The 70,728-nt window shown below is 47.7% G+C and overlaps 3 protein-coding genes across 7 annotated transcripts; 1 reads left to right on the top strand and 2 right to left on the bottom strand.

Moving 5' to 3' along the window:
• The first annotated feature begins 21,210 nt into the window (after positions 1–21,210).
• LOC136509314 (uncharacterized) lies at positions 21,211–29,026 on the top strand. The gene is made up of 14 exons (XM_066504135.1): positions 21,211–21,519; positions 22,204–22,316; positions 22,411–22,507; positions 22,611–22,735; positions 22,904–23,501; positions 23,806–23,991; positions 24,136–24,429; positions 25,145–25,297; positions 25,592–25,746; positions 26,183–26,288; positions 26,371–27,477; positions 27,569–27,647; positions 27,938–28,294; positions 28,416–29,026. The coding sequence occupies exons 1-14, from the start codon at positions 21,415–21,417 to the stop codon at positions 28,607–28,609; spliced, it is 3,669 nt and encodes a 1,222-aa protein (XP_066360232.1). The 5' UTR covers positions 21,211–21,414; the 3' UTR covers positions 28,610–29,026.
• Positions 29,027–29,032: 6 nt separating this feature from the next.
• Positions 29,033–33,773, bottom strand: LOC136509316 (psbP domain-containing protein 1, chloroplastic-like). 5 transcript variants are annotated; one of them, XM_066504140.1, is made up of 3 exons: positions 33,751–33,773; positions 29,586–30,000; positions 29,033–29,453 (listed from the first exon to the last, which is right to left on the bottom strand). In XM_066504140.1, the coding sequence occupies exons 1-3, from the start codon at positions 33,753–33,755 to the stop codon at positions 29,235–29,237; spliced, it is 639 nt and encodes a 212-aa protein (XP_066360237.1). In that variant the 5' UTR covers positions 33,756–33,773; the 3' UTR covers positions 29,033–29,234. The 5 variants fall into 5 exon arrangements, with proteins under 5 accessions (XP_066360237.1, XP_066360233.1, XP_066360234.1 ...); XM_066504136.1 differs by lacking the exon at positions 33,751–33,773 and adding an exon at positions 32,961–33,420 and having other exon boundaries at positions 29,586–30,007; XM_066504137.1 differs by lacking the exon at positions 33,751–33,773 and adding an exon at positions 32,967–33,420 and having other exon boundaries at positions 29,586–30,007.
• A 9,878-nt stretch (positions 33,774–43,651) lies between these two features.
• On the bottom strand, positions 43,652–58,522 carry LOC136507600 (uncharacterized). Its single transcript, XM_066502270.1, has 5 exons — positions 58,332–58,522; positions 57,748–58,246; positions 57,012–57,255; positions 56,608–56,933; positions 43,652–43,783 (listed from the first exon to the last, which is right to left on the bottom strand). Exons 1-5 carry the CDS (start codon positions 58,520–58,522, stop codon positions 43,652–43,654), a joined length of 1,392 nt encoding a protein of 463 aa, XP_066358367.1.
• Positions 58,523–70,728: the final 12,206 nt, after the last annotated feature.

The raw sequence follows: 70,728 nt of genomic DNA, 5'->3' as shown, positions 1-70,728 counted from the left end.
ACGAGCGTGTCTTCCTATTTGGGATCCAGGTTGGCCCCGATAAGGGCCATTTTGCTGGGATCACCGTCGACCAGCTAGATCACCTTGTTCTCCTTGGACTTGATGTTCTTGCGTGGAGCCTCAAGCTCTGGGATCTCCAGGTGGTCGGTCAAGGTCTTCTTGGCATTGAGCATGGTCTTGGCCATGCGAATAGAGAGGTCGTGAGCCTCTGCTATTTTGAAGCTATCGTCTTCGTAGGTATAAGCTGCATACATGTTGCCTCGGAGGGTTAGAACTCCTTTCTTGGTAGGCATCTTGAGTACCAGATACCTGTAATGAGGTATGGCCATGAACTTGGTGAGCAACGGTCGACCAAGAATAGCATGGTAGGTGCCGTCGAAGTCAGCGACCACAAAGTTGACGTAGTCGGTGCGGAAGTGGTCCGAGGTCCCAAACTACACAGGTAGCGTGATCTGCCCAAGAGGTGTAGAGCTCTATCCGGGGAGAACACCCTAGAACTGTGCCTCATATGGCTTGAGGTTCGCCTGAGCTATCTTCAGGGCGGGCAGACTGTTCTTGAACAGTATATCAATGGAGCTACCGTCGTCGATCAGTACTCTATCAAACTAAACCTTGTTGATACAAGGATCGAGGACCAGAGGAAAATGTCCTGGCTTAGGTATTGTGGCCCATTGGTCCTTTCTGCTAAAGGAGATTTTGTGGTGAGACCATGGAGGGAGTCGGGGATCGGCGAGAAGGTTGTCAGTGTTGGCCATGTTCAAGCAAGCGTGGGCGAGCAGCTTGCATTCTCGTTTGGTCTCGATGGACACTTTGCCTCCGATGATGGTGTGTACGTGATCGGTTGGCTTGATGTACTTGTGACGAGGGTCTGCATCGTCGTCGTCGTTATCCTTGTTGCGCTGTTCCCCTGTGTCGTTAGGCTTGTCGGATGTATCTGGAGCCTGTTGGCGCGTGTAGATAGACTTGAGAACACGGCAATTCTCCATGGTATGGTTTGACTTAGGATGGAGCTGGCAGGGCCCTTTCAATGCTTTGGCGTAGTTGTCTTTGTAGTTACAACGTCCGCCACCCTTTTTAATGGTGTTGACCTCACCGTCGTCTTCCCGAGCACGCTTGCTCCTGTAATCGTCATGGTGGTTAAGCCGCTGATTACGTGGGTCGCGGTGGTCGCGGGAGTCATTGCGCTGGTTGCGGCGGTCAAAATTGTCGTTCCGACCACGGTTGCTGCAATAGTCGTCGTGGTGTGGGGGGTGGTCGGAGCATGGAACCCTTACTGCTTCTTCAATAATTATCTTTTTAGCATCGTCGACGTCCGCATATTTCTTAGCGGTGGCCAGGAGCGCTGTGATCGATTCAGGTCTCTTGTGGAGGAGCTTGTCCCTTAGGGCGTCGTGGAAGCAGAGGCCAGTGATGAAAGCCTCGATTGCCTTGTTGTCAGAGATTGATGGGACCTTGATGCGCATCTCCGAGAAACACTGGACATACTCGTGTAGTGGCTCATCCTTTCGATCTCGAATCCATTGCAGATCATATTTGTTGCCTGGTTGTTCACAAGTAGCAATGAAGTTGTCGATGAAGGCTTGCTTGAGCTCCTGCCAAGAGTCAAAGTAGTTCGGCGGCAAGCTGACCAACCATTGGTGACCTACATGCCAACAGCGACTGGGAAATAGTTAGACATGATGTGCTCGTCAGCCATGGCTGATCTGCATGCAGTTTCATAGAGCATGACCCATAATTCGGGGTTTTCCTTGCCGTCATACTTCTGAAGTTTCTCGAGCTTGAAATTCTTGGGCCATATGACTTGGTGAAGGTGTGGAGTAAACTGCTTCAAGCCCGGCGGGCTGTGGGCAGTGTCATATTCCATACGGTGATAACTTTCGTGGGATGCTCGATCGTCGGCTCTCTGGATGATGCGAGTGCACAGATCGTGTCCACCAAGGTAATGGTGGAGATCGTTATTGCCATCACAGTGATCTCGATTGCCATCTAGATTAGCCCTGCGACCATGGTTATCGCGGCGATTGTCACGGTTGTCTCGGCGGTTATCATCCCGGACGTCGTGGCGGTTGTTGTCCCGACGGCGGCTGTCATCCTAGCCACCATCATGGCCATCGTTTCCGCCTTGACGGTTGTCTGATGGGTCATTGTTGCGCGAGACACGTTGGTTGAGTGGCTGTGAGCGACTTGGGTGCTGGCGGCTGTGGCTTGACTCGACTGAGATGGATGGAGCCCGGGCTTGGTTTACAATCTCGGCGGTCTGGGCCATAGCAGCCGTCAGATAGGCTTGTATTTCATCACGAACTGCTTGGGTTTCCAGGGTGTTGGGTAGCCGTTGCATTGTCGCCATGGCGATGGCTACATTGGCCCTTGGAGTCCTGAAGACCTGTTTGTCCCCCACCTTGTCGAAAGCATCGTTGAGGTCACGTGGCTAGACCCTTATGCGTCGTGCCTCCTGGTCTGCTTCGGCTTTGATTTGTCGGTGATTAAATCGGTCAATATTGCGTGCTTCGCGTGTAGTCCTTTCTTGTTCTGTTTTGCCAACTACTGGTGGCTCGTCATTGCTGACAACATGGATCAAATCCCCTCGTCTTGGCAGGAAAGACAAGAATTGTGAGAAACCTGGGGCGTGGTCTGGGATATCCAGATCGTATTTTACGCCTTCATCTTCATGATGCTGAAACTCGGTGTGGATAGATGCATTAGATGCGATGCCAGACGAGGAGCTAGAGTCACCCTCGTGGACTGTGTGGATGGATCCTTCTTGATAATCTTCAATCCGGATCATGTTGACAAAGTTGCGTGGCTTCGGCCAAGGTCGGTGCATAAAACACAGATCCAAGCGGCGTTGTAGGTTATACGCGTAGCTGGAGGTAGCATTTCGCAGGCCGTACGGCTAGACTTGGTGGTTCTCCATCGAGGCTTCATACTCGAAGAGCCGAAGACCCGTCGCGAAGGCTGGCCGGTGACGAGCGGAGCGCCCTTTAGGAGTAGATATGACCACGAGATCTGTACCAAGTCATGCAGGACGACTGGTCTGAGCTAGTCGGATAGATCTATTATGGGGAGTGGTTACCTGCTCATTAGGTTGACTTTGAATCGTACTTATCAGAGCTAGGGTTTTAGTGAGTTTGGTGTCGACCTGATCGATGGAGTTGAGTAGGTCGGTGTTGTCGATCTGCTTCCCTTTGTAGCGGGGAAGCGGATGACAAGTTGTCAGCGTGGCTGAAGATGATGCAGGCATGGTCGGAGCCAGATGTACCATGGTCGGAGCCATATCCACCATGGTCGGAGCCGTATCTGTCGTGGTCAGAGCCGTATCTGCCATGGTTGGAGCCGTAGCCGATGCAGGTGAAGCAGTGGTCGGCACAGACTGAATCCATGCCTCCTCCGGGGTCATGGCGATGAAGTCGTCGAAGTCGGTGGTCCAAGTGATCTGGCCAACGGTGAACGTGAGGCCATTCGGCGTAGCCATGGAGCCGGAGATGATGACCATCTTGTTTGCTTGGAGAGTAGTACGCACACCCCCTACCTAGCGCGCCACTATCGACGAAATATGGTCGGCAGTCTACCTAGGGGTATGCCCAAGGTAGTAGATTGTCGGCAGATAGATGCGCAAGCCACAAACAAGACGGTGATGCAAGACAGGCATGAGATTTTATCTAGGTTCGGCCGCCAAGAAGGCGTAATACCTACATCCTATGTCTGATTTGTATTGCTGTATGTCAATGAGAGGTGTTTTTTAGAGGGGTCCCCTGCCCGCCTTATATAATCCGGGGGGCAAGGTTATAGATTTGGAAACTAATCCTAGCCAGTTACAATTACCATATGTGGCTGGATAAGGATTCCTATTCTAACCGACCAGGATCTTGCTTGATCGCCAAATCTACCTTGACTCCTTGCGCGGGACTCCGATCAGGTTGGCCAGGGCCACGCATTGTCTTTTGATGGACTGGACCCACTGATCCAGGCCTGGCCCAAGCCTAGCCATAAGGGTATAGGGGTTAATACCCCCACACCACTATAGCTGCGGAAGAGGAGGATGAGGTTGAGGAGATCGTTCGTGATGAGCCTCGAACCCAATCCGTCCGAATCCTTCGCAAGCGCTGGTGATGAAGTGGTAGTTGTCGAGGAAGAGGACACCCCTAGAGAAATGAGGAGGCTGAAATCCGCCCTCGGTGGAGTAGTAAAACAAATCGAGGTTGATACTGAATCCCAAAAATTCTTCATTGTCATTGTTTGTTTCCTTCTATCATTGGCATTGTGCATTTCCAAGGGATAACTCGAACTACTGAGCACCATTACCAGTTGATTAAGAGGATGGAGCCCCTCGCCGAGGAGAACAAAAAACTCAAGGATGCGATGAACCTTTCGGAGAAGAATATTCAAAGGGCCCAGCGCGAGCGAGACCTTGCCGAGTCCAACACGTGGGACCTAGAATACTAGAATGGGGTCCTATCAGAACAACTGGCGACTGTGAAAGAACAACTTTGAAGTAAGTCTGAGCAGCTGATCACTGCCTCTACACAACTTAAAGATGCTTCAGAGCAATTGAAAAAGCTATCAAAAAATCTCTGAGGAGAAGAGAGGTACGTTCGATCCACAAAAATTCCTCACATAGTTGGATACGATTACTTTTGGTGATGAATGATGTACTTGTAGAACAAGACGCAGAGCTCGATCAACTGCGCCAGGCCCTCGAGCAACTCCTGGGAGGAGAAAGCGAAGGAGACGGAATGAGCGATCAAACTGACCGAGGAGCTGGACGGTGAGTGCCCCACGGTCAGGTTTTCTGCTGAGGTAATTGTCTTCCCTGATGGAACTTCAAAATGCATGCAGACTACCATCGAAGGGTCAAGGCACAATTCGATGTGTTGGAGCAAGACGCCCATACCCAGAGGAACAAATTTGATACCGTAGTTGTAGGAATCAAACCAGTGCTCGACTGCATCGAACCAAAAACTGCTCCTCATCCTGACGACAGGCCACCTCGCCCGGATATTATCATCGAAAGATGCAAGACAGCGTGGGAAAGCTTTAAGAGCTTCAACCGCGACACCGTTGTTTCTGTCGCTACCCACACCCTTGCTGTTGTTCGATCCCACTATCCAGCCACTGACCTAGAGGCGATAGGGGGTGGGTACGCCAAAGGGCTGAGCGAAGCGGAGACCCAACGGCTTGAAGATGAGGTGGAGGACGTGGCAAAAAAGTTGGCCAGCGATATATACCTATTCGGAGAGAATGATGGTAGTGGCGAAGCATAATGATCTCCTCGGTGGACATCATCTGTAATATCTTGATAGTATAGTTAGAATGCGCGAAAGCGCAAGAAACAAATACTTTTGAAATATTTGTCATTAGGTGCTTGTATATGTAATATATGCAGTTTGCTTATAATTCGGCGAAATAATCATCGAAGTTTCAAACCGGAAGCGGTTATACGTAGTTCAACTAACATCCGACCAGTTGGTCTGCTGCTGGTCCCTATGGCCTTGGCCAGCCCATAGTCCATAACGTCGAGCGCGGAGCCCGTGCACATGTAGGAGTAACAGACATGACCCAGGTACCACAGCCAACCACCCATGACGTAGAGCGTAGAGCCCGCGGCACGTGTAGGAAAAAATTGGTGGCGTAGTCTTTTCCATAAAAAATAGCGTTGAACGTGTTCTGGTCGGTAGTTGTTAAACAAACTCGGAGATAAAGGCAACACAAGTGGCGTCCGAGCAATGTATTCTATGTTGAACTCTCGGCCTTGGCTGACCCATAATCCATAACGTCGAGCGCGGAGCCCATAGACATGTAGGGAAAACAGGTGTGACCAAAGGACCGCAGCCGACCACCCATAACGCAGAGCGTGGAGCCCATAGCACATGTAGGGAGAAATCGAAGACTAGGTCATCTCCGAAGAGAACAAAAAAAGAAAAAATGTTGCTCTCCGATCAAAGAATGTTTTCGCTATATGGAAAACATGCTCTGCGATTTGGAAAAATCGAGTTTGGCGATTTGGAGAAAACATGGTCGGTGTTTTGGAGAAAACGTGGTCGGCATTTTGGAGAAATCGTGTTCAGGCGTTTTAGGAGAAAACAGTGGTCGGTGTTTTGGAGAAATCGTGTTCGGCATTTTGGAGGAAACAGTGGTCAGCGTTTTGGAGAAAACATGTACGGCGTTTTGGAGAAATCATGTTTGGCGTTTTGGAGAAAATGTGGTCGGTGTTTTTACGGTGATTGCATACTGGAGTTCGTTATGAAGTAGCATATAGCTTGGCAACCATAAGTGTTTGTTAATCCACAATAGAGACAAAATGGAGACAAGTTATGGAGACCAAAAAACATTACTGAATATAAATTTGTAGAGTATATATATGTAGTGTTTCAAGAATAGAAACGTATAAGGTGTTCGATGTGCCACGAGTTGGGAACATCAACTCCTTCTAAGTCACTTAGGCGATAAGAACCTGGTCGAGTAACCTCTTTGATGATATAAGGTCCTTCACAAGGGGAAGAGAGCTTGTGCAAACCGTCAGTCTTTTGTTTTCTGCGGAGGACGAGATCGCCAACAGCAAATGAACGACCTTTGACATTTTGGTTGTAGTACCCCCACAAGCCTTCTAGATACTTAGCTATATGGACATAGGTGATTAGGCGCTCTTCCTCGGCTCTCTCGACGTCCTCAGACCGAACAGCCTCGGCCTACTCTTCATCATAGTTTTCCACTCTAGGTGCTCAGAAAGTAACATCCGCTGGTAGTATGGCTTCTAAGCCGTAGACCAAAAAGTATGGAGTCATGCTGGTGTTGCGACTAGCTTGAGTACGTAGTCCCTAGACTATAGCTGGAAGTTGCTTGAGCCATCTGCCCAGGTGGTTTTCTTCTTTCTGATATAGTTGTTTTTTTAGGGCATCAAGTATCATATCGTTCGCCCGTTCGACTCGACCATTGGCTCTTGGATGGGCAACAGAAACATATTTGATGGAGATGCAACGGTCTTCACAGAAGTCCTAGAAGTGATGTCCAGTAAACATAGTTCCTGAGATCGGTGATGATGCTGTTTGGCAGACCAAATCTGTGGATGATATCTTCAAAGAGCTCAACTGCCATTTTTGCAGTAGCCGAGACGAGCGGTTTATATTCAATCCACTTAGAGAACTTGTCAATGGCGACATACACGTACCTGAAAACCACCTGGTGCTAGCTTGAAAGGCCTGATCATGTCCAGTCCCTAGCATGCAAAGGGCTAGGAGGCTGGGATGGTTTGCAGCTCTTGCGCCGGTACGTGTATTTGCTTAGCGAAGAATTGACATCCTTCACAACGTCGGACGAGATCTTCTGCATCAGTGATGGCTGTGGGCCAATAAAAACCTACTCGGAAAGCCTTGCCGACCAATGTTCTCAAGGCCATGTGGTTGCCGCAGGAACCAGAGTGAATTTCAAGAAGCAGCTTCGCTCCCTCCTCTTGGGTGATGCATTTCTGCAGTATCCCTTCCTTGGCACTTTTCCTCATCAAGCTGTCATCCACCAGCACATAAAGCTTGCTTCGACATACTAGACGTTCAGTTTCAGTCTTGTCGATAGGTACTTTGGCACTGGTGAGGTACTTGATGAATTGTTCCCTCCAATCGGCGACCGGCGAAGGTACCGCAAGTACCAATTGCTCGGCAGGGGGAACTTCTTCAACTTCCTTATCTTCCTTGATGGATGGCACTAGGAGATCTTGAATAAAACCCCTGGCAGAATCATGGCGCGAGAAGAACCGAGCTTCGATAAGTGGTCGGCAAGTTGATTTTGGTCACGTACCTTGTGGTGATACTCGATACCATAGAATTTTCCTTCAAGCTTTCTGATTTCAGCGCAGTAAGCATCCATCTTCTCACTGGAACAAGACCAGTCTTTGTTGAGCTAATTGATAACCAATGCAGAGTCCCCATACACCATTAGTCATTTGACGCTGAGCTCGACGGCTATACGAAGACCATGGAGACATGCTTCGTATTCCGCGGCGTTGTTGGAGATCGGGAAGTGTATTCGAAGAACATAACATAGCTTATCCTTGGTCGGCATAATGAACAGAATGCCCACACCAGCACCGTTGATGTTAAGGGCGCCATCGAAGTACATCACCCAGTGTTCAGGGCAAGCAGCAGCGATGGGCTCTTGGATCTCGGTCCATTCAACGACGAAGTCAGCGAGCGTCTGTGACTTAATGGTAGGTCTGCTTCTGAATTCAATGGAATAGGTACCGAGCTCAATAGCCCATTTAATGATACGGCCATTGGCTTCTTTGTTGCGAAGAATGTCCCCTAATGGGAACTCAGTGACCACAACGATCTTGTAGTATTCGAAGTAATGTCGAAGCTTGCACGACGTAATCAGAATTGCATATAATAGCTTTTGTACCTAAGGATAACTGAGTTTTTGGCCCATTAAGTACTTCACTGATAAAGTAGACCGGACGTTGCACCTTGTAAGTGTGCCCTGGCTTCCTCATGTTCGACGACGATAGCTGTGCTCACTGACGCGAGAAGTGGCGGCGATGTATATTAGCAGAGTCTCATCTAGCCTTGGCGCTGTCATAATTGGCGGCTTTGTTAAGAACAACTTGAGCTGCTCGAAAGCTGAGTCCGCCTCCTCCGACTAGGAAAAGTGCTCAGAAGGCCTTGAGGAGCTTAAAGAAAGGTAGTCCTTTTTCACCGAGGCGTGATATGAAGCTGGCTTAAAGCAGCCATGCAACCTGTAAGCTTTTGTATATCCTTGACACATGTTGGTCGTTTCATATTGGTGATGGCAGAGACCTTGTTAGGATTAGGCTCGATGCCTCGAGCACTGATGATGTAGCCCAGCTAGTATACCGGATGGAACTCCAAAGATGCACTTTGAAGGGTTCAGCTTCCATCAGTACTTGTTTAGATTAGGCGAAGGTTTCTTCGAGGTCGGTGATAAGGTCAGTCGGCTGTCTTGGTTTTGACAACCACGTCATCGATGTATGCTTCGACGTTGCAGGCCGAATTTGCTGGTCGAGGCACATCTGAATGGCCCTTTGATAGGTAGCCCCAACGTTCTTGAGTCCGAAGGACATAGTTTTGTAGTAGTATGCTCCGAAAGGTGTAATGAGCGACATCTTTATCTGGTCTTCTTCCTTGAGGGAGATCTGAATGATAGCCAGGAGTAACAGTCAAGGAAAGAGAGTAGCTCGCAGCTAGCGGTAGAGTCTACAACCTTGTCTATTCGAGGCAAGCCGAAGGGGTCTTTAGGGCAGTGTTTGTTAAGATCAGTATAATCAACACACATTCTCCATTCTTTATTCTTTTTTCAAACAAGAACAGGGTTTGCTAACCAATCTGGATGATACACTTCTTTTATAAACCCGACAGCTAAGAGCCATTTTATTTCTACCCTAATAGCCTCCTTGTCTGGCGTGAATCGGTGAAGTTCCTGCTTGATTGGTTTGGCGGTCGACGAGACATTCAAGGAGTGCTCGATCTTCTCCCGTGGTACCCCCGGCATGTCTACAGGTTTCCAAGCAAACACATCGGCGTTGGCACGTAGGAAGGAGACGAGCATGCTTTCCTATTTGGGGTCAAGGTGAGCCCCAATCTTCACGGTCTTGGAAGCGTCATTGAGGCCGAGGCCGACCTCCTTGATTTCCTTGGACTTGGTAGAGGCACAGGGAAGCTCTAGCTCTAGAATCCCCATGTCATCGATGGGTACTATCTTGGCTTCGGCGACCACGCTAGCCATCTGGATGGAGAGGTCGGTGGCTTTAGCGAGGGCAAGACTCTCTATCTCGCAGGCGTAGGCAATGGAAAGGTTGGCCCGTAGAGCCAGGACTCCTACAGGCGAAGGCATCTTCAACACCAGATACGCGTAGTGCAGTATGGCCATGAATTTGGCTAGAGCGAGCTGGCCAAGTATGGCGTGGTAGGCGGTGTCGAAGTCGATGACATAGAAGTTGATATGCTCGATGCGGTAGTTGCTTGCTGTGCCAAACTGTACTAGCAGGGTGATCTCTCCAAGTGGCCTAGATGCCCTTCCAGGTACCACACCCCAGAAGGAGGAGTCCGAGGGTGTGAGATCTGATATCGCGAGGCCCAACTCCCTTAGGGCTCCGACGAAGAGTAGGTTCAAAGCACTGCCACCATCAACAAGGACTTTTTTGAATAGCACCTTCTGGACGGTTGCGTCGAGGACGAGGGGGAAGCACCCTATATATGGTATGTCTGCCCACTGGTCGGCCCTACTGAAGGTGATGGGATCTCAGACCATGGGCGATAGCTAGGGCCAGCAGTAGTTTCTTCTGAAGCGACGGCGAGCACTCGTCGAGCAGCAAGCTTCCGTTCCCTTTAACTCTCAGTGGAGGCGAGGCCCCCGAAGATGGTGGTGACCACCTTATCGTGGTCCTGAAAGGCGTTGTTGTTGTTCCTAGGCGGTCGGCAACCTCCTATTCCATTGTTGGCATCATCGTCGAGCCTCTTGTCCTAGGAACTCCCTGGCTAGACCAATGTAGCCCTTCATCTTGTGTTTGGCAGTTCTTGTGAAGAGGGCACGGGCCGTCGAGTATCTTTTGGTATTGCTCGTCAGTAGTTACACTTGGCGCGAGGTTGACTAACAGCGGTGAAGATGTAGTTCTGGCTGGCGGCGGTGATTTTGGCTAGGCCTGTGTCCTCCTGTTCGATCACTGGCCACTATCGCGATGATAGCTGCGGTCGTCGGAGCAGGCGGTCATTGTGATGTCGGTCGTCAGGGCTGATCATTGTATCAGGTGAGGTGGTCGCTGAGTGCCTGCATCCTCATTGAAGCGCACCTCGGCTTCCTCTACATCAGCGTACTAGTTGGCGGTAGTTATCATTTTTCCAATACCGGTTGGCGGCTTACGGTTGAATTTGGAGCGAAGCTCGCGATGGTGGAGTCCTTGAATAAAGGCGGTGATGACTTCAGCTTCCGTGATGTTGGGGATAGAGTTCCTCATCTCAGAGAAATGCCGGATGTAGCTACGGAGGAGCTCGGATGGCTTCTGGTTGATGCGGTTGAGATCATGCTTCGTGCTGGGTCGAGTACATGTGGCCATATAGTTGTCGGTGAAGACTTTCTTCAACTCTTCCCATGAGCCAATGGAGTCCGGCGCAAGGCTGGTGAACCAACTCATGGCGGGTGGCGTGAGCATGACGGGGAGATAATTTGCCATAACACTGGTGTCTCCTCCCACGGTATGGACGGCAGTGGCATAAGCCTGCAGCCACTGAGTTGGGTTCATTCTTCCTTCAGTAGGGCTCGACCCCGGTGATCTTAAAACCACGGGGCCATCGAAGCATTCGGAGTGCCTTTGTGAAAGCCGGAGGCCCCTCGGGATTGTCGACACCATAATCTACGGCGTTGTGGTCGGGGATAGGCTCGAGGGCTAAGTCCGGGTTGCCGTACTCCCTTTCGTAATCCTAGCGGCGACATACTTCGTCTTCGTTGCGACCAAAGCGACGGTGCTCGATACGCCGCCGCGCATCCTGGAGGTTGCTAAGATGTACTCTAGCATCCTGTTCGACCTCCTAGTCGTATTGGCGATGGTGTTCAGTGCGATGCCCCCTGGGTCCCCCTTGGAGAGGTAATGACTAGTCGGTGAAACGGCTTTGACTTGGGCGGCGATTGGACCTCGGCGCAGCTGATCAGTGAATCGTGCTCATAGAGCACGAAGGTCTCTGATCCTCATGGATCTCATTGACCTGACAGTGAGCCGCTTTAAGCATGGCGGCGATCTTGGCGAGCTCGGGCATTTGAGGGAAACGAGCAAGCTCGTTGGCGGCTACTGCCAAATTGGCACTTAGAGTCTTGAAGACGTCGTGGCCGTCGACGCGGAGAAATTCTTCGTTGAGGTCGCGGTAGAGCGGGAGCGGTCTTCCTTGAGAGTCAAGCCGATTATTCCGAGCAGCCTCAGCCCTTGCGATGGCTTGCCTCGTTCTCTCTCTGCTACGCGCGGTTGATGTTTTGGTTCTCCCGAGCAACACACACCTCCTCGATTTCATCATTTCGAGGAGGGCTGTCGATGCTGACGTTGAAGATTGCACCACCCCGGAAGGGTGTGAGGAGAAATTGATCGGAGAAGGTTTCAGCGAGGGTCTCCGTAGAGCCCTGAGACTCGGAGCTTAGAGTTTCTTCCAGGATGGTCTGGAGGTGCGCCCTAGGGCTCCGGCCTAAGTGTAGTGTGTTGACTAGCCGGTGGGAGCTGGACGGCGATCTGGTCGGCGAGTTTGCCCCTTAGGGCGTGCTGGTAAGCGGCGGCGGTGTTGGAGAATCCGAAAGGTAGGGCCATAGCCCTTGCAGTTTCTCGAGCACCCTCCGATAGATCTAATCGGAGGGTGGCCGGCGCTGAACCAGAGTGTTCAGTGCCGATTCGACGATGGAGAGACAATCAGCGAGCTTCAGTCCGACCCGATCGATGGATTCGATCAGATCGTCGTTGTTGATCGGCCTCCTTTGGTAGCGAGGAAGCGGACAGCGAGTTGTTGCTGAAAGAGATCTCGGAATCGCCTCCGAGATCGGATCTGTAGTTGCAGGTGCGGGGGTGGCCAGCGTAGAACCGATCTGCTCCGGCTCAAGGAGCTCTCTGACTCCGTCAGCATTGATGACCCACGAGATGGATCCGACCGTGAAGATCTGGCCAGGCTGTGGAAGGGACGAAGAGCCTGAGGAAAAAGTCATCTTGTTCGACAAGGAAACAGCATGCATACCCCTACCTGGCGCGCCAACTGTCGATAGAATATCATCGGCAGTCCTCCGAGGGGTATCCCACGAAGGTAGATTGATCGGTAGAGGAGCGCGAGATCAAGAACAAGAAGGCAACAGAGACACAAGAGTTAGACAGGTTCAGGTCGTCAGTATGACGTAATACCCTACTCCTGTGGTCTGTTGGTTTGTATTAGCTATCATATGATATGCCGTGATTTTAGAGGGGGTCCCTGCCCGCCTAATATAGTCCGGGAGGCAGGGTTACAAGTCGGTTAGATCTGAGAGATAATCGGAAAGTAATAACTGATTACAGGAATCTTGGATCATACATATCATAACAGATCTCGTAGTATCTTCAGGATATCTTCCCGATATGTTGCGGAAGGCGCCGAGCAGAGTCGTGCCCCGCAAGGCTTCTTCTTGTGGGCTGGGCCACCCCTAGGGGCGCAGCCCATGTGGTCTGCTATGGGTATCCGGGGTCGTACACCCCACAATGACTCTTCACATATCAGCGGCGAACGCTTGCAGCGGAGTTGTGGAAATCGGCGACGTACTGGTGTCGATCGACGGATGAGTGGATAGAGAGTGGGAGAGGGGAGAAGATGAGAGAGGATGTTGAAAGGAATAGGTATATGACAAAGTGTCTTGCATTGTGAGTATTGTGTCTTCATTCCACTTATGTATATATGGAACTCAACTTTTTGCTGAGGCTAACACTAGGATTAAACGTGCCCTTATGGATTTTAGCTCAACTTTTTGCTGAGGCTAACACTAGGTCTAGGATTAGACGTGCTCTCGTGGATTTTTTATGTAAAAAGTTGACATAACCGAATCCATCAAGTTGCTAGTGTCCCATGTGCTTGATGGGCTCGATGCCAACCAGGCGGCCCTATGCGCCCCCACTGTCACAATTTAAGTCCATACAGTACTATTGAAAAAGGGTCATTTGAAAGTGAAAACAGGTCCAGTTTTAGTACAAATTAGCCCGGCCAAGAGCCCAAGTTGAGAAATGGCCCCGCAAGGCCTCCAATTCCCTCCCTCTCTCCCTCCCTCCGGCTACGGTCGTCGGTGCGCCGCCGCACAGAGGCCGGGGCGTGGATGCTACTCGCATCCGTCTCTCCTCCTGCTGGCCGCGCAGTCTTCCTATTGTCCTAGGCTGGCACTGGGGGAATGTGACGTGATACCGTCAGCGATGGTCCGTCAACCGACAGGGAGATCTCGTCGAGTGCCTGGCGGGCTGGACTGACGACCGGCCACTTCTTTCTCGCGCTGGGCGGTTCAAGAAATCGCTGGTTTCCACACAGTCCCTGTTTTCGGGCTCAAATTATCATTAAGGCCTTGTTTAGATTGAAGAAAATTTCAACCCGATGAATAGTAGCACTTTCGTCTTATTTGGTAAATATTGTCCAATCATGGACCAACTAAGCTCAAAAGATTCATCTCGTGATTTCCAACTAAACTGTGCAATTAGTTATTTTTTTTACCTACATTTAATACTCCATGCAAGCGTCCAAAAATTGATGTGATGGAGAGAGAGTGAAAAAACTTGGAACTTTGAAGCAAACTAAACAAGGCCTAAGTCACAGGCGAGTTCTTTGATTTATCTTTGATTGATTCGGCAGTTGACTGTTGCAGTTTGATATTTGATAGTGACTAGGTAGCGTGTCCGTGCATTGCTACGGGATAGCTAACATTTTATACTAAAAACATACGGATCGTACAATAAGATAACAATACTTTAAACACAGTCACGGAGAGCGCGACGTCGCAGTCTCACAGACTCTACTGTATAGATCTTTCCGTGATGCGGCCAAGATAATGTTTTATATCGGCAGGAAGAAATCTCTTATATTCATTTCTTTCTTGCGCCAATAAATCCATGAATAAGTTCTACCGCATCTTCATACCATCCTGTATATAGGTTTGAGTATATCTATAAATATAGGTACTCGAGATCACGTACTCGCCACCGGCAGCATCATGTATGCCCGTTCCTGCAAAAAGCAGGAGGAATCAGCAGCGATCAACGAAGTGCCCGGCCTAGGCGCAATCGACCCCGCGAGATTGGTCTCTTGCTAGCTCCTAGACGACGCAGGCGAGGGCGAGATTGTCCTCTTGCTAGCCAGTGAACGTACACCTCCCGTCAGTCGGCGGCGCCACCGCCACCGCCACCGTAGGGATCGACGCCACCGCAACGTGGTAGATAATCATGTTTGGTTGTTTTGCACGAAGGAAAATCATAACCTTTTGATGAGAATAATTTCTTATTTGATTTGATTTAATTGATTGATAGTAGTTTCCTTTTGCATGCAAGAAAGTTATATCACAACAGGCGTGATGGTTGCGCGAGGGAGCACTTTCTTTTGCATGGAAGGAAACTGCCATGATTGCCACCGCACGCGGGTCTCATGCAAGGAAAATCAACAACTGCATGCAAGGAAAATCAACAACTGCCGTGATTGTCGCACGGAGGTGGGATCGATCGCATGGGGTGGCAGACGGACGAACCAAGACAATTATCGTATAAAAATAATGTCCACACTTTGTTCTTTTTAATCGTATATAGGAGATTTGTCCTCAGGTAGTGGCTCAACTGCTCGGTGAGAGCGAAACATGGCTAATCGAGGCCCTTTTCTTGCTTTAGTTTGCAGTACAGTAGTGCCTGCAATTGCGCACTTCTTTCCTATGATTCCAAGAGTGCTTCATGCCTTTAATCTTGACAGATTTAGTGATCTTTCAAATCCTGCTCTGTGCAATTCGGGAACCCGTTTTCTTTTGGCATGACCGCACACTAGTTAGACAGGGACTGCTGCTTAGAGGTCACATTATTACTACTAGCTAGTTGTTTTCCTCCCCTTTTATTATGCACCTAGTCATCTCCTTTTCCTTGCTCATGTGTGCTTGGCAGTTAGCACCTGTAAGAGGCTAGGATACTTCGTGGATGCGTGCTTCCCCCAATAGAAGCTCAGAATCCATGTAAAATCTTCTCACCATTGTGAAGAGGTGATGCCATGATGTCGAAAGATGAGCCTCACCCAGTCACCTGTGGTCACTGGTCTTGGGTTTTCAAACTGGAAATTTCCCTTGCTCCTGGTGTGCTCAAAGAAAACTTCCTAAACCTGCTCCTTTGGCCGGCATTATATTTGCTAATTTGTTTAGCATTGCTTAGCTTGTTGGAAACCGAGGCTGATTGGTATGAAGTATAAACAACGTGACATAATATTCTAGTCCGTACTGCTCAAACAACTCCCGCTGTCCCATGTTGAATTATAATTTTTCAGGTCACGGGCGTCCATATTGTCATATGTGTACATACGTAGGAGTCATCTTAGTAGACACTGGACAGATCCTAAGTTAGTGGTTTGACTAATCATAGATGCCCTTAAGAAAATCTTTACAACTTTGCTCTAAACCTGTCACCTTATTTATCTATTTGTTTATCTTAAGGTTCCATGTCCTTTCCCTGAATATTTCCTTACCTGGCTTACCTGCTTACTCCTTGTATTCTGTTCTTATACTTTAGTCGTTTCCTTTTATTCTGAATTAGTTTGCAGTATGTTTTACTCATCACTGTTTTATAGGAGCCATACTCAGCTTTTTAGAAAGTGCCAAGACAGTAATAGGGTTAACCTTTATATGCCACCACATATTCTCCAATGCATCTACAATGTGCTAGTTTCGCGCCAATCATCTAGCAGCTTCATGATATTAGGTATACTTGCCATTGTAATTACTTTTCTATCGTGTTGTAGCGAACCTCCTCTTAGGCTTCTTTGCACCATTTGTGCTGAAAATCTTAAATGGACTTGAGTGCCGTGAAGTACCAAATGTTCGTGCAACGATCTCTTAGGATAAATGTATTCGATAGCCAAAATGTCAGCCTATATCAAAATTAGGTTCTTACTTCTTAAATTTTGATCCGAAAGAATTGATGCTAACAACAATAAGGGAAACAAGCGGTAGAGCGTAGTCATAATTTACCTTGAAACATCATTGCCACGAGATTTTGAAACAAGCAGAAGCCCAGAAATTGATTTTTTGCAACTGAAGCTTTCCTATCTGAGGACAAAAATTTTGATGTATGAATGTAAATCTTAGATAAATGGGGAGCTAGCGTATGAAACTCTAGCACCACAGAGTAGAGAGAAACCTCAAGAGCAGCCTCATTATTTTCATACGAAATTTAGTTGCCATTATCAGCTAGGTTTTCTTCAATATTAGCAATTCCATAGTCAGTGCCCCAAATCTGATCACATTTCAGAGTTTCATCCAAATATCGATCTCCTTTACCTCTTCAGTGGCTTTACCTTCAATCTCTCTGTCTTCAATGGCATTACCATTAGTTACTTTGCTCTAAATAGGTTTATCATTAGTGACTTGACATTCAACGGTCTTATCATCCTTTATTCCGTCCTCAATGTCCTCATCATTCTTTGCTCTGTCTCAACAGCTTTGTCATCGGTGGCTCTGCCTTCAACAGTGCTATCATCCTTGATTCTGCCCTCAACTGCTTTATCATCTGCGGGTTATTAGTAAAAAAAGAAAAAATCCATCTCAAAGAAAAAAGGAACAACTTACACCATTTAAACATAAAAAGATCAGACAAATATTAAAGCAATGTATATTAGTATGATTGTTATTTTACATCTACAGGCAACAAATCACGAATGAATCATTGATGTCTAATGGAATGCATAAATAACAAGCGCCATAGTTATAAATTAAGTCTGTTGAGCTAAAGAAAACAGGGAGACAAAAAACAACAATTTCCCTTGCTTATCTGAACAATCCAACAGTTGCTGCTGCTTTCACTTCACCAATAGAAGATAAATATCAAGTCACTGCTAGTTTCTTCCAAACTGTCATGCCTGCTTGTTCACATAGGTGGAAACATCATCACAAGATTATGTAAATTCGATTAGCATTCTATCTCTTTCTAGCAAGAAGCCAATTATGGCTACTAGCTCAAGATTATGATTTAGTAGTACATACTACCACCTTATTAATTCTAGAGCTCAGAGAAATAATGTGGTAAGATATTTCACTACCTTAAATAGTCCCTGTTTGTATTATTATCAGCAATAATCTTAGTATTTTTTATGAAACTATCCGAATGTACAAAATTACACGCGACAATCGAGTCATGCAAAGATTAGATAGAAAATATCAACGGTGTATGAACCCCATCATCTTCTTCCTCATCATCGTCCCCAGCATCATCCTGCTCAATGGCTCGCCATGGTACAGCGGCAGATTAAGCACCATACAAAAATAGGAAAAAAAGATTATCAAGGTTGACTGAATTTTGACACTGGTCTATACACCCACAATCACCGATTTCAACGAGCGCCATCAGCCTATCGGCAACGTCGAGCTCCTCGGTGTCCTACAGGGGGCACGCGAAGGCCTCGAGATCACGTACTCGCCACCGACAGCATCATGTATGCCCGTTCCTACAAAAAGCAGGAGGAATCGGCAGCGATCAGTGAAGTGCCCGGCTTGGGCGCAATCGACCTCGCGAGATTGGCCTCTTGCTAGCTCCTGGATGACGCGGGCGAGGGCGAGATTGTCCTCTTGCTAGCTGAGGCCAGTGAATGGCCACCTCCCGTCAGCCGGCGGCGTCACCGCCACCGCCACCGCAGGGATCGACCGCCACCGCAACGTGGTAGATAATCATGTTCGGTTGTTTTGCACGAAGGAAAATCATAACCTCTTGATGAGAATAATTTCTTATTTGATTTGATTTAATTGATTGATAGTAGTTTCCTTTTGCATGCAAGAAAGTTATATCACAACAGGCATGATGGTCATGTGAGGGAGCACTTTCTTTTTGCATGGAAGGAAACTGCCATGATTACCACCGCACGCGGGTCTCATGCAAGGAAAATCAACAAGTGCATGCAAGGAAAATCAACAACTACCGTGATTGTCGCACGAAGGTGGGATCGATCGCATGGGGTGGCAGACGGACGAACCAAGATAATTATCGTATCAAAATGATGTCCACACTTCGTTCTTTTTAGTTGTAGGTAGGAGATTTGTCCTCAGGTAGTGGCTCAACTGCTCGGTGAGAGCGAAACATGGCTAAGCAAAGCCTAAAGAAGGGGTTATTGTCAGCAGCAATGGTTTCCGTTGTCTGAAGGAGTTCTACTTCACCTGTTGGGAAATTGGTACAGGGCTGACTTTTGAACCAGGAGCCATGCCAATGCTTGAAAAACTCCGGATTCCATTCAACGCACATGGTGTGTGCTCTTTGCACGGTGTTCTGGATTTTGGAATCTGGCACCTCTCTTCCCTAAGGCATATCCAAGTTGAGATTATTTGTCATGGTGCGTGGCTTAAGGAGGTGGAGGCCGTTGAGGAATCTGTCAAGAATGCAGCCAGCAACCTTTCTGATGAGCTCTTCCTTGATGTAAGAAGATGGGATGAAGAAGAGATTTTGAAGGACGGGGAGCATAAACTGGAGGAAGAGGAGTTCAGTTCTTATGATTCAAAGCATAACTCATTGTTGAGGTTTGATTTCTTCTCTTAATCACAAGTATCCGCATGTATTTCTGTCTTTCTACTTACTAGCGCTTATGAAGAGCTGCTGCACAATCATGCAAACAAATTAGTGGTCCATTTTATTCAGTGAAATAATAATTTGTTTTCCCATTTTCAAATTTGAAGTTAAATATACTAGATGCAACTGCAAGCATTTTGGAACCCTGCTCCTCTGATTACTTGGCCCTTAAATCCTAGCTTAATTCTTCTCTAACTGCTCTGCCCTTCAAATTTGAAGCTTTCTAACAGCTGGTTACCGCGAGGGGGGTGCGCTCAAATTTGAAGATTTTCTGTAATCCTTACAATGTCCTTTGCAGAAACAGCAGCGGCAGGTGCAGCATGGCAGGAGACGAGGAAACAAAAGGTTGATACTGTCTTTTCTTTACGCCAAAAGAAGAAGATGACCGTTTTTGAACTTCAATGTACTTTTATTATTTAGAGATCATTTTGTGTCAAGTTGTTCTTTTGTACAAACTATTGTTTTCTTTGATATATATCAGATATGAGGCACTCTCTTGAGTGTCTTTCTCAAAAAAAAATGCAATTGCCCCTCAAACCATCTGATCAATCATTCTCAATGCTGCTACACATTCGATCAAGAACTGTCTGCTCCCACATACATTTTCTTAGAATACGTACGTATGTAGGAGAACCACAATGTGTCCTTGTGTTAAGAACGAGTAAAAGTCGAATCACTTTCTGCCAATGCAAGATGCGCTGGACATTCGTCAATTCACGGTTTATACATGCATAAACCGAATTTTAGGAGTAGCTACTAGGAACACGATGAAATGAACAAGTAAACTCAGAGAACTCGAGCTTCTAATCAGAACTTGTGCTCCGTAAAAAAACATCACATGAATCTTCTGTGTTCGAAATGATGAACAATTCCTCTCCGGCTCTTTACACACATAAAAAAACGCCCCACAAGGGGGCCCACGCCGCTCAGAACACCCTGAACGTCACCCTCTGGTTTGGATGCCTAGCCGACACCGGGAGGACGAGGACACCCGAAATAAGGCAATAGAAGGTGAGGAGGGAGATACAACACCCGATCTACTTTTGAAACATTGAGATGCTACACTTGCAACATACGTCTGAAAGCAGATGAAACTCTTGCAAAACACGTAAAAAAAACACTTGAAATCATTGTAAAACATACGCAACATCCAGATAAAACACTTGCAACATCCAAATAAACACACTTGCAACATATGTCTGAAAAAACAGATGAAACATTGGGAGCAGAAAAGCTTGCAACATGTCTCTAAAACACTTGCAACATCCCGATCTATTTTTGCAACATCCATATAAACACAACTGAAACACTTGAAACAAAGCATTTGCAACATGGGGGGGGGGGGGGGGGGGAGAGGTCAGGGACGGTCGATTCCGGGTGTCGGGGTGGGAGCCGATAGCGAGCGAGCACCACCAGCACTACCCGCGCTCGTGGGTGCCCTTGGCTCGGGCCAGGACGACCCGAGGCACCCCGGCACGTGTGCCCAGCGGGCATCGGCATGGGTAGCGGCGGCGGCCCCATGATGGCGAGGCATCCCGACGACACTGGGGTTTAGGAAGAGGCGGGGGTGGCACTGCGCAAGCTGAGGAAGGAGGCAGCGTGGTCGGCTTAGATGGAGGAAGGAGGCAGCGGTGGCGCTCTGTGATTTCCAAGAGACATGGAGGGGGAGAGAGGGTAAGTCTGAGTGGCTACTTGAGAGGGTGGTATCGAACGTGGTGGATATAATAATATGGACAACATGAGGCCGCCCGACCTTTGGACGCTCTAATCATAGTTTTACCGTAAAAAAAAGAAAACTGTCTGTTGGGCTTGATGGTCTACGTTAAAACGAGAGAATGGGCCCTGTATAACGGATCCGTAACCTGCGGCCCACTTCAGTGACAAAAAGGGCCTTGGACGTAAAGGCAAGAGGATAGGCGATCCACGGACAACGGACCGGCCCATCTCGTCCTTGCGGCGGCGGCGTCCTTCGCCACTCCAGGTTCAGGTGGGTGGGCGGCCGCAACCAGAGCCGAGCCCGACTCGTGCCGACGAGGAGAGAGCTCGGGAGGCGGCGGAGAGAAGGGAGGAAATCCCCGGGAGGGAGGAAGGAAGCCAAAGCCCCCCCAAGGTTGCGGCGCTGCCGTAGCACCGGCGGGTGAGGCAAGATGGTGAAGGCACGGATGACGACGACGGACGTGGCGGCGGAGGTCAAGTGCCTCCGCCGCCTCATCGGCATGCGCCTCGCCAACGTCTACGACATCACCCCCAAGGTTAGCTGGCTCCCCGTCCCCTGCCTTCGCTGCTCCGCCCGCCGCGAACCCTAGCCACCGCCCCGCTTGGGCGCAGGTTGGATGGGAAGGGGCTTCTCCTTGGGCCCCCGCCGCCGCGATCGGTAGAGGCGTGGCGTAGGAGGCGATTCTGTAATCTGTACTGGATTTCAGTCTGCTCGACCAGTGGTGCTGCCACTTAGCAAACTTTAGCGTGAGCCCAGGGCATAGAGAACCCCTTAGTTTGATGCGCCACTGGTGACTCCGTATGCTATGAGATTTTCCTTGTGTTATTTTTTCAGTAGTTGATGTAGCCTGTGCTTCCACTCGTAAGATATGACATAATCAATAGATTACGCTATGAACTGGCTCGCTGAGGCTCTTGATGCACATTTTAGGTGCAGTTTTGTGGGATACAAGATCCTTGTGTGTCGCTTCAATAGTATTTTGTGAGGATCAACCTGGTGGTTCTTGCCTTTCGATCTGTTCTGAGTTCTGAGTAAGGCTTAGCTGCCTCAATTCTTTGGGCCATTAATAAAAGTATTGTATTACCAGTACATCATACAAACAGATCATATTGTTCTCGGCAGTCTCACACATCGTAGTTGTGTTTTTACTATATATGATGATGATACTAGTACAGAACTACAGATGTAATTTCAGTAACATCTTTCTGCACTTGGACAGACGTACCTTTTCAAGCTTATGAACAGCAGTGGGATTACTGAATCAGGGGAAAGCGAGAGGGTCTTGTTGCTCATGGAGAGTGGTGTCAGGTTCCACACCACCCAATACGTCCGGTGAGATTCTACTCACTGCCCTGATCGATGTTTGCTTCATCACCCTGTTCTGGAACACTAATGCCTACACCCTTGTGTGTATGCATTTCCGCAGCGACAAGAGCACCACCCCCTCGGGTTTCACTCTGAAACTACGAAAGCACATTCGTAACAAGAGACTTGAAGATGTCCGTATGCTCGGATATGACAGGGTATTGCTCCAGTTTCGCTTCCTCAGATAAACATTTCACGCCAGCAGCTTTGTATTGTTGTTCGTTGGCCATTTAATTGAGCCCATTTTTCTTGTCGGTGCAGATTATCCTTTTCCAATTTGGGCTTGGCAGTAATGCACATTTCATAATTCTGGAGCTCTATGCACAAGGAAATATTCTTCTCACAGATTCAGAATACACAGTGATGACACTACTACGTTCTCACAGGTTGTTGCCTGATTGATAAGTTGTACTTAGTATGTACTACCATTGCTGCAGCAGTATTGACCAAGGACAAGAAAATATCAGAGTTAACATGCAATGCAAGGATGCTCTTTACTTTTCTTTCATATATACTGTGTTCATTGTATTTATTTTCTATTGTATGGATCACAGAGATGACAACAAAGGATTGGCCATCATGTCACGTCATCGCTATCCAGTAGAAGCTTGCCGTGTTTTTGGCAGGACTGAGTTTGCAAAGTTAACGGACATGTTGACCGTGCCTGATAAGGCTGATGATAAAGAGGAAATTACAACTGGATCAACTGATGCTCAGGAACCTTCTCAATCTACCAATGATGAAGTGTTGGTAACTGAAATATCTGAAAAATCACTGAGTAGAAAAGAAAAGAAGGCCACTGCAAAAGCTAAGCAGTCTGGTTCAAATGCAAAAGCAAATAATGGTGCTCAATCCAATAAAGCTACCCTGAAGACAATTCTTGGTGAGGCACTGGCTTATGGCCCTGCACTAGCGGAGCATATCATATTGGATGCTGGTTTGGTTCCAAGTACAAAGGTTGGGAAAGATCCAGAGAGTACTATCGATGACAACACTGTTCAGGCTTTAATGGAATCTATTACAAGGTTTGAGGACTGGCTTGTAGATATTATATCTGGCCAAAAGGTTCCTGAGGGTTATATTCTCATGCAGAATAAGATTACCGCAAAGAAGAACCTCACACCCTCGGAAGAGGCTTCAACTAATCATAAGGTCTGTATAATTTACTCCTTGCCTGGTTTGTTACTGTTGTGGAACTGAGTGAGCAGATTTACATTTTTTGTTTTATGCACAAGAAATGTTTGTTGCCCACAATATCATATATGCTTGTTTATTATTAGGCACTGGCACTTGCACGTTACCATCTGATTGAGCCCTTGATATAATGTTTTGATAGTTAACTGTTTTGACTTCCTGTATGCAAAAAAAAAAAAAAAAAAAAAAAAAAACTCGGCCTGCAAGGGGTCATGACCGCCCCCCGGGTATTGTGCTTAAGAAGAAGGACTCCTGTATGCAGATATATGATGAATATTGCCCTATTCTGCTGAACCAATTCAAGTCAAGGGAATATAATGAATTTGCGACATTTGATGCGGCACTAGATGAGTTCTACAGCAAAATAGAAAGTCAAAAGGTGAATCAACAGCAGAAAGCAAAAGAAGAATCTGCAGCTCAGAGGCTGAATAAAATAAAATTGGATCAGGTACCTCACCTCACTTTTAATGCACATATGCAATTCACCTATTGCATTTCTCATAGTATTTCTCTTGCCGTTGGGGGTTATTATTACTTGTTTGATGCATATGTTAGGAGATATGATAGTCCATTCCTCTGTTCTGCCATGCAGGAGAATCGTGTGCATACATTGAGGAAGGAAGTGGACCATTGTGTCAAAATGGCAGAACTAATTGAATACAATTTAGAGGATGTAGATGCAGCAATTTTGGCTGTGCGTGTTTCTCTTGCAAATGAAATGAGTTGGGAAGCTCTTACTCGCATGATTAAAGAGGAAAGAAAGGCTGGAAACCCGGTAGCAGGCCTTATTGATAAACTAAATTTTGAAAGAAATTGTATCACTCTACTCTTGAGCAATAATCTTGATGACATGGACGAGGATGAAAAAACTGCACCTGTGGAAAAGGTATGTTATACAGATGCATATGGAATTGTGTTGGCACTTTCTAATTTATGGTTCTTTGTATATGATGTTCCTGGGAGGAGATTTAGTCATGTGTCTGTTTTGGTTAGTTAAACTTTTTTTACCTTTTTTTAAAGACAGCCATGTAAAGTACTTTACTTGATAAGCACCACCCCTATCGTGGGGTGTTATATGTCGCACATGCGACTGGAACTCATCTTGTCGTGCACCTATGCTGAGATCCTAACATTTTTCTTCTGCTGCTGCTGGAACAATTTTTTTTTGTGGAACAAGTTTTTTCTTTGCTGGGACAAAAGGATAAAAGTTGTTCCAGTTGGGGAAATTTTTTTATTCCACCGAGAAGGGAAAAGGAAATGTTCCATTATTCAAAGAAAAAAATGTTGTACTTGGGTAGAAAAAATGTTTAACAAAGAAGAAAACTAATGTTTCATCCAAAAAAATGTTTGGATCAATGACTTCTAGTTACATATGCGACAAGCAACGTGTAGTATTTCTCGGTACACCCACAGGCCACATCATGGTGCTAAGTACTTTACTACTTTTCATGATTTTATTTAATTTATGCTGACCCATAAACTCGTGATACATTTTTGGTCTTTTTACATGTACCTACTATATTTCAGTAGTTAACTTACAATGCAATATCGTTATCTTCACATTGTTTTCTTATCAACTTGAGTCTTTTTTATTCCTGTAGGTAGAGGTTGATATAGCACTTTCTGCACATGCTAATGCAAGACGGTGGTATGAAATGAAGAAGAAACAGGAAAGTAAACAAGAGAAGACTATCACAGCTCATGACAAAGCATTTAAAGCAGCTGAGAAGAAGACACGCCTTCAGCTTGCTCAGGTACTTTTTTATAACATAGACGTAGACTTGTATTGCAACGCAAAAATTGATTGTTGATATTTGGTCCCTGTTAAGATTCAGATTTTTTGGGGCCCTGCACAAAAAACCTTATGCTATATGTTACTGTTGAAAAAACCCAACAATATTCAGTTGGTTTTCATCCCAGATAGCAGAGGCATAGTTCATAAGAATGGCTGATAATTAAATGAAAGGCAAACCTGCCTTTGGAAGCAATTATTTTGTCTTTTGGTTTGTTTCGATGGTGACATAACTTTTATACCTGGACACCTGTAGGAAAAAACGGTAGCTGCAATCACTCATATGCGCAAAGTTCACTGGTTTGAGAAATTCAATTGGTTCATCAGTAGTGAAAACTACTTGATTATCAGTGGCCGAGATGCTCAACAAAACGAGTTGATTGTGAAACGCTATATGTCCAAAGGAGATCTGTAAGTATCTTTATTCCTGTTTAGAATGCTTCTATTTAATTTTTAATATTGATATATGAAGGTACACATAAAATATAAAACTATGCTGGTATGCCACAAGAAGTCCTTCAATGTCATTGATAACGTGTGCTAACATATATTTTCTACAGTAAGCATGCAGTCAAGAGTACAATTTTTTTAAAAAAATGACTCTTTAACTTTGACCATTAATTAAGAAAAAATATTTGGATTGATCATATAGAGTAGTATTGCTGGATTCGTTGTAAAGTCTTTTTTTTTTTCATATTATCATGTTAATGCATTTATTTTTCACAATGTGTCATATTTTACAATTGATCATCGAAAAAATATAACTTCCACTGTCTCATAAGTTTTGTATTGCTGTGATATGTGAATTTGTGATAGAAGCAACTGGTTGATTTTGGATCTTGAATAGGTATGTGCATGCCGAGTTACATGGAGCTTCCAGTACTATAATCAAGAATCACAAACCTGACACTCCTATTCCACCGTTAACATTAAACCAAGCAGGATGCTTCACTGTGAGTTAAAGATTATTTCTAAACATTTAGGATAATACCTTTAAAAAGTCAGTGCTCATATGATCTGGGCTTCTTGCTTCAGGTTTGCCACAGCAAAGCATGGGATTCAAAAATTGTTACAAGTGCTTGGTGGGTGTATCCACATCAAGTTAGCAAGACAGCTCCTACTGGCGAGTACCTTACTGTTGGTAGTTTTATGATCCGTGGCAAGAAAAATTTTCTTCCACCTCACCCCCTTGTTATGGGCTTTGGTATACTCTTCCGCTTGGATGAGAGCTCCTTGGCATCTCATCTGAATGAAAGGAGGGTTAGGGGTGAAGATGAGGCCCTCCAAGAAATGGAAGCAGAGTCTCGCAAGAAGCAAAGTAACCCTGAATCTGATGAAGAAATTGGTAGTGATGAAGGTGCAAACAAGGAAACTCATGGAGATGAAACAAGCGGGCAAACTACAAACATTCAACAAAATAATGATCTTGAGCTTCCTGATCTCTCTAGTAATATTGGTACTGCCAACTCAACTGAACTTCTTCCTGAAATCCAAGCTGAGGAAACCTTGGACAATGGAAGTTCCATTTCTAAGGAAGAAACAATCCAATCTGAGGAAACCTTGGACAATGGAAGTTCTGTTTCTAAGGAAGAAACAATCGAAGCTTCTGTTTCATCTCAACTTGATGATCTGCTAGATAAGACTCTTCGCCTTGGCCCTGCAAAGGTGTCAGGTAAAAGCTCTTTGCTCACCAGCACCCCTTCAAGTTTAGCAGAAGATGACGATGATCTTGAAGTGAAAAGGCCAACTATAAGAGACAAACCACACATATCGAAAGCAGAGAGAAGAAAATTGAAGAAGGGCCAAGTTAATGGTGAAACTGCTACTGATTCTCAAAATGGTGAAGCTGTAGAAACACTAGGTACTTCAAAGCAAGAAAAGGGAAAGGCAGACACAAAGGCTACTGATTCTAAAGCAAGTCAGCCAGGTAATTCACAGCAAGAAAAAGGAAAGGCAAACTCAAAGGCAACTGGTTCTAAATTAAGCCAGCCAGGTAATTCACAGCAAGAAAAGGGCAAGGGAAGCACTCAGGCTGCTAATGCTAAAGTAAGCCGTGGACAGAAAGGGAAGCTTAAGAAGATTAAAGAGAAATATGCAGAGCAGGATGAAGAAGAAAGGGAGATCCGTATGGCATTGCTTGCGGTAATAACATCATTTATATTCTTTCCTATTTTATTGTCCTTCCTTTTTGTGCTGCAAGTTTTAACATTTTCCCTTGTACCTGTCATGCTAGTCATCTGGGAAAGCATTGCGGAAGGACAAACCTTCACAAGATGAAGAAACCTCTGTTAAAGAATCAAAACCATCAGCTGGTACTTTGACATTTTCCTCTCATTTTCAGGCTTCTATTTGTGATAAGTAGCTCCTTGAGTGGATAGTGATTACTGCCTTTTGTTCTTCCTATTCTGTACAATAGCAATTTTGCCAGAATGTTCTGTTGATCAGTCTTTTGATAGTTGATTACTTTTATTTCAAATAGTATACAATGTTAGTTTGCTGAATAATGTTCTCTCATGTTGAACTGGAAAATGAAAGTTTTAGTGTGAAGTATCATTTTTTCATGTTTGACAGTTCAAAACATTCACACCCTGTACTCTTACAGGTGAAGATGACTCGTCAAAAATATGTTATAAATGCAAAAAAGCAGGACATCTTTCTCGCGATTGCCCAGAAAGCACATCTGAGGTGGACCGAAATGATGGTAGCATTAGTAGAAGCAGAGATGTTATGGGTACCAATACTGCGCCTGCTGGTGGCAATAGTCCCATGGACGAAGACGATGTTCAAGAAATTGGTGATGAAGAGAGAGAAAAGTTGATTGATTTGGACTACTTAACTGGAAACCCACTACCGAGTGATATTTTGCTATATGCTGTACCTGTGTGCGCCCCTTACAACGCATTGCAGACATACAAATATCGTGTAAAGATTACCCCAGGCACTGCAAAGAAAGGGAAAGGTATGCTTCTTTTATCAGTTCAGGACAATCAACCGACAAAAAAAGTTTATTAGCTTCACCCTTTCTTTTCATTTTCCCCTGGTATATCAGTTGCCCTGATGCTCAAGTATGTTGGTTTCAGCTGCCAAAACTGCTATGAGCTTGTTCCTGCACACACCTGATGCCACCAACCATGAGAAGGAGCTCATGAAGGCATGCACAGACCCTGAGCTGGTGGCTGCAATCGTCGGGAATGCCAAGATCACAGCGCCTGGCCTCACACAACTGAAGCAGAAACAGAAGCAGAAGGTGAAGAAGTCTGCAAAACAGAACTAATGTGAAATTGGTGGGCCCGAAGAACTGAAGTTCCGACCCATTCTTGATTCGCGGGAAGTGAAGCTGTCTTTGCAGAAAGTATGTAGATGTGGTTTGTCACTCGAGGCACATTTGGAGGTCGCAGCCTCGCAGGGAGTACATTTTGATGCTTGTAGAGTGTAAACATCCCTCTGGCGTCATACTGGTGAGTGGTGAGGCCAGGATGCAATGCAAGGAGGCAGCGGCAGGCACGTAGGACCCAAGTTGCACGTCCATGATACAATGGCAATATTAAACTTCTTATATAGACACCTTATGTAAAAAAGCATAGATTTCATATGCAATTGATTGGTTCTATATTTTTTTTGTGACATCTTGATATGAATTCTGCACATGCATTCCATTTGCAACTGGTTATTCCCACTAGACATGAATGGAAGCAGATTAAGGCTTTGCACATTTGCAAACAAGGTACATGTGATATGAACATTTCTGCTGATACAAAGGTCCCGAACAAGGGAAAATTTAAAGACTGCAATTACAATTTTGCTTTGTATCAGCTATAAAAAAAACATCTGCACTCTACAATAGACAAACCATTGCAAACATCTACACTCTACAATAGACAAACCATTGCAATATTTAGCTACGCCGTCTTGATGACCCTGAAGGAGTCCATGACTCTTCTGAGGTCGTCCTCTTCCTGCATGAACACCTGCTCCGGCGTCTGCAGCCGGAGCTCGTAGAGCCGCTTGTTCTCGACGCCGAGCACTGACAGGTATCGGCGGTCCCACTCCAGGCTCTGCACCCTGTCCTGTGGCATCACCGCCAGCTCGTTGTTGCTCGCATAGGATTTTATGTTCACCTGCAGTTAAACCACAAGCACATATAGAATTCAGATTCTGATTTGTACTAGCCTAAGCCATATCTTCACTCTGAAGCTCGTTTCTCTGAATCTCAAACGAAATTTGCAGCAGCTCTGTCTGTTTCATCTCACCTCAACTTCGTAGTAGAGCTTGCCATCGTCAGCGACCTTGGACACCGCCGACAGGACGTTGGATTCACGCCGAACGCCCAGCCTGGTGGACATGAACTCCGTCAGGTACTGCTTGAGAACCTTCTCTGCAGCCTTCTCCGGAGGGCCGAGATCCTCGACGCTCGTGTACTTGGACGAGGAAGGCGACGATATCTCGACCGACATGTTCTCGTCGAGGACGAAGGGGTCTCTGAAGAATATGTCCGCGCCAGCTCCCCGGACCTGGATCCAGCTCTTCGGGTACAGGAAGGTGTAGCCATCAAATATGTCGATGTACTCCCTGAATGCGCCACCGGCTGTATCTGCTAAGGTGATCTGTCTCGGACCCAAGAGCAGGATCGTCGAAGTGGAGAGCATTGTTGACAGCACATTCCTCCTGGGAACTGCAGACATCTTAGTTATTGCAGTTTATGAAGTTTTTTTTTTGAGACAAGTTGCAGTTTATGAAGTTGTGATATTGTGTAAACAAGTAACATCAAGCAATGATAAGGCTCGTCAATAATTTCTGTGTCTGTCACCGTCCAGTTTGTACCTCTTTGATTTCGTGACACGGTGCAGACACAAAATTTAAGCACAAGTGCTCCAGATTTCAGCTACCTAAGTTTCTCTCGTCTTACTTGGAATGAGTGATCTTTAAGTTAACAATGTTAAAACTGACCAAAATGTTTACTTGGAATAGGAGTGCAGACTGAAGCTTAGTATGAAACAATTCACAGCAAGTTCCAAACAGACTTTCCTCGAAAAAAAGTTCCAAACAGACTTAACGATGCAGAAACTGATAGGTAACTAAATTCTACTGTTTACATATTTGAACAGTATTATAGAATGTTTATTATTAGGATTGTGACGGCACAGCTAGTATCTTTTGGAGACTTGCTCATCTACAATGTACTTCAAACTCCTAGGCTGGCTCCTTTGATGAACACAACAATGCAGCCATGTAGGAGATAATACCATCAGCTTATTGTACTGTTCTGTTTTGACTTATTGCATGCCATAAACAAGAAAAATACTGTGGGGGCAGTCTTACCCTGCCAGACAAGTTTTCTTTTTTCTTCTACAAAAAATGCTAAAACTATCCTTATCAATCCACAACTAGCATCATGTTAATCACTGCCAGTTGCAGTAATTTCCAACCAGAAGAAGGGTAAGCTATGGTCATTCCCAGCTGGAACATATCCATGTGGCCCCGTTCGCGTGCCCTTAAACCCGGCTTGATCCACTTCTTTTTTCATCTGGAACAGTGTTTTCCTCTCACAAATTCTTCAAGAATTCCTCCAAACCATCCAAATTCCTCCATAACAAGGGCAGCCGAAAAATTGTTAGAAAAATGTGGTCAACAGGGTGAGTTATTGTCCTTCCCAACTGGAATACGTCCATGGGGAGATTTCATTAGGAAAAAATGGCCAATAAATTGGTAGTGATGCACTGATGCAACAAACAGACAACAGTGTCTACATTTCTTCGACTAGTGCAGTAACTCCCAATATCGCTGCAAATAAGGCACATGGGCATTCTTACTTCTGAATGAAACAAAGCACATAGTGACAACATATGTGATCACTATCAACATGGAAAGCTTGAAATGGTTACATAGTTATATGCACTACACGTGGAAGCAGCATGGTTGAAGTCCTTAGACGAAACCTGTATACTGAGAAACACAGGACACTGAAAATAACACGAGAAGGCCAAAGAAAGTGACTAACAAGGACTTGAAAAAACCCACATCTTGAAATGCACTGATGTAAAATGTCATGACTTGGAGAGATGTTCCATCACTCAATGGATGTGGAAATCCAACGTGAATCCCACGCTTGCAAAAGAAATATCCTTTCAGTTGGTTGCAATCATCACTTTTTCTAATTGCATCAACATTTCAAAACAGAATATAGACTGGATCCCATCAATCCTTTCAGTTATCTTGTCTGGACCATAGAGTGTAGACTGGATCTTAGTATGTAACAATTCAAAACAATTTCTAAGATTTTAAAGTTACCAACATTAAAACGGCTCTCATCAATCCTTGTCTGGAGAGTCTGGATTGTAGTGTAGACTGAACTTAACATGCAACAATTCAAAACAAGTTCCAAATAGCTAACCTAACCAAAACTGTTAGCTAACTAAATCCAACTGTTTGGCTAGTTCAATTGGATTGTACAGAATATTCAACACTAGGATAAACAGGACAAAACAGAAATTGTGACAGCACACCAGTTACTCTTGGAGCCTAAGATCTTTTGCAGTGTACTTCAAACTTGTAGGCTCCTTTGACAAACACAGAGCCGTCATGATGATATGCGGCACACTATCAACCTAATGTACTATTTCCATTTTTTACTAGTTGCATGACCCGGGACAAGTCACAACTAATACTAGCCATGCTAAAACTATCCTTAGTCCACAACACAATGTAATTCAGTGTCGATCGATTGCAGCAATTCTCCAATGAAATGCGAGAGAGCTGTCATTCCCAACTCGAACACATCTATGTGAAGTTTTGTTATTAAAAAAAGTCGGCATAAAACTGGAACTGATGCAATGAACTGTCGACATTTCTTCAGTGGTCACATTAACTCTAAGACTGCTGGAAAATAAGGCACATGCGTGCTCTGAATGGCCTATCGCAGGTGACACGAAGTCAGTTGGGAAATATGGAATCAACATCAACAAGCAAAGACTTGAAGTGGATACAACGTCAATTGGCACCATAGGAAGCAGCAACGTGGTAAATGTTGTTCGTCGTGGCCTCTAGTTAGTTACTGGGTACATGCAAAGCACTGAAAATATATAACAAGAGAAGGACAAAAGGAATGACTAAGTCAGGAAGGACCCTAGCTATCAAAATTACACGCCTTGAAAATCTGCACATGGAATGTTCCATATAATGTTTTTGGAAATCTGATGTCTGTGGATCCCACGCCTGAAGAAGAACCATACTGACTACAAGTCCAGTCGGTCAAGTAGTGATGTTGCTGTTCAGACTTTGAGACCGCACCTTTTTCTGTTAACATTCCACTCATCCACACACACACTGACTAAATGAGTGAAGGTGAGGTAAGCTAAACCGAGTGATCGGCCTCAGCTCTACAAAGAGTGGCACCCGAAATTCTTGGAGGCTCGCTCACATGACAAAGGACGACGCGCTGGAGGACGGCGGAACCAGAATGGCCAAGCACATCCGGCAAAATCAAACTAGGAAGTTCGCCTAGAATCATCCACACATCGGTACCTACCAACGACGAAACAGTCCGGCGGTCTATTTCTTGCATTGCTAACTCGAGACGCGCTGACAGATTCAACAAGCCATGGATGGTTAGGGAGAAGTGCACGCACGCGTACCGGCCGCCGGGAGACCGCCGCATGGGACGGTGACCCGAGGGAGCGCGCACGAGCGTGGGCGGACCGCCCCACATGGGACCGCCGTCGGCAACCTCAGCTCCCCAGCCGCCCTTGCTCCTACCACCATAGCCATGGCGCCTGTATCTGAAGCTCGATGGCGTGCGGCCCGGCCGTCCGTGTGGGCGCGCGCCGGCGGGGAGGTGGGCCGCAGCGAGGGCGCGGGCGTGGCGCAGGGCGAGGGCTACCCCTGCTGCGGCGGCGCACCGGCGCAGGGCGAGGGCTGCCCCTGCTGCGGTGGCGCACCTGCTGCCCCGCCCCTGTGCCGGGCCCCGCACCTGCTCCCTCTCCCTCTCTCGTTTTGCGTCGTCGAGAACGAAGACGCTTTTTTGCCTCGCTAGTCGGATGCTACGCAAATGGCTGCCGTTTCGGAACCCAAAACACTGTGCCGTATGCATTTTGCGTTTGGGTCTGCGTTTCCCTACGCCGTTGGAGACAGTCTAAGGAGACAAGCTGACTGAGGTGGTGTTTGGATAATGGGAGGATACGGAAGGTGGGAAAGCAGGCGCGTCCCGGAAAAAACATGAGGCCCAGTTGGAAACACTGAGTGGAGGTGCCAAAACAAATTTTTTTTTTGGCAAATATCAATGTATTACTTATATTACAAAGTATAGCAGCATAGACCAAGAATTATACTTGTTGTATAACCATCACTTGAGAAGTACAGGAGCATAGACCAAGATTAACTAAATAAAAATATAAAATAGGGGCTGGGCATGGAATTTACCCCATGATCTGCGTCTCCGATCTGGTCTGGATTGCGACGAACAACGAATAACGGCGAGGGCAAGGCCGAGGAATTGGAAGTCCGTCCAGGCGACGAAGGCGGAAGGGTTACCTGAAAAATTGGAATGGCCACGGCGGCTCTGTCTCTGGAAGGAAGTCACGATCGTGACTTGTGCTCCACCTCCAGCAGGCCACGTTTTTGGGCCAAGGATGACAGCTTAGGCTGGTTTTCTAATTAAAACAAAACCCAAAATTATTATTATATACTTAGGATACTTAGTAAATCTTAGGACCTATGATTTTTAGGGGCCCACTTCGGTCGCACAGCCCGCACGGGCCCGAGGACGCCCTGGGGAAAGGGAAACGAAGGGCTGTGGATATGCTTTCCCACGTTTGGTTTACATATGATGTTCCGTCACTCGATGGATGTGAAAATCCAGCATGAATCCCATGCTTTCAGAAGAAACATCCTGAGTAGAAATTCAGGCCAGTCATGTGAAGTTACAATTATTCAGAATTCAGCTACAGTTACTGAACTCAGGTTGCAAACTAGGGAAAGAACAACTCCAGATCGCAGCTATCTTATTAGGAACAAAGGTTCTGTTTCACACAGCTACACTAGCAATCTATGATCAAATTCTTACTTGGAATATTTACTATGCAGTAATCAAGAAGGTAAATTATGTTATGCTATAGTGGCGGATCTAGGATTCCGATCATGGAGGTACGGACCTAGATGACGTAATTCGCTGACGATATAATACTACAGCCAAATGACAATAAAATAGTTAGGCAGATGGATGTATTAGTTTCTTCCTGATTGGGAGCGGGAAGAAATCTTGTTTGCTTTATTGAGTATAGTACATAAAAAGCTAGATCAATGTTTCTCTTAGTGCCATGATGTTCTACAAAAATAACATTATTTATTTATCAAGTAATATACAGACGTTTTTTCTAAAACATTTTTTTGGTTATTAAACAAAATCAAGAACCAAGCTTACAAATTTATATTATTACGATGGTTTGGAAGGAAAATGAGTCAATTTTTTTTAAATAACTGATTAATTCGTTGTCATTTTTATCTTATATTTGTGTCGTGTGTATTGAACATTTTGGGTTCCCGGGCTAAAGAAGAAAGAGTGCTAGTATAGGGCTACAAGCTATTTCCCTCTTGGATGAGCACTTGAGCTTATTGCTATTTGATAAAATGTACTAGGTATGTAATATATATACTTCTCGTTTCTACAAAAAAATTGGGGGTACAGCTGTACCCCCATGCACCTATACTAGATCCGCCCCTGTTATGCTACAGCTAGTCATTAATCGGAGCATTTTTTATGTTGCATGAGAAATTTTATTTCTTTGACAACTACAGGTTTTTTGTGGGTACCTAACTACAGATTTTTTTTCTTTGACAAGCATGACACAATGAGAAATTTTATATTACCACTTTGTTGCAATAATCACGTTTTCTAATTGCATGAATATTTTTAAAGTTACCAATATTAAAACTGTTTCCTGTCAATCCTGTCAGTTATCTTGTCTGGGCTGTAGAGTGTAGACTGGATATTAGTATGCAACAATTTCCAAGCTTTTTAAGTTACCACAATTCAAAACTGTTCCCATCAATCCTATCAGTTCCTTGTCTGGACTGTACAGAGTGAACCTATTGGGAATTTAACTTCGTCACAAAACACATCCCCAAACTTTGGAGCTAAATTCTTGGGATTCCGTAACGAAATCTATTTGCAGGAAAAAGAAAAGCGAAGACAACATTTCGACTTCGTATGAAAAAGATTTGACTTCGCCAAGAAGAAGGAGAAATCAAGATAAAGAAGTCAAGACCAAAGCGAAGACAAAAGTTTAACTTCGCGGGTAAAGATTTGGCTTCGCTGATTAACGAAGACAAAGAAAAGCAGGGCAAAAATAGACTAAGACAAAAGGCAGAATTTCCCAGAAGAATAATGGCCAAATAGAGGGATGGAGACTGAAGTAGTGTAAAATGACCACTTAGCCTTTATAGTTGAAAAGGCTTGTAAATATTTGAGTTAGGGGTAAAATAGTCATTTTATGTAAGATGCGAAGACTAGGTCCCTATAAATACACATTCTGACATGTACAGTACGATCATGAAATGAATACAATTTTGTCTTGTGTTCAAACTTTGAGCTTGAGTAATTTCTTACCCAACATCTAGCGTCCACCGTTTGTGTGTGCTCGAAAACTCCCGCGACCACACGAAGCTAATGGACAGACCTAACAAGAAAGTTACCACTGGGGTAACCGAAGATGACCCACCAATAGTCAAAGACCAAAGTCTCGAAAAAGATGCACCCCAAGACCCAAGTTCTTCAAAAGCAAGCGAAGCCAAAGAACAAAGACTCAAAGAATTAGAAGAGCAAGTGCTGAGAAAGTAAAAAGAACTTGAAGAATGTCGCGCAAGAGCAAGAGAAAAGTATCTCAAACAAAGAACAGAAGAAGCCGAAGCCACCCTTCGTGAACTAAATGAACAACTCCAAAATGCAAGCCACGAAGTTATACATTTAGATGAACCAAATTCAGCAACAAAAGCTTCTCAAGAGAAGAATTCCCAAAAGTCATTCATATCAATTGACACAAGCTCTCTCTTGTCAATAAACTTGCAGCTAGCACAATAGCCTTTGGAGTACAAATTTAACATGATACCAACTTTCGATGGTCAATCTGACTCGAGGCAATTTATGATGAGTTTTGAAGCTGCAGTAATTTCTGGAGGCGGCGATGAAACAACATTGTCACAATCTCTTGTCATGTCAGTTAAAGTACCAACACAACAATGGTACTCTTCGCTGAAAGCAAAATCCATACATTCATGAGATCAACTTAAAGCAAACTTGCTTGTTGACTTTCAAGGATTTCAACCAGCTGGCGTCACAGACATAAATATGTTAAATTGCAAGCAGCAAATCAAAGAGCCCCTGAGCCAATATTTCAAAAGATTCATCAAATCAAGGCATAAATTCCAAATATCCTAGATGAAGTGGTAATAATAGCTGCAATTAAAGGGCTTCTAGTAGGCCAATGCGCTTCTCATCTTGCTCAAGAAAACCCATGTACAGTCACTGAGCTTTATGAAGTCATTCAAAATATTGCAAGTCAGATGACGACTACAGAAAAGAATCAAAGAAGAAAACAACTTCAGGGCTCAAATTAAGCAAAACAACAGCTTTCATCCTCCAAAACCAAACAACTATGAGCGAAGACCATTTACACCACACAATCAAGTCAATCAAATTGAGAATGACAACAATTCAATAGCCGAAAGTGATTATGCTCACCAAAATCAATATAACCAGCGAAGTCAATTCAATGAAAGAACATTTGAAATAGGAGGCTTTGCCACAAGAGGAAGAGGCAAAGCATCTTTAAAACATGAAGATATGTGCTGCATTATTCATGGCAAAAGGGCTAGACATACATCTAAAATATGTCCCAAAGTTAAGAAAAGCATCGAAGAAGCCCAAGAAGAAAATAGGGCTCCAAGCCAATAAAAAATTGTCAATCATGTGAGGCAAGAATAGCAAAGTTCTCAACAAACTTATTACTCAATGCATTATGGACATGCCCAAGCACTACTTCTAGGGCCACCTCTGAAAGCGCTGGTTTGGTTTTGGTGAATTGATGAAACCCTAAGTGCTAACCTAGTTTATCAAGTGTTCATGAGATAGGTAGCACACTCCAAGTTGCGAAGCAAAAGATCATAGCATGATGAAGATGATGCCATAGTGATGATCAAGTGCTCGGACTTGGAAAGAAGAAAGAGAAAAACAAAAAGCTCAAGGCAAAGGTATAAACCATAGGAGCTATTTTGTTTTGGTGATCAAGACACTTAGAGAGTGTGATCACATTTAGATTTGATAGCCGTACTATTAAGAGGGGTGAAACTCGTATCGAAATACGGTTATCAAAGTGCCACTAGATGCTCTAACTCATTGCATATGCATTTAGGATCTAGTGGAATGCTAACACCCTTGAAAATATATGTGAAAATATGCTAATACATGTGCATAAGGTGATATACTTGGTGGTTGGCACATTTGAGCAAGGGTAAAGAAGTTAGAGGTGAAATGGAGTTAGTCGCAAAGATGCTGGCGTCGGTCAACTGACCAGACGCTGGGTCGCTCAGCGACCGAACGCTGAAGGTCTGCATCCGGTCGTGTTGTCGGTCAGCATAGTAAGAAGTCACAGTGTGACCGAACACTGGCAGGGTCCGGTCGAGCATGACCGGACGCGTCCGATCAGCAAAAGTCAGTTTTGGAACCTTACTATAAATGACCGGACGCTGGGTGTTCAGCGTCTGATCAACTCAGGCGCAGCGTCCGATCAAGACAGATGACCGTTGAAGTCGGGACATGTGGCTAACTATGAGCGACCAGACGTTGGGGGCTCAGCATTCGGTCAACTGACCAGAGCGTCCGGTCAGCTCGCGTTATGCCCAATGAAGGGGTATAACAGCTCTATTTTGTGGGGGCTTCTATTTAAGCCCTATGGCTGGCTATGGCTCATAACTTTGGCCATTTTCATTAACATAGCAACCTTATGAGCTTAGCCAAAGCCCTCCCACTCATCTCCCTCATTGATTCATCATCATAGTGAGATTGGGAGTGATCCAAGTGCATTGCTTGAGTGATTGCATCTAGAGGCACTTGGTGTTCGTGTTTCACTACAGATTTTGCTTGTTACTCTTGGTGGTTGCCACCACCTAGATGGCTTGGAGCAACGAGGATCGTCGAGTGGAGAGTGATGATTGTCTCCGGCTCTGATCGTGGTGATTGTGAGGGGTTCTTGACCTTTCCCCGGTGGAGAGCCAAAAGGTACTCTAGTAGATTGCTCGTGGCTTATGTGATCCTCGTCTTGTGTTGGTTGTGCAGCACCCTATTGAGGGTTTGGCGTGTGATGCCAATTAGCACGTGAACCTTCAAGTGAGGGAATCACCATAACGAGGACTAGCTTGCCGACAAGCAAGTGAACCTTGGTATAAATCATTGTATTCATCATTTGATTCCGAGATGATTGGTCTACATTGGTTTTCATCATTGTGATTGATCGGTTCTTTTCACGACACGGCGGTATAACCTTCTTGATCACTTTCTTTACTTTACCACAAACTAGTCGTCAAGCTCTTTAGTATAACTAGTTGTGAGAGCTTGTTTGCTTGGTTGGTGTGGCTCTTTAGTTAGTCTTTGAGAGCACACTAACATAGGATAGTATCATAGCTATTGTGTGAATAGATACTATCTAAACTAGAATTGTGGTAGGTGGCTTGTATTTTGAGTAGGCTAGCGCAACACTTGCCTCACCTTATAATTGTCCAACCATTTTGTTAAGTGTTGTTGTAGAAATTTTATTATGCTATTTGCCCCCTCTCTAGCCATTAGGACCCTTCAATTGGTATTAGAGCCGAGGTCACCATGATTTGAGGCTTAACAACCTTCGGTGCAAAAATGGCTCAAATCAACAACACCAAGAAGCCACCCTAATTTGACGGCTCAAATTATCCTTATTGGAAGTCAAAGATGACCACACACATCAAGTCAATCAATAGAAAGCTGTGAAAGGTGGTGGAAACCAAAATTGAGATTGGTGATCCAGAGAATCCCACAGCCACCGAAGAAGTGCTTCTTCAAAATAATGATATTGCTCTAAGTGCTATTCATGATGCAATTGATGAGAGAACATTTAAGCAAATCAAGAATATTGAGATGGCTCATGAGGCTTGGAAGAAGTTGGAAGAATCATTTGAGGGCACTCAAGCCGTGAAGGGTGCAAAGGCATACATTCTCAAAAAGAAGTTTGCAAGCTTCAAGATGAAGGAGGATGAGAGTGTGCCGAAGATGTTCCATACGCTTCAAGTGCTTGTCAATGATCTCAAAGCACTTGGAGAAGAAGTGAAGGACAAGGATTTCTCCCACAAGTTCTTGAGATGCTTGCCTTCAAGATTTGGTACATTGGTCACCATTCTAGTGAGAAGTGGTTTGGACACCATGACGCCAAACCAAGTTTTGGGAGATATAATGACCGATGATACATGTAGAGATGAAGATGAAAAAGAAGAAAAGAAGAAGAATGATGAGAAGAAGGATGAGAAGAAGAAGAGTATGGCATTCAAGGCCACATCATCCAAGGGCAAAGCTAAGCAAGAAACATCAAGTGAAGATGATGATTCATAGGACGATGATGATGATGAGAAGATGGCTCTCTTTGTCAAGAGATTTGGCAAGTTCATGGTGAAGAAGGGCTACCATGCTAGAAGAAAGAAGTCTTCATCTAAGAACAAAGAAGAGTCAAGAAGGTGCTTCAAGTGTGGAAGTAAAGATCATCTTGCTGCTCAATGTCCATACAATAGCGACAATGATGATGACAACAAGAAGAACAAGAAGAAGGACAAGAAGAAAAAGAAAGAGAAGGACAAGATGACCTTCAAGAAGAAGGGTGGTTCATATGTGGTCACTTGGGATAGTAATGCTTCCTCAAGTAATGATGATGATAGTGATAATGACAAGACCACCAAGAAGAAGGTTCTTGCAAGCATTGCCATCAATGAGAAGCCTTCTCTCTTTGACTCTTCATCATGCTTCATGGCTAAGGCCACTAAGGTACAATCTTGTGATGATGAAAGTGATGAAGAACATGATGATGATAATGAATATGAAAATGAAAATGATAGTGATAGTGATAATGATGAACCTACCAAAGATGAACTATTTAACATGCTAGAAGATGCTAGAGAACACTTTGACATCAAGAGAAGGGAATGCAAAAAGCTTGCATAAGGAAATAAAAGCCCTTAAGCAAGCCTTTGATGAGCTCAATGCATCTCATGAGAGGCTAGAGGATGCCCATGAGAAGCTTGGCAAGGCTCACAAGAAGCTTGAAAAGGCTCATTCCTCTTTGCTTGATGAGCAAAATAATAAGAAACATGTTAAAACTTGCAATGTAGGTTTAACTTGTGATTTAATTGATGCATCACTATCTATACCTATCATTGTTGCTCCTACTAATCCTTCTTGTAGTAAATCTACTTCCACCTCATCTAGTAGTGATGGTTTCACTTGTGATGTCTCACTAGTGGTTGAGAATGTGAACCTCAAGAAGAAGGTCAATAAGCTCACTCACACCTTGGCTAAGGCTTATGGTGGTGAGGACCGCTTGCTTATGTGCTTGGGTAGCCAAAGAGCTTCTCTCTACAAAGAGGGATTGGGCTATACCCCGAAGAAAGGCAAGGTGGCCTTTGCTCCTCACAAGACTAGTTTTGTGAAGAACAATGGTTGGTTTTGCATTAGTTGCAAGCAAGTTGGTCATAAAGAGCATGAATGCAAAAGCAAGAGCAAAAATGCTAATGTATCCTCCATTAAGCTTAATTCTTTCTACGTGCTTACTAAGGGTACAAATGGTGTGAAGGCTAAGTTTATTGGTAAACCATGGATGGGCTCAAAGAAGAAAGCCATTTGGGTATCAAAGAGCTTAGTGACTAACCTTTAAGGACCTAAGTAAGTTTGGGTATCTAAAAAGAATTAATCTTCTTTTATAGGTCAATTACAAAGCTGGAGGAAGGCATTGGGTTCTTGATAGTGGGTGCACTCAACACATGACCGGTGATGCAAGGATGTTCAACTCAATCAACACCAATGGCAATGATGGTTATGATAGTATCACATTTGGTGACAATGGCAAAGGCAAGGTCAAAGGACTTGGTAAGATTGCAATATCAAATGACATGAGCATATCCAGTGTGTTGCTAGCAGAGAGCTTGAAATTCAATTTGCTATCCATGGCTCAATTGTGTGATCTTGGTTTCAAATGCATATTTGGAGTAGATGATGTAGAAATCATAAGTGTAGATGGCTCTAATTTGATCTTCAAAGGCTTTAGATATGAGAATCTATACTTGGTTGATTTCAATGCTAGTGAAGCTAGATTGTCTACATGCTTGTTCACTAAATCTAGCATGGGTTGGTTATGGCATAGAAGGCTTCGTCATGTTGGAATGAAACAATTGAATAGATTGGTTAAGCATGACTTAGTCAAAGGCTTGAAAGATATTGTTGTCGATGCGGGACCCATGGGGTTTCCCACGGAGAAGAGAGAAGAAGACCTAGTCCAACTAGGATTCCCTACATGTAATTCTACTAGGACTAGTTACACGTAATCCTACTAGGATCTCTACTTTGTAACCGACTAGGACTCCTGCCTCTCCTGGACTATATAAAGGAGGGCAGGGGTCCCTAGATCAGGAGACAGATAACCGACAAAACTCACAACCACAACATACCTCGCAACACAACAAATAGCACATGGCGCAATATACTATCCACACCAGATTGGATGTAGGGTGCCATGACTTTCTGGCATGCTGAACCAGTATAAATCGTTGTCTCCCTGCGTTTACCATCGAGTTCCTCAAACACCGATACCCCTCCGAACAAATCACCATCCCGGGTACCCTGTGACGGGTTACCGGTGGTAAAACATCGACAGTTGGCGCGCCAGGTAGGGGGTCTCAGCGTTTTGTGTTCGAGAGCTCGGTGGACCTCAAGATCATCAGACGAACACGTTCTCAGCGACGGCCTATGCACTCAACCTCGTACAAGCTGCCACCGAGAGCACATACACCAACAAGCTTGCTACAACAGCCGATTGAGATGCTACACCACCTCAGATTGAGTCAAAATCCGATCAGGATCATCCGCTCATATCGATCCATCAAGGCACAGGAGACGAGGCTTGACAAGTTTTCTACCAATGAATCAGCGGCTTAGTATGCAACCGCATCCAAGACCGAAGCAGGACTCATGTATAGGGTTGTTCGACGTAGCATATTTTACCACGTCTATTTTGTCAAGATGGAATTTTGGAGCAAACAAAAGCAACTCACGCTTGCCATTGGTTGAAACAGAATCTACATCGGATTAAATAAAGTTCTCGGCTGCATCAAATCAGAGTCCGACTAGAATTTGACTTCTCCTCAAATCTGGGCGGAATAGAAGCTCAAACCAAAACCTATCCTCAGTTCCTCGTGTTGCCAAAATGTGTGGCTATGGAAGGGACTGGTGACTTCGGCCACACCAACATGGAGTCTGACTTCTAGACCTTGGCAGCATTACAAAAAAAAGCAAAGAACTCTACGTACATCAACAACCTGGAAGTGACTATCTACTCGGACATCATACGGTATTGGTGTCCGACTACTTGGATGCATTGATCAACTACTCGGCCATGCCAAGCTGTCGAGTTGAAAGCAAGGAAGCAAGTTCGACTACATCAAGCTAAATCAAGTCAGATTACATCAAGCTGAATCAAGTCCGGCTACACCAAGCAAGTCCGACTAAATTAAAACGTCCGAGTCTGAAGCAAAACAATTTGAACCACATCCGACCACTCGGATGCTACGCCAACTACTCGGCTGCACACCGCGCTGTCCAACTACTCGGCTGCGGTGATCGGCAACTCGGCCATGAACCAAGCTAAGTGATGCTTTAATTTTTAAATACATTCTAGATATTATTCGTATGCCTCTATGGCCATATCATCTTCCCTTAACGGCTGTTAATTTACTCAGATAGTAAGCCTTAATTCGTGAAGCTTGTTTTCTCGAATGGATGGTCACGTCAATGAACCTCTAAACCATATGGATGGTCACGTCAAAGAACCTCTGAACCATACGGATGGTCACGTCAAAGAACCTCTGAACCATACGCGAGATTCAAGTGCTTAAACATAATAGGCCACTACCCAGGAAATTAACCGACCTAGCAAGGGAAGACACAAAAAATCATCATGCGAGCAAACATAGTGCTCTAAGTAAAATCATCATGTGAGCAAACATAGTGCTCTAAGTCTTCTCTTAACGGTAGCAAAAGTCCTCAGGTAGAACATGCCTTAATCCGTGAAGCTTGTTTTCTCGAATGGATGGTCACGTCAATGAACCTCTGAACCATACGGATGGTCACGTCAAAGAACCTCTGAACCATACGGATGCTCACATCAAAGAACCTCTGAACCATACATGAGATTCAAGTGCTTAAACGTAACAGGACACTACCTGAGGAATTTGCATGGCCTAGCAAGAGCAAGACGTGAAAAAAGTTTATATGCATTTTATGATGCCGGGGCCTGCCCCTGATTGATTATTCAAATATGGGACATGCTCCCAACTTCATATCTGGAATGTCATTTACAACATATTTTTATGTTTAACATGCAGGGGAGCTACATCTGTACCATGAGATCAGGAAAAACACGCTCCTGAGAGCTAGCCCAGAAACAACCTGGTTTGATCAAAAAAGAACCCCGACAAGGTGTGGCAAGAACCAAGACAAACGCTTAGAAAGAACCCGGATCAATCAAAAAACAACCCCGAAGAGGTGCTGCAAGTACCAAGACAAATTCAGAAAGAACCCAAATTGATCAGAAAACAACCCGGATAAGGGGAGCTACATCTGTACCATGAGATCAGGAAAAACACGCTCCTGAGAGCTAGCCTAGAAACAACCTGGTTTGATAAAAAAAGAACCCCAACAAGGTGCGGCAAGAACCAAGACAAACGCTTAGAAAGAACCTGGATCGATCAGAAAACAACCCCGAAGAGGTGCTACAAGTACCAAGACAAATTCAAAAAGAACCCGGATTGATCAGAAAACAACCCGGATAAGGTACATACAAGTTCAGAAAGAACCTGGACGAAGTGCAAACAACCTGGAAGAGATACATCAAGAACCAGAGAAGTCTAGAAACGACCTGGATGAACAAAAACAACTTGGAAGAGCATCATGGCTTAGTCAAACACTAAGCTCGGGGGCTCGACATTCGCTTCAACTGTGCCCGAGGGCACGAATTCAAGGATGAAAGACCAAGAATACAAGTACTCAAGACTGCAACAAAGACAACACATCAGGACCCTTCATCTGATTTCTATTCTAAAGAAAAGTACTTGGAGAAGGCTCGGGGACTGCGGAATACATAACCCCAAATTTTTTTGAAGACAAGAATCTGGACCCTCCAACTTTTGCAAGCAAAAGCAAGAGGCTCGGGGGCTACACTCAGTGAGTGCAATTTTTACGAAAAATTGCACCCACCGAAAAAGAACTCAGAGCAACCAAGAAGACTAAAGGGACCCTTTGGCTTCTTGTCCCAACAAGCAAGAGGCTCGGGGGCTACACTCACTGAGTGCACTTTTGTCCAAAAGTGCACATCAGCCGAAGAAAATACAAAGAAGACCATCTCAAGGTTTCACTTCAGAAGAACCTGGAATGGATTTACAACAACTCAACGAAGACCAAGAAGAGCAAGAAGGCTTCTAAAGCTCATCCATGAAATGCTCGGGGGGTTGTCGATGTGGGACCCATGGGGTTTCCCACGGAGAAGAGAGAAGAAGACCTAGTCCAACTAGGATTCCCTACATGTAATCCTACTAGGACTAGTTACACGTAATCCTACTAGGATCTCTACTTTGTAACCGACTAGGACTCCCGCCTCTCTTGGACTATATAAAGGAGAGCAGGGGTCCCTAGATCAGGAGACAGATAACCGACAGAACTTACAACCACAACATACCTCGCAACACAACAAATAGCGTAGGGCGCAATATACTATCCACACCAGACTGGACGTAGGGTGCCATGACTTTCCAGTGTGCCGAACCAGTATAAATCGTTGTCTCCCTGCATTTACCATCGAGTTCCTGCAAACACCGATACCCCTCCAAACAAATCACCATCCCGGGTACCCCGTGACGGGTTGCCGGTGGTAAAACATCGACAATTGTGTTTGAAAAGGATAAGCTTTGTAGCTCTTGTCAAGCCAGCAAACAAGTTGGAAACACCCATCCTAAGAAAAGCATGATGAGCACTAGTAAAGCATTTGAGTTATTGCACATGGATTTGTTTAGGCCAACACAATACACTAGCATTGGTGGTAATAAATATGGCTTTATGATAGTGGATGATTACACTAGATACACATGGGTATTCTTTCTAGTGGATAAAAGTGATGTGTTTGCAACATTCAAATCATTTGTCAAGGGCATTCACAATGAATTTGAAACAACCATCAAGAGAGTTAGAAGTGAGAATGGTAGTGAGTTCAAGAACACTAGAATTGATGAGTTATGTGATGAATTTGGAATTAGACATCAATTCTTGACCAAGTACATACCTCAATCAAATGGCCTTGTTGAGAGAAAGAATAGAACACTCATTGATATGGCAAGGTCTATGCTTAGTGAGTATAATGTAAGTCAATCCTTTTGGGCCGAAGCTATCAACATGGCCTGCTATTGTAGCAACAACCTCTATTGTCACAAATTGAAAGAGAAGACACCGTATGAGCTCTTGAATGGTAGAAAGCCCAACATTGCATATTTTCGGGTCTTTGGTTGCAAATGCTATATCTTAAAGAAAGACACTAGATTGGGTAAGTTTGACAAGAAAAGTGATGAAGAATTCCTACTTGGTTATTCAACTATAAGCAAAGCTTATAGAGTTTGGAATTTGGTTAGCGGTACTCTTGAGGAAGTTCATGATGTTGAATTTGATGAAACCAAGGGTTCACAAGTAGAGGATGAGAACTTGGAAGATGTTAGAGGCATTCAACTTTCAAATGCCATGAAGAATATGGATATTGGTGAATTGAGGCCTAGGCAAGTGAATGATGGTGAAGATGATCAAGTACAAGTGCTCTCTAACTCAAATGTGCAAGATAATATAAATCAAGTTAGTACAAGTGGCTCTCATGATAATGAACATGATCAAGTGGCTAGTACATCATCTATACCCAATGATCAAGCAAGTGCAAGCAATCAATCTCCAATCCTCCAACCAACCAATGTTGCAAGAGATCATCCATTGGACACTATAATTGGAGATATTTCAAGAGGTGCGCAAACAAGATTAAGATTGGCTTCATTTTGTGAACACTTCTCATTTGTGTCATCCATTGAACCAAAGAAGATAGATGAAGCATTGAAGAATGTTGATTGGGTAAATGCTATGCATGAAGAGTTGAATAACTTCACAAGAAATCAAGTATGGGAATTGGTAGAAAGACTAAAGGGACATAATGTGATTGGAACCAAATGGGTCTTTAGAAACAAGCAAGATCAAGATGGGATAGTAGTAATGAACAAAGCAAGATTGGTAGCACAAGGCTATACATAAGTTGAAGGTCTTGACTTTGGAGAAATATATGCCCCGGTTGCTAGATTGGAAGCAATTAGAATCTTGCTAGCCTATGCTTGTGCCCACAATATCAAGCTCTATCAAATGGATGTTAAGAGTGCATTTCTCAATGGTTACATCAATGAATAAGTATATGTTGAGCAACCTCCCGGTTTTAAAGATGATGAGAAGCCCAACCATGTGTACAAGTTGAAGAGACTTTGTATGGCTTGAAGCAAGCACCTAGAGCATGGTATGAGAGATTGAGGGACTTCCTACTCTCGAAAGGGTTCACAATGGGCAAGGTTGACACCACTCTTTTCATCAAGAAGATAGAAAAGGACCTGTTTGTGTTGCAAATCTATGTTGATGATATCATATTTGGGTCAACCAATCAAGACTTTTGTGATGAATTTGGAAAGATGATGGCTAATGAGTTTGAGATGTCCATAATTAGAGAGTTGAGTTACTTCCTTGGTGTTCAAATCAAGCAATTGAAGAATGGTACCTTTGTGAGCCAAGGCAAGTACATTAAGGACATGATCAAGAAGTTTGGAATGAGTGATAGTAAAGCCATTAGCACACCAATGGGAACCAATGGCAACTTGGATAGTGATACAAATGGAAATATGGTAGATCAAAAATTGTATAGGTCTATGATTGGAAGCCTACTCTATGTGACCGCATCAAGGCCGGATGTCATGTTTAGTGTATGCATGTGTGCAAGATTTCAAGCCGCACCAAGAGAAAGTCATTTGAAGGCTACAAAAAGGATATTGAGGTACTTGAAGCATACACAAAATGTTGGCTTGTGGTTTCCCAAAGGAGCAAGGTTTGAGCTAGTTGGTTACTCCGACTTGGATTATGCGGGATGCAAGGTTGAAAGAAAAAGCACATCGGGCACATGTCAATTGTTGGGAAGATCACTTATCTCATGGTCATCAAAGAAGCAAAATAGTGTTGCATTATCAACCGCCGAAGCCGAATACATATCCGCCGGTAGTTGTTATGCACAAATTCTTTAGATGAAGGCCACCTTGAATGACTTTGGAATTAAGTTTAAGAAAGTGCCATTGCTATGTGACAATGAGAGTGCAATCAAGCTAACCAACAATCCGGTGCAACATGCAAGAACAAAGCACATTGATGTTCGCCATCATTTCATAAGAGATCACCAACAAAAATGGGACATTTGCATTGAGAGTATAGGCACTGAAGATCAACTTGCCGATATATTCACCAAGCCATTAGATGAGAAAAGGTTTTGCAAGCTAAGGAATGAGTTGAACATATTGGATTTCTCAAATATGTGTTGATGCACCTCCACTTATATGACATGCCTCTCCTTCGAGCTATTCAAGGTAAAAGTTGTTTGGCATGACATACATCCTTGCTAAGGACATGTTTAGTGCATCCAGTCATATTTTCCATCTTATTAGGACCTTCAAATGGTTCAATTCTATTAGGTTCATTCATGAAAATCAAATGAATTTGATGTTCATATGGTATCACTATTGCTTCTATGCTTGACTTGATCTAGTGATGACATATGACATGTTTATGGGCTTGTAAACCTAGTGTTTAATCTAGAAAATGAGTCCTAAGTGTTTAACTCAACATGGTACAAGATAACCCTTATTTAGAGGTGTGAAGAAGCTTGTCCTTGGATCAAACCAAGTTAAATATCTTTGGCAAATATTCTAGTTTGAACCAAATTTGAGAATATGATCCTCACCCCATTGATTAACTTTGATAATCTCTACCTATCTATATTTTAAACCTTTGTGGTTATTGATGACAAAGGGGAGAAGATAGTATACAAAGATAGAAACGGGGGATAGAAATGAAGATATAAATGATAAAGGGAAAAATAACAAATATATTAGTACATGGGGAGAATTTAACATAAGGAGAGATATGACAAAGGAAAGGAATCAATTAAAATTTTAAGCACACAAGCAGGGGGAGCAAGCTCATAAACTTGTATGGTGCATTTGAATGTGCATTTCATATGTTTGCTTGCATAAAACAAGTTCTAATTTAAGTATCCAAGCTTATGTGAGGTGTCGGATGCCGTGAGAAGGGGTACCCTAAGCAAAACCCAAAAAACGACTGCGTAGACTTCGTAAAGATCGAAACCAGCTAAACACCGCTGGCCTCGGCCGGTTCTCCGACTCGCCCGAGGCCCCCTCACCGCTGGCCTCGGCCGATTCTCCGACTCGCCCGAGGCCCCCTCACCACTGACCTCAAGCGACTCCCCGCCGAAGGCCTCGGCCGGGCCACTGACCCTCCGTCTCGCGCGAGGCGGGCTCGGCAGCACTCCACTGCCTCTTCGTTCTCCCGTCCCTCTGACAAAACATCATGTCGCATTAACTCAGCCAACTGCTGCCCCTGACATCGGCCGCACGCTCGGCACAGTACAGCAGAGTGGCCGACGGGACAGGAAGCGGGACGGGGCAGGGGTTACCCGCCACTGTGCTAACCACTATGCACATGGCTGACGCCCATGCCTCACTGAGCTGCCAACTCCTGCTCCAAGGACAACGCAGCATGGAGAGCCACGTCTGGGCTACTGTGGCCTCGGAATCAGTACCCAGGACCAATAATTCCCTCCAAGGCCTCGGCAGTTTGCTTCAGGGGCTCGGCAGCCTGAGGACCCACGTCCGCCGGGGCCCCTCGCGATGGCTTGGCCTCGGCACCTGCAGAGCCACAGCTCCCCACGACGTCATCACACGATGACCCGCACGTCGCCCGGATGGGGCAGGGGTTACCCGCCACTGTGCTAACCACTATGCACATGGCTGACGCCCATGCCTCACTAAGCTGCCAACTCCTGCTCCAAGGACAACGCAGCATGGAGAGCCACGTCTGGGCTACTGTGGCCTCAGAATCAGTACCCAGGACCAATAATTCCCTCCAAGGCCTCGGCAGTTTGCTTCAGGGGCTCGGCAGCCTGAGGACCCACGTCCGCCGGGGCCCCCCGCGATGGCTTGGCCTCGGCACCTGCAGAGCCACAGCTCCCCACGACGTCATCACACGATGACCCGCACGTCGCCCGGACTGGGCAGGGGTTACCTGCCACTATACTGACCACCATGCACGTGGCGGACGCCCATGCCTCACTGTGCTGCCAACTCCTGTTCCAAGGACAACGCAGCATGGGGAGCCACGTCTGGGCTACTGTGGCCTTGGAACCAGTACCCAGGTCCAATAACTCCCCCAAGGCCTCGGCAGTTTGCTTCAGGGGCTCGGCAGCCTGAGGATCCATGTCCGCCGAGCCCCCCACGATGGCTCGGCCTCGGCATCTGCAGGGCCGCTGCTCCCTACGATGTCATTGCACGGTGACCAGCACGTCGCCCGCCATGTCCTGCATCAAGCTATACTGGAGCCCCACGACGCACAAGATCGAGTATGACCGGCGCGTCACTTCTGCACGACAAGGACAGGGCCACTCCATCGACCATACCACGACAGTGGCCGGCTACAGGGCTCGGACACGCCACCCCGTTTACAGAAGCGCTATGTAGCAATCTATGTACGGTCCCAGGTCTCCCTTAGAGTATAAAAGGGAGGCACCGGGGCCATTTCTAGGGCGACCGGAAGAGGACAAACACACCGATAGAACTTGACACTACGCTGCTTGAGAACAATGCCTCAAGCAGCTCGTACCACCCTCACCGAGACCTGGGACTAGCCCCCTCTCTCACCTAGCTTGTAACCCCCTACTACGAGCACTCCGGTGCAAGGAATACAAAATCAATCTCTCAGACTGGACGTAGGGCCTCGATTGCCTGAACCAGTATAAACCTTGTGTCTCTTTGCACCACCATCCGGGATTAGGGGCACGCAGCACAAACTCACTCGTTGGTTGAGGGACCCCCGGTTCCAAAACGCCGACAGTTAGCGCGCCAGGTAGGGGTAGGCTGCGTGTTGGCTTCGTCATCCTAGCAAGTTCCGGATGGCAGACCCCGTATGACCATTGCGTCTCAGCACCATAGTTTGGTTCGGGAGCCTAGAGTTCATGTCTCTAGGGCATGAGTACGACATGGTGCTCCTCGCCCCTCGGGCCCCACCGTCTGACGATGGAGTCACGCCCCGGCAGCCCAGGCGCAGGCGGCGCCCGGGCAGCCGCTCTCGCCATGCTCGCCAGGCACGGCGCGAGCAAGGCCACCCCGACGTTACGCGGACCCAGGGCGGCACGCCACTCCCCGCCGATACCCTACGACCAGCTGTTGGTACGGGGTCCCTGGTTGGGGACCTGTCTGGCCTGAGCATGGACGAAGGAAAATCGCCGACGGCTTGCGGCGATGCCCAGCCGTCTAGCTCCGCTCCACCACTTTCTGAAGAGCCGACCCCGGCGGGGCAGAATATGGAGACGGCACCATCGCCATCCCCCTTTGGATTGAGAAATGCCGCCGCCTCTTACGCCTACGCTTACGCTGCCACTCACGAGCACCCCGCGGAACGCCGCCAGCGCTTCGCTCCTGACCTGAGCATCCGCTCCGACTCCTCGGACGAGGACGAGGCATGGCCCGGGGCGGACTTCTCCGAACTCCACAACCCTGGGGCTTTGCGCCAATTCTTGGCTGCAAGCGACTACTGCCTCGGCTACTCCGACTCCGACGATGAAGGGACTTACGATCCATCTCGTGAGTGCTTCCACGTCGGGCTCGGGATGCCAAGGGCGGGCGAAGAGGACGAGAGGACAGGCAACCATTCCCCGCCCCGGGCAGGGGCGGGCGATGCCACACCTCCGCGTCTCGAACCCCCGGCAGCACGGAACAAGAATCCTGTTCACGGGGGACATCGACGCCCAGACCTGGAGCAGCTCCATGAGCTCCAAACCAAGGTCGAACAAGACCGACTCCTTCTGCAACAGCTTCGGGACACTCTTGAGTAGGAGCAGCAAGGGCGTGGTGAGGGCGGAGGAGCCCGAGGGAGGGCCCGCGACGTCCATCATCGCATCAACGATAACGAGGGGGGAGAGCCACCCCCAATCTTTAATCGCGCTAGCCAGAATGTCGCAGCGGCTACGATGCTGGTCCGAGCGATGCCCGAGCCCTCCTCCACCGAGGGGCGACGGGTTTGCGGAGAGCTCCGCGACCTCCTCAAGACCGCAGCGGTGCAGCAGGCCGAAAGTTCCGCCTCCCGCCGGCGCGGAGGCCGAAAGCTCCGCGACCTCCTCGAGACCGCAAGGAAGTCCTCACCTTCGAAGTAGTCGGGTTCGGGGGAGCCTACCACGCCATCCTAGGGCGACCATGCTACGCCAAGTTCATGGCAGTGCCCAACTATACCTACCTCAAGCTCAAGATGCCAGGCCCTAATGGGGTCATCACAATCGAATCCACGTACGAACATGCATACGACTGCGACGTCGAGTGCATCGAGTACGCCGAGGCCCTTGCGGAGGCCGAGACCCTCATCGCCCACCTAGACCAGCTCAGTGGTGAGGTGCCTGACTCCAAGCGTCGCGCGGGGGCGTTCGAGCCCGCTAAAACCATCAAACTCATCCCAGTCGACCCCGCATGCCCCGACGACCGGGCGCTGAAAATCAGCGCCACCCTCGACGTCAAATAGGAAGCCGTGCTCGTCGACTTTCTCCATGCAAACGCCGACATTTTCGCATGGAGTCCCTCGGACATGCCGGGCGTACCGAGGGAAGTCGCCGAGCACGCCCTGGACATCCGGGCTAGATCTAGACCGGCGAGGCAACGCCTGCGGCGCTTCGACCAAGAAAAACGCAGGGCCATCGGGGAGGAGGTACAGAAGCTCTTGGCGGCCGGGTTCATCAAGGAAGTATCCCACCCAGAGTGGTTGGCTAACCCCGTTTTAGTCAAGAAGAAAAATGGGAAGTGGAGGATGTGTGTAGACTACACCGGTCTGAATAAAGCCTGTCCAAAGGTCCCCTTCCCATTACCTCGAATCGATCAAATCGTTGATTCCACCGCAGGGTGCGAGACCCTATCTTTCCTCGATGCGTACTCCGGATACCATCAGATCAAGATGAAAGAGTCCGACCAGCTCGCGACTTCCTTCATCACACCGTTTGGCATGTACTGCTACGTGACGATGCCCTTCGGCCTCAGAAACGCAGGTGCCACGTACCAGCGATGCATGACCCAGGTCTTTGGCGACAACATTGGGCAGACCATCGAGGCCTACGTAGACGACATCGTGGTCAAAACCAGAAAGGCCGAAGATCTCGTGAATGACTTGAGGGTGACCTTCAAATGCCTTAGAAAGAGGGGCATCAAGCTCAACCCCGAGAAGTGCGTGTTCGGGGTCCCCCGAGGCATGCTCTTGGGATTCATAGTCTCGGAACGCGGCATTGAGGCCAACCCAGAGAAGGTCTCAGCTATAACTAGCATGGGACCAATCAGAGACCTCAAGGGAGTACAGAGGGTCATGGGATGCCTTGCGGCCCTAAGTCGCTTCATCTCGCGCCTCGGCGAAAAAGGCCTGCCCCTGTACCGCCTCTTGAGAAAGTCCGAGCGCTTTTCTTGGACCGCCGAGGCCGAGGAAGCCCTCGCCAGGCTCAAAGCACTGCTGACCAACCCCCCCGTCCTGGTACCGCCCGCCGAGGGTGAGCACCTCTTGCTCTACGTCACCGCGACAACCCAAGTGGTCAGCGCGGCCGTAGTAGTCGAGAGGCAGGAAAAGGGACATGCTCTACCCGTCCAACGACCTGTTTACTTCATCAGCGAAGTGCTCTCCGAAACTAAGACGCGTTACCCCCACATCCAGAAGCTGGTTTACGCAGTAGTCTTGGCTCGACGCAAGCTGCGTCACTACTTCGAGTCCCACCCGGTGACCGTGGTGTCGTCTTTTCCTCTGGGAGAGATAATCCAAAACCGGGAGGCCTTGGGTAGAGTAGCCAAGTGGGCTGTCGAACTCATGGGGGAAACCTTGTCCTTCGCGCCTCGGAAGGTGATCAAATCATAGGTCCTATCCGACTTTGTAGCCGAATGGACCGACACACAGCTGCCACCCGTTCAGATCCAATCAGAGTGCTGGACCATGTACTTCGACGGGTCCCTGATGAAGACTGGGGCTGGCGCGGGCCTGCTCCTGGTCTCGCCCCTCGGAGTACACATGCGCTACATGATCCGACTTCACTTCGCCACCTCCAACAATGTCGCCGAATATGAGGCCCTCATCAACGGCCTGCAAGTTGCCATCGACTTGGAGTACGACGTCTCGACGTACGGGGTGATTCGCAGCTCGTCGTCGATCAGGTGATGAAAGAGTCAAGCTGCCATGACCCCAAAATGAAGGCGTACTGCGCAATGGTATGTCGCCTGGAGAACAAGTTCGACGGTCTCGAACTCAACCATGTTGCATGAAAGTTCAACGAGGCCGCGGACGAACTAGCAAAGATGGCATCTGCACGGACCCCGGTCCCCCCGAACGTCTTCACCAGAGACCTCCACAAGCCATCCGTTGACTATGCCTCAGCGATGGAAGAGGGCCCATCGGCTGAGCCCACCGCAGGGCCCGAGGCCCCCTCTGCCACCGAGACCTCGCCCGCCGAGCCCGAGGCCATGGCGATTGACGCAGAGCCTCCCAAGGTCGACCAAGGAACGGACTGGCGAGTCCCCTTCCTTGATCACCTCGTTCGAGGAGAACTGCCCGCTGACAGAACCGAAGCCCAACGGCTTGCGTGACGCGCTAAGACTTACGCCCTCTACGACGATGAGTTGTATAGGCGTAGCCCATCTGGTGTTCTCCAGCGATGCATCACCACCGAGGCTGGCCAATCCTTACTTTGGGACTTGCACATGGGAGTCTGCGGGCACCACGCGGCGCCTCGGGCGCTCGTAGGTAACGCCTTCCGCCAAGGTTTCTATTGGCCAACGGCGGTGGCTGACGCCACGAAGCTAGTACGCTCCTACGAGGGATGCCAGTACTACGCTCGACAGACGCACCTTCCGGCCCAAGCCCTCCAAACCATCCCCATCACATGGCCATTCGCTGTGTGGGGGCTGGACATGGTTGGGCCTCTGCAGAAGGCATCCGAGGGCCATACCCATCTACTGGTAGCTATCGACAAATTCTCCAAATGGATCGAGGCTCGTCCGATCGCTCAGATCAAATCCGAGCAAGCGGTGCTGTTCTTTACCGATATCATCCACAGGTTCGGGGTTCCTAATACCATCATCACTGACAATGGGACACAATTCACCGGACGCAAGTTCCTGACGTTCTGCGATGACCACCACATCCGGGTGGCTTGGTCGGCCGTAGGGCACCCAAGGACGAATGGCCAAGTAGAGCGTGCCAACGGCATGATCCTACAAGGCCTTAAGCCAAGAATATTCAACCAATTGAGGAAGTTTGGCAAGAAATGGCTTGCCGAACTCCCGTCAGTCATCTGGAGCCTAAGAAATACCCCAAGCCGAGCCACGAGATTCACACCGTTCTTCCTGGTCTATGGAGCCGAGGCCATCCTCCCCACTGACTTAGAATACGGTTCCCCGAGGCTACAGGCGTACAACGAGCAAAGCAACCGCACTGCACGTGAAGACGCCCTAGACCAACTGGAGGAAGCCCGAGACGTCGCGCTGCTACACTCAGCCAGGTACCAGCAAGCCCTACGGCGCTACCAAGCCCGGCGCGTCCAAAGCCGAGACCTGAAGGTGGGCGACCTGGTGCTGAGACGGAGGCAGAGCAACAAGGGCCGCCACAAGCTGACCCCACCCTGGGAAGGGCCGTACATCGTTGCTCAAGTGCTGAAGCCCGGGACCTACAAGTTGGCCAATGAGAAGGGCGAAATCTTCACAAACGCTTGGAACATAGAACAGCTACGTCGTTTCTACCCTTAAATTTCCAAACGTTGTTTACATTGTTCCTCGAAATACAATAAAGAGGCGTTCTTAGTTGTTATAATCTTTCGAGGAAACCCCCCCCCGTTATGGACAAATCGATTGTATAGAACCTAAGGACCGTACGATCGCCCCAAAGGCGAAAAGGCCGAACCGTGAGAACGGCCTACGCCTCCGGGCTACGGCAGCTCCCTCACCACCTTTTTCACCCAAAGGACAGCGTAGGCTCCGAGGAGGCTCTGTGCAGAGGGCGGGGCTCGACGTCACGATAGCGCTATAAGGGAGACCCGGCTCTGCCTCTGCAAAGCCGAGCCTCCCTCAGGGGCTAAAAAGGGGAAACCCCCTAAGTCCCGAAACCCCTTCTCGAACACCGTTTGTTAATGGTCTTTCAAAAAACTTCTACGCCAAACTCTCTCGCGCTCCGATGGGACCTTCACAAGAAACCCAAAAGACCAAAAGTTTGTCTAGAGGCCAAAGGGCCGGTCGAGTCGTGAGAACGGCCTACGCCTCTGGGCTACGGCAGCTCCCTCGCCACCCTTCGTTGAAGGACGGCTTAAGTCCCGAGGGATTTCTTTGCGGGTTCCCAAGATCGAGACAGAGGGCACAGGCTTGGAAGTAGAACAGAAAACGGTTAAAAGACGCACATACGCAAATACTTTAAAAGGCCTCAACAGCCACAAAAACGTCACGATACAGCAACTAACTCAATCTGGTTACATGGCCCCTTTTGGCCCAGGTCAAAGCTCAAGGATCGGTGGCCGGCGCGGGAGGGACCACCTCTTCTTCAAACAGACCAGCCAGCGCCGTGCCAGGTGCCTCGGCCGCCTCCAACAGCTTCACGACCTCCGCATCAGCCTCCTCGTCATCTTCTGGCAACACATAGCCGTCGCTGACAGCCTCGAGGTTGATGGCATAGTGCGAAGAGACGACGGCCAGGGCGCGCTTGACACCCGTGTGCAACGCCCCCCGGAGCCTCTCGCGGACGCGGCCGCTCAATGCAATCAGGCAGCTCCCAAGGGAGCTGGCTGATTGGACCTCCTCGACGTCCAGGGCCTCGTAGGCAGTACGGACAGCGCTACGTAACGCCTCGTGCTCCCGGACCTCAGCATCCAGTGCCGCTTGCGCTGCGACGGAGGCCTCAGCCGCCTGGGAAGCTTCTTTTTTCAGATCTACGTCGCAACGAGGGGTCAGGAGTCAAACGCAAACCAGAACAAATGGAACAAGGAACACGGTTCAGTGGAACTTACCCTCGGCCTTGTTCTTCCAGGCTAGGACCTCGACCCAAGAGGCCTCGGCCGCCTTGGTAACCTCTGCCAAGGCGACTCTCGTCGCCTGATGCTCGCTCTGCTCCGCACCCAGCTGCCCGGCTGTGGCCTTCACAGAGGCCGCCGCTTCTTGGGCCCGAGACCGGAAGGAGTCTCGCTCCTCCTCCAGTTCCTTGATCTTCGCCTCCAAGGGGGCAGCCTGCCCCTTAGCCGTGACCAACTCGGCCTGAAGGTCAGCACAACGAAGGCGGAGGTCCTCCACTTCCGCACTCCGCGCTGACAAAAGCCCCTGGGCGTCGGCGAGCAGGCCCTTCTGCCGCTGGAGCTGGTCCCAGATATCCCTCTCCCTTCGTAGGAACACCGATTTCCCAAGGGACCGGGTCTCGAGCTCCTATAAAGGTAAGAAACGCGCGTCAAAACACTGCGAGGGGACTCAAAGAGAAAACAACTCGGCACGGGAGAGGAAGGTACTTACCTGGGTGACACCGGGCAAGTCCCGTCCCATAATAGTCATCGCCGTCTACAGCGACCGCACTGCCAGTTGGCGGTACTGCTCGAGGGTATCCCACCGCCCCCCCTCTGCGATATCTTCAAGGGCGAACACAGGCTCCCCCTCGGGATCAGCCTGGTTCCGCCAGAAAACACGTGGGAAGTTCCACCCATGGGGCTCGGGCCGTAGCCGGGCAAGGGCCGAACTCCCCTCGGTGGGGTCTGGGACCGGTTGCTCCACGGTACTGGCCTCCTCGACGTCCGCCGCCTCCTTCCCTCGGGAAGAATCATCAGACGAGATTGTCTGAACCAGGGGCGGCGCCAAAATTTGCTCTGTCTCCACCTCCATCGCCTCAGCCTCGATGGACCCGGGGGCTCTAGCCTCCGCCATCTCTACCTCGATGGCCCCGGCGTCCACCGCCCTGGCTTTAGAGGTCTCGGGGGCTCCGGCCTCACCCTCAACGGCCTCGGCAATAATGGACGCCCTGGCCTCCTTCGCCCCAAGACCCACGACATTGTGAGGCGTGGGCTCCCCCTCCTCCACTCGCTCCGCGGCTGCCTCGGCACCCTTTTCCTGGGCAGCCGCCTCCTTTGAAACGGCCCCGCCCGACGCCGCGCCACGCTGCACGCCAGCCTGCGCCTCCGCTGCCTGATGGGCAGAGGAGCTAACATTCACCTTGAGCGCCTTACGGGGCGCCAAGGGAGGATCTTCCACCAGATGCGTCTGGCTGGAAGCAAAGACACGCCCAAGGTCAGCACGCGACCGAGGGGCAAACAAGAAGTACTACGTACTCCACCAGAAAAAACGCTTACCACGAACGGGGATGCAGCCGCTTCGACACCGCCAGCCTCCTCTGCAACGGCGGCGGTGGTGGCAGCAGCGCAGCCTCGGTGACCACCGGTGCCAGCTGGCCTCCGTCGGGCCCTGGCACCTCCTCGACCCTTCGCGGAGACGAGGGGGTCGCCCCCACCGTCGCCGGCTCCACCTCCACCGTCGAACCCATCGGGCTGACAGCACGCTCCTCCAACACCCGTGCCTCGGGTGTGTCGGCCTCGGCCCCGGGACGAGCCGCCACCGGCCCCGGGACACCTCCTCCTCCTGGGAGTGTCAGGCTCCTTGCCGGCGCCCCGGGCACCATCTCCCTAATATCGGGGAGGTGTTCCAGGCAGGCCGTCCCCACCTCGCGCCCATCGCCGTCGCCCGAAGAATCCGACATCGACGACGAGGGAGACGGCTCCAACGGGAGACCGTCGAGCTTCTGACGCCGGCGACGGGCGTCTAGCTTTTCGCGCGCAAGGAGCTTCTTCGTGCGCTTCGCCTCCTTGGCATCTTTCTTCTTCTTCTCCTCCTCGGCACGTGCCCTGTTCACGGACCGCCGCCGGGCGTCCTCAGGAATGGGCAGTGGGGAGCCTTGCACGTCTCTTATCCCCTATGGGAACAACGAAGTAAGACAACAAAAAAAAAGAAAAAAGAAAAAAGGAAAACGAAAAACAAGAAGGCCACGAAAGCCTCGACAACATCCAACTTACCAGCGAGACATACCCCCGCGACGGGCGCATCGGGAACGGCATCAAATCGTCAATCTTTGGCTTCCCGTCTACCGCCTCTCTCACCCGACGCAGGGTCTTGTCGTCGGTAAGGGCGAAGGTGGACATCTTGACACCAGCGATCGGATCGCCCGGCGTCATCTCGAACAGCCGCCGCCGCCGGGCCATCAGCGGCAACACCCTCCGGCGGTGAAAAGCCGCACGACCACGGCCGCCGAAAGACCGTGGTCACGCAGCTTCCCCAAGGCCCTCAAGAGCGGTTCCAGCCTAGGCTGATCGGCCTTGACGACGCCGTATCCCCATTTCTCTGGTTGACTCTCTACAACCCGCCCGGTATAAGGGGGAAGTCCTCCGCCGTCGTTGCGGAGGTAGAACCAGCCGTCGTACCAACGACGGTTGGACGAGGACAGCTGGGCTGGGATGTAGAGGGACTGCCGGTCTTGGCGTACGTGAAGAGTGCAGCCGCCGGCCCTCTGCACCTTCCGAGCCCCCCTCGTTCCCCCTGGCTTGGTGGTGAACGTCGCTCGGAACAAGTGGAGCCACAACTCCCAGTGGGGAGCGATCCCCAAGTACCCCTCACAGACGGCGACGAAGATGGCCGCCTGCGCGATGGAGTTGGGGCTGAAATTGTGAAGCTCCACACCGTAGTAGTGCGGGAGCGCCCGCATGAAGTTGTCCACCGGCAACCCGAGGCCTCGCTCGTGGAAGACGACGAAGCTCACCACGTAGCCGTCGCGCGGCCTCGGCTCCGACTCGTTCCCCGGAGCAATGCACTCCGGCTCGTCAGGGTCGGTGATCGGGCGAAGAAGACCGGCCTCCACGAGCGACTGCAGCTTCTCCTCGGTGACGTCGGACTGCTCCCAGGGATCCGCTGGGAGGATGACGGGACCACCAGCCATTGTGCGGCGGAGGGCGCTGCTACGACGGTAATCTCTCTCCCTCTCTCTTTTAGTCCCTCGCCTTCCCCCTTCTCCTCCCCGGTGCTCTAAGCTCTCAGCAATGACACGGAGGCAGCAAAGACGAGTGCGGAAAAGGTAAGAAGGGGAAGGGCGAGGTTCTTTGCGTATTTATGTAGGGACAAGACGAAACCGCCGGGCGACAAAATCGGGGAAGTTTTCCCCAAAAGATCCGGCGCGGTTATCCAGATCCGGTTTTACCGCCCACGCGCCCACTCCCCCCTCGTTAAATCGTGCGTGCAGATACATCCCGTCGGCTGACACCACGTCGTGTCCAACCGCAGCAGCAGCAGGCACCGTTTCGCTACCCCGAAAAAGTCGCCTCAAAAGACGCGCCTGCCGTTGTTAGCCGTAGGGAGAGAAATAACCCCCCCGATTCCTTTCAGGCAAAGGAACTGGGCACCGAGCCCGCTACGGTCTAGGGGTTTGAAGGCTGGGCCCTTAGGGGTCTCGACAGCTGCCCCAGGGCAACAGAGTTAGGGGTGACTACGGGCGAGCCTATACGAGGCCGAGGCCCAAGCAAGCGAAATGCTTGGGACGCCCTGTGTCGTGTCCGAGACCGGTAGGGAGGTCTCCGAATGGGATCCCACCGTAGGGAGGCACTGAGCCACCGAGGCCCAGCGAACGGCCTCGGCACCCACTAGAGAAACCCTCCGGCACTCTTGGAGCGCGTCTCCGGACCGCTAGCCGACCCCCAGTGAACGGGGTACGGGCCTCCACTCGGACTTACCCGATAACAGCTCACCGGAACTGCCATCGCTCGCGCCCACCGAGGGTAGCGTGGCACATTCCACCCCTCCTTCCGAGCGAAAAGGAAGCGCGAGGGTCGAATAAAAAGTCAGGAGAATCCCTGACGGCCCTCTTGCTCTGCGCAGAGGCTAAGGGACTCTTCCTGCAAAAAACATTGCCGAGACCCAACGACTTAGGCTTGCACCCGAGGGGGCTCGGCAAAACAAACCCTCCTTCCGAGCGAAAAGGAAGCGCGAGGGTCGTTCAAAAAGCCAGAAGAGCTCCTGACGGCCCTCTTGCTCCGTGCAGAGGCTAGGGAGCTCCCTCTGCTAAAGACGCCGAGACCCCGCGACCTAGGCTCGCACCCGAGGGGGGCTCGGCAGACAGACCCTCATGCGCGAGGGGCGAACCAAAAAGCCAGGGGGACCTCTGATCGCTCTCTCGCTCCGGGCGAGAGACTCGGGGGCTCCTCCTGCAACTTTGCCGAGACCTAGCGGCTCAAGCTCGCACATGAGTGGGCTCGGCAAACAGCCCCTCGTCCGAGCGAAAAGGACGTGCGGGGGACGGACAAAACAGTTGGGAGGACCCCTGACCACCCTCTCGCCCCGTGCGGAGGCTCGGGGGCTCTTCCTACGCCCAAGATAAAGACAAAAGCAACCCAAGCCCGTTACGGTCCAAGGGTTCGAAGGCTGGACCCCCGGGGGTTTCGACAGCTGCCCCAGGGCAAAAGAGTCAGGGACAACTACGGGCGAGCCTGTACGGGCGCACCCTATGTCGTGTCCGAGACCGGCAGGGAAGTCTCCGAATGGGATCCCACCATAGGGAGGCACCGAGCCACCGAGGCCCAGCGAATGGCCTCGGCACCCACTAGAGAAACCCGCCGGTACTCTTGGAGCGCGTCCCCGGACCGCTAGCCGACCCCCAGCAAATGGGGTATGGGCCTCCACTCGGACTTACCCGATAACAGCTCACCGGAAATGCCGACGCTCGCGCCCACCGAGGGTAGCACGACATCTTCCACCCCTCCTTCCGAGCGAAAAAGAAGTACGGGGGTCGTACAAAAAGCCGGGGGAGCCCCTGACGGCCCTCTCGCTCCAGGCGGAGGCTGAGGGGCTTTTTCCGCAGCATCGTCAAGGCCCTGTGATCCGAACTCGCACCCATGGGCCCGGCAAACATCCCTCACTCGAAGGAGAAAAAAGCCCCTGAAGAAGTAAAATCACTCCTCCAGGGCCTCGGGGGCTACACCCGGCGGGTGCGCTCGCGTGCACCCACCAAAGCCTCGAGTACAAACACCATCCCAACAGGAACTGTCGAGAGCCAATCCTCGTCAGAACCTCAGGGGGAGTACCTTCACTCCCCCCAAGGCTCGGGGGCTACTGTCGGATGCCGTGAGAAGGGGTACCCTAAGCAAAACCCAAAAAACGACTGCGTAGACTTTGTAAAGATCGAAACCAGCTAAACACCGCTGGCCTCGGCCGATTCTCCGACTCGCTCAAGGCCCCCTCACCGCTGGCCTCGGCCGATTCTCCGACTCGCCCAAGGCCCCCTCACCACTGACCTCGAGCGACTCCCTGCCGAAGGCCTCGGCCGGGCCACTGACCCTCCGTCTCGCGCGAGGCGGGCTTGGCAGCACTCCGCTGCCTCTTCCTTCTCTCGTCCCTCTGACAAAACGTCGTGTCGCATTAACTCAGCCAACTGCTGCCCCTGACATCAGCCGCACGCTCGGCACAGTACAGCAAAGTGGCCGACGGGACAGGAAGCGGGACGGGGCAGGGGTTACCCGCCACTGTGCTAACCACTATACACATGGCTGACGCCCATGCCTCACTGAGCTGCCAACTCCTGCTCCAAGGACAACGCAGCATGGAGAGCCACGTCTGGGCTACTGTGGCCTCGGAATCAGTACCCAGGACCAATAATTCCCTCCAAGGCCTCGACAGTTTGCTTCAGGGGCTCGGCAGCCTGAGGACCCATGTCCGCCGGGGCCCCCGCGATGGCTTGGCCTCGGCACCTGCAGAGCCACAGCTCCCCACGACGTCATCACACGATGACCCGCACGTCGCCCGGACGGGGCAGGGGTTACCCACCACTGTGCTAACCACTATGCACATGGCTGACGCCCATGCCTCACTGAGCTGCCAACTCCTGCTCCAAGGACAACGTAGCATGGAGAGCCACGTCTGGGCTACTGTGGCCTCAGAATCAGTACCCAGGACCAATAATTCCCTCCAAGGCCTCGGCAGTTTGCTTCAGGGGCTCGGCAGCCTGAGGACCCACGTCCGCCGGGGCCCCCCGCGATGGCTTGGCCTCGGCACCTACAGAGCCACAGCTCCCCACGACGTCATCACACGATGACCCGCACGTCGCCTGGACTGGGCAGGGGTTACCCGCCACTGTACTGACCACCATGCACGTGGCGGACGCCCATGCCTCACTGTGCTGCCAACTCCTGTTCCAAGGACAACGTAGCATGGGGAGCCACGTCTGGGCTACTATGGCCTTAGAACTAGTACCCAGGTCCAATAACTCCCCCAAGGCCTCGGCAGTTTGCTTCAGGGGCTCGGCAGCCTGAGGATCCATGTCCGCCGAGCCCCCCACGATGGCTCGGCCTCGGCGTCTGCAGGGCCGCTGCTCCCTACGACGTCATTGCACGGTGACCAGCACGTCGCCCGCCATGTCCTGCATCAAGCTATACTGGAGCCCCACGACGCACAAGATCGAGTATGACCGGCGCGTCACTTCTGCACGACAAGGACAGGGCCACTCCATCGACCATACCACGACAGTGGCCGGCTACAGGGCTCGGACATGCCACCCCGTTTACAGAAGCGCTATGTAGCAATCTATGTACGGTCCCAGGTCTCCCTTAGAGTATAAAAGGGAGGCACCGGGGCCATTTCTAGGGCGACCGGAAGAGGACAAACACACCGATAGAACTTGACACTACGCTGCTTGAGAACAACGCCTCAAGCAGCTCACACCACCCTCACCGAGACCTGGGACTAGCCCCCTCTCTCACCTAGCTTGTAACCCCCTACTACGAGCACTCCGGTGCAAGGAATACAAAATCAATCTCTCAGACTGGACATAGGGCCTCGATTGCCTGAACCAGTATAAACCTTGTGTCTCTTTGCACCACCATCCGGGATTAGGGGCACGCAGCACAAACTCACTCATTGGTTGAGGGACCCCCGGTTCCAAAACGCCGACATGAGGTATGCTAGTTGTTAGATTGAATGATGAAATAAAAATCTAGCATGTATAGGTTAACTAGTGATTTCGTTTCCAAATATTTACAAAGTTTTTACAAGTGGTATCTAGCTATCAAGTGTTCAAGTGGTATCTAGCTAACCATGATGCTAAGGATGGTATAATGGTGCACTTTGATTGGTATCATGCTTCAAAGGTCCATCTTTTATACCTTAGCATCAATTGGTAGACATTGACTCCTATATTTCCTATATAATCATATGTGCAAGCTACAATCCAAACTCATAGCACATATTTAGGGGGAGCAATTGCTACTATATGGGTTCATGAAACTTGTCCATATCCTATTCACATGGCAAATATGCTTGGGCAAGCAACATGGTTTCAAATGAATTTTAATTCATATCTTTGTATAAGGGTTGCCATCAATTACCAAAAAGGGAGAGATTGAAAGCTCTAGTTTGGTTTTGGTGAATTGATGAAACCCTAAGTGCTAACCTAGTTTATCAAGTGTTCATGAGATAGGTAGCACACTCCAAGTTGCGAAGCAAAAGATCATAGCATGATGAAGATGATGCCATGGTGATGATCAAGTGCTCGGACTTGGAAAGAAGAAAGAGAAAAACAAAAAGCTCAAGACAAAGGTATAAACCATAGGAGCTATTTTGTTTTGGTGATCAAGACACTTAGAGAGTGTGATCACATTTAGGTTTGATAGCTGTACTATTAAGAGGGGTGAAACTCGTATCGAAATACGATTATCAAAGTGCCACTAGATGCTCTAACTCATTGCATATGCATTTAGGATCTAGTGGAATGCTAACACCCTTGAAAATATATGTGAAAATATGCTAACACATGTGCATAAGGTGATACACTTGGTGGTTGGCACATTTGAGCAAGGGTGAAGAAGTTAGAGGTGAAATGGAGTTAGTTGCAAAGATGCTGGCGTCGGTCAACTGACCAGACGCTGAGTCGCTCAGCGACCGGACGCTGAAGGTCTGCATCCGGTCGTGTTGTCGGTCAGCATAGTAAGAAGTCACAGTGTGACCGGACGCTGGCAGGGTCCGGTCGAGCATGACCGGACACGTCCGATTAGCAAAAGTCAGTTTTGGAACCTTACTATAAATGACCGGACGCTGGGTGTTCAGCGTCCGGTCAACTCAGGCGCAGCGTCCGGTCAAGATAGATGACCATTGAAGTTGAGACACGTGGCTGACTATGAGCAACCAGACGCTGGGGGCTCAGCATCCGGTCAACTGACCGGAGCGTCCGGTCAGCTCGCGTTATGCCCAGTGAAGGGGTATAACGGCTCTATTTTGTGGGGGCTTCTATTTAAGCCCCATGGCTGGCTATGGCTCATAACTTTGGCCATTTTCATTGACATAGCAACCTTATGAGCTTAGCCAAAGCCCTCCCACTCATCTCCCTCATTGATTCATCATCATAGTGAGATTGGGAGTGATCCAAGTGCATTGCTTGAGTGATTGCATCTAGAGGCACTTGGTGTTCGTGTTTCGCTGCAGATTTCGCTTGTTACTCTTGGTGGTTGCCGCCACCTAGATGGCTTGGAGCAGCGAGGATCGTCGAGTGGAGAGTGATATTGTCTCCGGCTCCGATCGTGGTGATTGTGATGGGTTCTTGACCTTTCCCCGGTGGAGAACCAAAAGGTACTCTAGTGGATTGCTCATGGCTTGTGTGATCCTCGTCTTGTGGTGGTTGTGCAGCACCCTATTGAGGGTTTGGCGTGTGATGCCAATTAGCACGTAAACCTTCAAGTGAGAGAATCGCCACAACGAGGACTAGCTTGCCGGCAAGTAAGTGAACCTTGGTATAAATCATTGTATTCATTATTTGATTCCGAGGTGATTGGTCTACATTGGTTTTCATCATTGTGATTGATTGGTTCTTTTCACGACACGGCGGTATAACCTTCTTAATCACTTTCTTTACTTTACCACAAACTAGTCGTCAAGCTCTTTAGTGTAACTAGTTGTGAGAGCTTGTTTGCTTGGTTGGTGTGGCTCTTTAGTTAGTCTTTGAGAGCACACTAACATAGGGTAGTATCATAGCTATTGTGTGAATAGATACTATCTAAACTAGAATTGTGGTAGGTGGCTTGTATTTTGAGTAGGCTAGCACAACACTTGCCTCACCTTATAATTGTCTAACTATTTTGTTAAGTGTTATTGTAGAAATTTTTATTATGCTATTTGCCCCCCTCTAGCCATTAGGACCCTTCAATTGGTATCAGAGCTGAGGTCACCATGATTTGAGGCTTAACAACCTTTGGTGCAAAAATGGCTCAAATCAACAACACCAAGAAGCCACCCTAATTTGATGGCTCAAATTATCCTTATTGGAAGTCAAAGATGACCACACACATCAAGTCAATCAATAGAAAGCTGTGAAAGGTGGTGGAAACCAAAATTGAGATTGGTGATTCGGAGAATCCCACAGCCACTGAAGAAGTGCTTCTTCAAAATAATGATATTGCTCTAAGTGCTATTCATGATGCAATTGATGAGAGAACATTTGAGCAAATCAAGAATATTGAGATGGCTCATGAGGCTTGGAAGAAGTTGGAAGAATCATTTGAGGGCACTCAAGCCGTGAAGGGTGCAAAGGCATACATTCTCAAAAAGAAGTTTGCAAGCTTCAAGATGAAGGAGGATGAGAGTGTGCCGGAGATGTTCCATACGCTTCAAGTGCTTGTCAATGATCTCAAAGCACTTGGAGAAGAAGTGAAGGACAAGGACTTCTCCCACAAGTTCTTGAGATGCTTGCCTTTAAGATTTGGTACATTGGTCACCATTCTAGTGAGAAGTGGTTTGGACACCATGACACCAAACCAAGTTTTGGGAGATATAATGACCAATGATACATGTAGAGATGAAGATGAAAAAGAAGAAAAGGAGAAGAAAGATGAGAAGAAGGATGAGAAGAAGAAGAAGAGTATGGCATTCAAGGCCACATCATCCAAGGGCAAAGCTAAGCAAGAAACATCAAGTGAAGATGATGATTCATAGGACGATGATGATGATGAGAGGATGGCTCTCTTTGTCAAGAGATTTGGCAAGTTCATGGTGAAGAAGGGCTACCATGCTAGAAGAAAGAAGTCTTCATCTAAGAACAAAGAAGAGTCAAGAAGGTGCTTCAAGTGTGGAAGTAAAGATCATCTTGCTGCTCAATGTCCATACAATAGCAACAATGATGATGACAACAAGAAGAACAAGAAGAAGGACAAGAAGGAAAAGAAAGAGAAGGACAAGATGACCTTCAAGAAGAAGGGTGGTTCATATGTGGTCACTTGGGATAGTGATGCTTCCTCAAGTAATGATGATGATAGTGATAATGACAAGACCACCAAGAAGAAGGTTCTTGCAAGCATTGCCATCAATGAGAAGCCTTCTCTCTTTGACTCTTCATCATGCTTCATGGCTAAGGCCACTAAGGTACAATCTTGTGATGATGAAAGTGATGAAGAACATGATGATGATAATGAACATGAAAATGAAAATGATAGTGATAGTAATAATGATGAACCTACCAAAGATGAACTATTTAACATGCTAGAAGATGCTAGAGAACACTTTGACATCAAGAGAAGGGAATGCAAAAAGCTTGCATAAGGAAATAAAAGCCCTTAAGCAAGCCTTTGATGAGCTCAATGCATCTCATGAGAGGCTAGAGGATGCCCATGAGAAGCTTGGCAAGGCTCACAAGAAGCTTGAAAAGGCTCATTCCTCTTTGCTTGATGAGCAAAATAATAAGAAACATGTTGAAACTTGCAATGTAGGTTTAACTTGTGATTTAATTGATGCATCACTATCTATACCTATCATTGTTGCTCCTACTAATCCTTCTTGTAGTAAATCTACTTCCACCTCATCTAGTAGTGATGGTTTCACTTGTGATGTCTCACTAGTGGTTGAGAATGAGAACCTCAAGAAGAAGGTCAATAAGCTCACTCACACCTTGGCTAAGGCTTACGGTGGTGAGGACCGCTTGCTTATGTGCTTGGGTAGCCAAAGAGCTTTTCTCTACAAAGAGGGATTGGGCTATACCCCGAAGAAAGGCAAGGCGTCCTTTGCTCCTCACAAGACTAGTTTTGTGAAGAACAATGGTTGGTTTTGCATTAGTTGCAAGCAAGTTGTTCATAAAGAGTATGAATGCAAAAGCAAGAGCAAAAACGCTAATGTATCCTCCATTAAGCTTAATTCTTTCTACGTGCTTACTAAGGGTACAAATGGTGTGAAGGCTAAGTTTATTGGTAAACCATGGATGGGCTCAAAGAAGAAAGCCATTTGGGTACCAAAGAGCTTAGTGACTAACCTTCAAGGACCCAAGCAAGTTTGGGTACCTAAAAAGAATTAATCTTCTTTTGTAGGTCAATTACAAAGCTGGAGGAAGGCATTGGGTTCTTGATAGTGGGTGCACTCAACACATGACTGGTGATGCAAGGATGTTCAACTCAATCAACACCAATGGCATGCTATGATCTTTTGCTACGATCTTTTGCTTCGCAACTTGGAGTGTGCTACCTCGATATAAGCAAAAGATCAAGCAAGTGAACCTCGATATAAATCATTGTGTTCATCATTTGATTCCGAGGTGATTGGTCTACATTAGTTTTCATCATTGTGATTGATCGGTTCTTTTCATGACACGGCGGTATAACCTTCTTGATCACTCTCTTTACTTTACCGCAAACTAGTCGTCAAGCTCTTTAGTGTAACTAGTTGTGAGAGCTTGTTTGCTTGGTTGGTGTGGCTCTTTAGTTAGTCTTTGAGAGCACACTAACATAGGGTAGTATCATAGCTATTATGTGAATAGATACTATCTAAACTAGAATTGTGGTAGGTGGCTTGCATTTTGAGTAGGCTAGCGCAACACTTACCTCGCCTTATAATTGTCTAACCATTTTGTTAAGTGTTGTTGTAGAAATTTTTATTAGGCTATTCACCCCCCTCTAGCCATTAGGACCCTTCAACCTCCCGCATACAACTATGAACCACTAGCAATGTATCATCCCATGCAAAATCAATGGAGGCAAAATCAATCTCAGCAATCTAATGTTCAATCAGCACAACCCGAAGCTTCAGTTACAAACAACAACCCACAAAACAGCTAGGCCAAGCAAGAGAACAACTCCCCATCAGTCTCAACAGTGAACAATAATGGAATCATCCCAAGTAGAGGAAGAATATTGACAATCACAGGTGAAAATAGCATGGACCATGAAAATAACAGTCAAAGAAGAAACTACTTCCGAGTGTAAATTCAATTTCAATGGAAGGCCCATATAAGAAGACAAGATGATCTCATCTACCAATCACATTTTTAGAAGAAGACCTTCAACTCAAAGATTACCCACATATGGATGCTATGGTAATCGAAACAAACATTGATGGATGGACAGTCTCATAAATATTGGTTGATGGAGGTAGTTCCGCTGACATTATATTCACATCAACAATTGATGCCATGAAAATTGATTGTAAAATGTTAGGAAGAGATTAGCATCCACTTTATGGCTTCAGTGAAAAAAATATCTAGTCAATTGGAAGAATAATTTTGCCAGTTTTTTTTGGAACAGTAAGCAATACAAGAACAGAGCAAATAGCATTTGATGTGGTGGACATGTACTATCCATACAATGCACTCTTTGGAAGAGGAACTGTTAGCGCAAAAACATGTTAATGCGCCTGGCACATAGCAAGCCGGAAGGATCTGCTTGATGGAGCAAGGCTGGAGATCCACTTGGCTTCAACGCAGGGCTAGCCAATCCTACGAATTCCTCCCAAAGGCGTGCCAGTCAATTTGACCTGCAATTGACAAGGAGAGAAAGTTTATAAGTAATTTAAGGTGGAACATGCTGGTTTTGCACAGATAGTTCTAAGTGTGCCGCTTTGGGAGCAACCAGATGAGGAAATCGACTAAATAGCCGATACGCGAAGAAATCGACTATCTACGGACTATAAAACTCGTGGGTTGCGATTGATTTTATGATGGCAAGTACAATGCATGTAGATGTAAGTAAAATCATCAGCTAGGTGGACATTACCAGTGTAAAGTATTGGGCCGATGAATCTAATGAGAAAGGATATAACATGCAAACAAATCGACTATCCAGTACAAATGAATCTACAAACACTCTGAGTCTAATCTATTACTATCAACAGTGAGGTTCGATCGGATTGATGGTAGCTATGATGATAATAACAAACTAAAACCGAATAATCCATAAAACCATCTATACATTGATAGGTTTTTCTGAAAGACATGCAATATATGTGAAAGCACAGGCAAAATCGGCTAAAATAGCCGATTCAGGTAGAAAAAGGGCCATAGCATATGAACAATCGACTGTTCAATACAAACAAACCTATAAACTCCTCAAATCTAACCTATTACCTTTAACAGTGGGGTTCGACCAGATCGATGGCAGCCATAATAAAGATAATAGATTAAACCTTTAAAGAAAATAGATCTATTCACATTTAATAGGGTCATGAAAACATGCTATGAACATTAAAGTATGGGCGATCGGCTATGTAGCCGATGCAGGCATAGCAAACAGTCAAGGTCATGCCTGATCGAAAACAAATCTACCAACTAGCATCCTCCGAACTAAAGTGCCATCAGTGGGGATCAACCGGATCATTACAGCCATAATAGCGAACTATAGACCAGATTTAACTAGCCAGCTAACCTCCTCAAGATCAGACATGCCTTAACCGCATACTATGCACGATCAAGATCGA

This window comes from Miscanthus floridulus, chromosome 15, assembly GCF_019320115.1.
Source record: "Miscanthus floridulus cultivar M001 chromosome 15, ASM1932011v1, whole genome shotgun sequence".
NCBI classification, from domain to species: Eukaryota; Viridiplantae; Streptophyta; class Magnoliopsida; order Poales; family Poaceae; genus Miscanthus; species Miscanthus floridulus.
The sequence above is the reverse complement of the archived record's forward strand: the minus strand, read 5'-3'. Positions and strand labels throughout refer to the sequence as shown.

What these genes read in the sequence shown, in the direction of transcription:
- LOC136509314 (XM_066504135.1), top strand. Translation starts at nt 21,415, where the DNA reads ATGGTGAAGGCACGGATGACGACGACGGACGTGGCGGCGGAGGTCAAG. An exon ending in ATAAAATAAAATTGGATCAG is followed by an intron (nt 23,992 to 24,135) that starts GTACCTCACCTC and finishes TCTGCCATGCAG; the next exon opens with GAGAATCGTGTGCATACATT. An exon ending in CACGCCTTCAGCTTGCTCAG is followed by an intron (nt 25,298 to 25,591) that starts GTACTTTTTTAT and finishes GGACACCTGTAG; the next exon opens with GAAAAAACGGTAGCTGCAAT.
- LOC136507600 (XM_066502270.1), bottom strand. Translation starts at nt 58,522, where the DNA reads ATGGGTTCGACGGTGGAGGTGGAGCCGGCGACGGTGGGGGCGACCCCC. An exon ending in CGGCTGCATCCCCGTTCGTG is followed by an intron (nt 58,247 to 58,331) that starts GTAAGCGTTTTT and finishes CTTTGCTTCCAG; the next exon opens with CCAGACGCATCTGGTGGAAG. An exon ending in CTGGAAGAACAAGGCCGAGG is followed by an intron (nt 56,934 to 57,011) that starts GTAAGTTCCACT and finishes GTTGCGACGTAG; the next exon opens with ATCTGAAAAAAGAAGCTTCC.
- LOC136509316 (XM_066504136.1), bottom strand. Translation starts at nt 33,099, where the DNA reads ATGGCTATGGTGGTAGGAGCAAGGGCGGCTGGGGAGCTGAGGTTGCCG. An exon ending in TCTCCCGGCGGCCGGTACGC is followed by an intron (nt 30,008 to 32,960) that starts GTGCGTGCACTT and finishes AGATGTCTGCAG; the next exon opens with TTCCCAGGAGGAATGTGCTG. An exon ending in AGCTCTACTACGAAGTTGAG is followed by an intron (nt 29,454 to 29,585) that starts GTGAGATGAAAC and finishes GTTTAACTGCAG; the next exon opens with GTGAACATAAAATCCTATGC.